Source organism: Zootoca vivipara, chromosome 6 (genome assembly GCF_963506605.1).
Source record: "Zootoca vivipara chromosome 6, rZooViv1.1, whole genome shotgun sequence".
NCBI lineage: Eukaryota > Metazoa > Chordata > Lepidosauria > Squamata > Lacertidae > Zootoca > Zootoca vivipara.
The window spans coordinates 1,871,193-1,932,144 of NC_083281.1; the positions used below are offsets into that span (position 1 = coordinate 1,871,193).

Sequence of the window (60,952 nt, forward strand, 5' to 3'; positions counted from 1 at the left end):
ATTTGCTTTGGAAGATGATCATCGGGCGTCCACACAACATGACCAGTCCAGAGAAGTTGCTGTTGAAGAAACATCGCTTAGACACTTTGTTTCTTCCAGGACACCGGCATTCGTCCGCCTGTCTTCCCAAGTGATGTGTAAAAAAGGAAGTCAAACTCTGAAATGTTAAAATGATTGTAAAATGAATAAAATGTATAAATTTGAAAAGTTTGAATAAAAACTTTTAAAAATTAAAAGAAAAAAAGAAATGACCTTGCATTCTTTTCACAATGCAATGCGAAGATTGTCGACCCAATGAGGAGGGTGCACAATATCGGTTGCAAAATTGGAGGCCTGGTGTTGACAGGCCAGCATGGTCTGTGGAACTCCCGACCTCATGATGCGGGCAGAGGGCACCAGTTTGGAAGGAACCGGGGCAAATTCATGGAGGAAAGGAGCTCGGCACCAGATTCCCAGTCTTGAGCACATTAAAAGCAGCGCAGATAAAATCCCAATGGTTTAAAACCTATCCTTGAAACGTAATCAAACACTGATAGGGTTAAAATAAAACCCCAGCAATTGAAAGGAAAGCAAGGGGGTCATCAATAATTGGAATAACGGGGGGGGGGGGTTGGGGAATGCAGCATTACAAATTAAAATTAGAGACCACAAAAGGGGTGGGGAAGTCGAGATTTCTTTTGTTTATCGTAATATTGGATTTGTATCGTTGTCAAAATAATTTTTTGAAAAAAAAAATACATTTCCAGCCAGATGCTGGCAGCAAGAGGAAAAAAAATATACAAAGGCTATTCCCCCCCTCCAAAAAATTTGGACTTCTGTTTTCACTGCAGACTGTGAGGTTTTGTAGATCATTTTTTCTGGGGGGGACGCAGGGGTACGCATACCCCTAAACATTTTGTGAACCCTTGTACTTTTGTCCATTTGCTGTATTTATTTTTTCCCAATTCGAACGATAAAACTGTAGTTTTCTTGAGTCTAAATGAGAGTAACCCAAAACATTTTTAGAAGAAAGAAGCCCTTTGTAGATCTCTTGATTTCCCCTACTTTGGTGCGAAGACGGGCTATTTAGGGCGGTGGCCCATGCTGTGTTTCCATCCTCCTTGTAAAACCGTCATATAATAACCATTTCTTTTACAAGCTCCATCTCCGAGAGCAAAGTCCAACACTTATGAAACAAGACCTTAAAACTCACCTCGACTCCGACACGTTTTTCGGGAAGCGGCAGGAACCATCTGAAACAAGCGTGGAATGGATATGTCTCGATATTTGCTTAGCCTGAGTTTGTAACCTGTGACTTCTTGATTCCAATAATATCCTCCGGCGAGTTCAAGGGGGGGTGCGAACCTTCTGTGACATCAGAGCAGTCTCAACCAATGGGAAGGAGCAGCGAGCGATGGAAGACAGTGGAAATGGCTTGGGTTCATCTTTTCTGCAGACAATGAATAATTTCCCGCCCTACGTGGCCATGGCAGGTGGAAAACTCCCCGTCCACAAAACCTCGAAATTCAGACTGCTTTGTGGAATGCCTGAAAACAGCAGACTCTCCGAGTATCCCTATTTTCCAGTCCTGAATTCACAGACACCATCCCAGTTTCTGATTTGATCCCAGAATGTCCTGCTTTTCCTTTGGACATCCCTATTTTCACGGGAGAAATGTTGGAGGGGATGGAATAGGACGTCCCTATTTTCATGGGAGAAATGTTGGAGGGGATGGAATAGGACGTCCCTATTTTCAGGGGAGAAACGTTGGAGGGGATGAAATAGGATGTCCCTCTTTTCAGGGGAGAAACGTTGGAGGGGATGGAATAGGACGTCCCTATTTTCACGGGAGAAACATTGGAGGGGATGGAATAGGACGTCCCTATTTTCAGGGGAGAAACGTTGGAGGGGATGGAATTGGATGTCCCTCTTTAATGGGAGAAACGGGAGGGGGGGATGTAGTTATGCGACCATCGAGCCAAGGAGATAAGTTACTAGACAACCTTTAGAAGGCATCTGTAGGCAGCCTGGTAGTGTTTTTTTTTAATGTTTCATTGTGTTTTTATATACGTTGGAAGCTGCCCGGGGTGGCTGGGGCAACCCAGCCAGATGGGCAGGGGTATAAAAATAATAAAATTATTACTATGATGATTAAATTATTACCATGATGATTACGGAATCGGGCGTCCCTATTTTCACAGGAGAAACGTTGGAGGCTTGGGAACAGCTGTTACACTTTCATTTGGCCTAGTTTTTCCGTGCGCTGCGCTCACAAGCGCAGTTGTTTGGCTCCCCTCGATTCCTCCCTAACGGAGAGCTGAGCTCTGGCTGAGTTGCTACGGCAAAGCTAGCTGCTTATTCACCATTCAAGGCTTGCGATAACTGGGGCTGCAGAGGGGAGGGGCGGCTACACACATGGCAGCCGCGTGCTGAACCCATTTTGCAGCGGAGCCAACCCACTGGGCCAGCCAGGAGCCGGATGCCACAGCTGGATATTGCTGCCCTCGCAACCTGGGTGACGGAAGCAGGGAACAGGGGAGGGAAAGAACGCTATTTCGCAGTAAGAATATTTCCCCGCCCTCGTCTCATCGCACTCAGAGATGCTTCCGTTCCACTGCGGCCTGTTTCCAGCCCCAAACTGCTCTGGCCTGGCTAGACTCAGGGCTCCATCCTCTCCCCCATGCTTTTCAACATCTACATGCAGCCGCTGGGAGAGAACATTAGAGGGTTTGGGCTGGGTGTTCATCAGTATGCAGATGATACCCAGCTCTACCTCTCTTTTAAATCAGAACCAGTGAAGGCGGTGAAGGTCCTGTGTGAGTGCCTGGAGGCAATTGGAGGGTGGATGGCGGTGAAGAGATTTCCCCAGCCACTCTGGGTGGCTCCCAACAGAATATTAAAAACACAACAAACATCAAACATTAAAAGTTTCCCTAAACAGGGCTGCCCTCAATGTGTCTTCTAAAAGTCAGATAGTTGTTTATTTCCTTGACATCTGATTGGAGGGTGTTACGCAGGACGGATGCCACCACCAAGAAGGCCTTCTAGCTGGTTCCCTGTAACTTCGCTTGTCACAGGGAGGGAACCGCCAGAAGACCCTCGGAGCTGGGCCTCCGTGTCTGGGCTGAACGATGGGGAAAGAGACCCCTTCAGGTGTACTGGACTGAGGCCATTTAAGGCTTTCAAGGTCAGCACCAACACTTTGAAATGTCCTCGGAAACATACTGGGAGCCAATGCAGGTCTTTCAGGACCGGTGTTATATGGTCTCGGCGGCCACTCCCAGTCCCCAGTGTAGCTGCCACATTCTGGATTAGTTGCAGTTTCCGAGTCACCTTCAAAGGTAGCCCCATGTAGAGCACATGGCAGTAGTCCAAGTGGGAGATAAATAGAGCATGCACCACTCTGGCCAGACAGTCTGCGGGTAGGGAGGGTCTCATCCTGCGTACCAGATGGAGATAGTAGACAGCCGCCCTGGACACAGAATTGACCTGCGCCTCCATGGACAGCTGTGAGTCCAAAATGACCCCCAGGCTGCGCACCTGGTCCTTCGGGGGCACAGTTACCTCATTCAGGACCAGGAAGTCCCCCCATCCGCCCGCCTCCTGTCCCCCCAAAAATGGTACTCCTGTCGTGTCAGGATTTAACCTCAATCTGCAGGGGGTGGGGCTGGATGACCCTCAGGGTCCCTTCCAACTCGGCGCATATCCGTGCGCAATGTCAGAACGGGATGGGAAAAAAAGAGTCAGCGCAATGAAACGAGAAACAACAGGCACGCAGAATTGCATGGCCTTAAGAAGCACATTTTTTCGTTCTCGGAAACCTTGGCCAGAGATGGAGCGCCGTGCCTCCCCCCACAACTGTTCCCACCACAGCGCGGGTCTCGCATGCTCCGCTCGCGCCCTGGCACAGTGGCCCAGATCTGCCATCACGCATGGCTGCCCCCCCTGCGACGCCACCCCCTCGGGGCGGCCCACGAGCAGGCAGATGGGGCTCTCACCGCGGCTGGGCTAATCCGACACGACTTTTCCATTAGGCCCGAGATGCTGGCAAAGAGCTTTCCGGTGTCAGGAGGGGGGCTAGCAAACCCTCTTGGCTGCCCCCCCCCCATGAAACATGCTCTCACTGCACAACCCCACACAGGTCTCCACTCTTCTGGCTCAGCAATGGTTAAGGATGCTTCGAGGAAGAGTGTGTGGCGCATTGTTTCCGGGTTTGGCTGATATTGCGTAAAGGAAATACATGTGGGGAGGAGATACACAAGGGGTGGGCAAAGAGGGCAGGTGCCCCCTGGCAGAGGAATCCGTTCCTAGGGGCAGGAGCCCCTCAACTCCCCAGATCCTATTTTCCAGGGACAGTCCTGGATTTACAGAAACCGTCTCAATTTCTGATTTGATCCCAGAATGTCCCGCTTTCCCTAAGGACGCCCCTATTTTCATGGGAGAAATGTTGGAGGGGATGGAATAGGACACCCCTATTTTCATGGGAGAAATGTTGGAGGGAATGGAATAGGACGTCCCTATTTTCACGGAAGAAATGGAGGGGATCGAATAGGATGTCCTTATTTTCACAGGAGAAACGTTGGAGGGATGGAATAGTATGTCCCTATTTTCACAGATAAATATTGGAGAGGATGGAATAGGACGTCCCTATTTTCATGGGAGAAATGGAGGGGATCGAATAGGATGTCCTTATTTTCACAGGAGAAACGTTGGAGGGATGGAATAGTATGTCCCTATTTTCACAGATAAATATTGGAGAGGATGGAATAGGACGTCCCTATTTTCACGGGAGAAATGGAGGGGATCGAATAGGATGTCCTTATTTTCACAGGAGAAACGTTGGAGGGATGGAATAGTATGTCCCTATTTTCACAGATAAATATTGGAGAGGATGGAATAGGACGTCCCTATTTTCATGGGAGAAATGGAGGGGATCGAATAGGATGTCCTTATTTTCACGGGAGAAACGTTGGAGGGATGGAATAGGATGTCCCTATTTTCACAGATAAATATTGGAGGAGATGGAATAGGACATCCCTATTTTCAAAAGATAAATGTTGGAGGGGATGGGATAGGACGTCCCTATTTTCACAGGAGAAGTATTGGAGGGGATGGAATAGGATGTCCCTATTTTCACAGGTGGCGCTGTGGGTTAAACCACAGAGTCTAGGGCTTGCTGATCAGAAGGTCAGTGGTTCGAATCCCTGCAACGGGGTGAGCTCGCATTGCTCGGTCCCAGCTCCTGCCCACCTAGCAGTTCAAAAGCACATCAAAGTGCAAGTAGATAAATAGGGACTGCTCCGGTGGGAAGGTAAACGGCATTTCCGTGCGCTGCTCTGGTTCGCCAGAAGCAGCTTTGTCATGCTGGCCACATGACCCGGAAGCTGTCTGCAGACAAACGCCGGCTCCCTCGGCCTATAGAGCGAGATGAGTGCCACAACCCCAGAGTTGGACACGACTGGACCTGATGGTCAGGGGCGCCTTTACCTTTTATTTTCACAGGATAAATGTTGGAGGGGATGGAATAGAATCGGGCGTCCCTATTTTCATGGGAGAAATGTTGGACAGTATGGCCCTCCAATAAAATGTTTGAGCCCCCCACCAAGTAGACACATTTTGCCACTCAAATGGAGTCTGTTTGCCACATCTTGTGATAGATTTTGCAGGGTGGGGGCTTACCTGCCCCCACCTATTTATTTTCATACCTCCCTTCTCTTTTTTGTCTTGGTCAGAACCCAGCGGGAATACTGTGTCCAGTTCTGGGCCTCAATTTAAGAAGGATGTTGACAAGCAGGGCAGAGGAGGGTGAGCGAGATCGTCAAGGGTCTGGAAACCAAGCCTGATGAGGAATGGTTGAAGGAGCTGGGTACATTTAGCTTGGAAAAGAGGAGACTGAGAGGAGAGAGGAGAGCCATCTTCCAATATCTCAAGGGCTGTCACATGGAAGACGGAACAAGCTTGTTTTCTCCTGCTCTGGTGGGTAAAACTCGAACCCATGGCTCCAAGTGACAAGGAAGGAGATTCCGACACAACATCAGGAAGAACTTTCTGGCAGTCAGAGCCATTTGACTATGGGATGGAAGGTGGCAGACTGTTCTTCCTTGGAGGTTCCTAAGCAGAGGTTGGCTGGCCACCTGCCATGGATTCTCTAGTTGAGATTCCTGCATTGCAGAGGGTTGGACTAGATGACCTTTGGGGATGCCCTTCCAACTCTAAGATTCTATGATTACATGCATGGAACTGTACTCTAATGTAACGGCACAATCCCTTTCGAAAACGCACCTTGCTGTTCCCCACTACCATTTCTATTCCGCAACGGGAGCCTTGTTAAAAATGCGTGGGGCAAAATAATTGATGCAAAAAGGGGGGGGGGAATACCAGAAAGCTTTTCATGCAATTTACACATTCCTTTGCTCTGATGGCGCCGTGAATATTTCAGCAAGTACCAGGCATTAAAGTTGCATGGTTACTCGTGGAAGAGCCTGTTTAATAGGACAATCGGCCAGAAATGGGACTCAACGGCAGGCCATGCGTGAAAATCCTCAAAAGCTGAATGTGGGGGCCCCTTTCCCCCTGAACTGAGAAGCCCTGAATTTTTGCACCAGCACGATAAAAATAATTAAAAAACAAAACGTGCTGGCCATGTGTCAGGATTAAAATGCATCTTGTGTTGTTAAATGAGACTTACCAAGCAAAGGCCCTCGGGCCAACCTAGGTATTTGGCAATGTTGTCAGTTAATGTTTATTGGAGATTTCTGCGCCAAGATAATAACGGCCTAAAAACTTTCAGCAGGCAGGAAAAACTTGCAGAGTCGGAGGAAGAATCACAGGCACTACCCAATAGGCACCATGACAGACGCTCCGAGGGCCCCTATTTTCTGGGGACAGTCCTGGACTGAAAGAAGCCATCCCGGTTTCTGGTTTGATCCTGGAATGTCCCAGTTTTCCTTAGGAAGTCCTTATTTCCATCGGAGAAACGTTGGAGGGGATGGAATAGGACGTCCCTATTTTCACAGGAGAAACGTTGGAGGGGATAGAATAGGACGTCCTGGATTTACAGAAACCGTCTCCATTTCTGATTTGATCCCAGAATGTCCCGCTTTCCCTTAGGACGCCCCTATTTTCACGGGAGAAACGTTGGAGGGGATGGAATAGGACGTCCCTATTTTCACGGGAGAAACGTTGGAGGGGATGGAATAGGACGTCCCTATTTTCATGGGAGAAACGTTGGAGGGGATGGAATAGGACGTCCCTATTTTCATGGGAGAAACATTGGAGGGGATAGAATAGGACGTCCTGGATTTACAGAAACCGTCTCAATTTCTGATTTGATCCCAGAATGTCCCGCTTTCCCTTAGGACGCCCCTATTTTCACGGGAGAAACGTTGGAGGGGATGGAATAGGTCGGACGTCCCTATTTTCACGGGAGAAACGTTGGAGGGGATGGAATAGGACGTCCCTATTTTCACGGGAGAAACGTTGGAGGGGATGGAATAGGACGTCCCTATTTTCGCGGGAGAAATGTTGGAGGGGATGGAATAGGACGTCCCTATTTTCACGGGAGAAACGTTGGAGGGGATGGAATAGGACGTCCCTATTTTCATAGGAGAAATGTTGAAGGGGATGGAATAGGACGTCCCTATTTTCACGGGAGAAACGTTGGAGGGGATGGAATAGGACGTCCCTATTTTCATGGGAGAAATGTTGGAGGGGATGGAATAGGACGTCCCTATTTCCACGGGAGAAACATTGGAGGGGATGGAATAGGACGTCCCTATTTCCACGGGAGAAACGTTGGAGGGGATGGAATAGGACGTCCCTATTTCCACGAGAGAAACATTGGAGGGGGTGTACCCAGTGCAAGGCATATCTTTATCTTTCTGTTGCAACATGGCGGATATTTCTTCGCCAGAATTCAGATGTGCCATGAGGACGTCCGCCCGGGCCCTCGCCTTCACCCCAGGGAAGGTGGTGGGGATAGCAGGGCAGGGGGGAACTTGTTGGCTGACACCGCACTCCTTGTCAGGATGCATTAGCCCCCCACGGCCTGGCAGATCGCCGGCACCCCCCCTCCCCACTCCTCCGTCAAGCCACGCCAGGCGCAGGCGGAGCGCCCCCCTTCCCGGAGCCATGGCCCGTCGGAAGAGATCAGCTCATTGAGGGGGAAAGATGGCGGTGGGAGTCGGCGCTGATAGATCGGGGCTGACAGCCCAGCTCCAAAGTGGTTTTTAACGGGTGTGGTTCTGCCGCTTATTGCAGGGTGGGGCGTTGTTGTTTTTTGTTGGGGGGCACACACCACGTGGGGCGAACCCCCAGACGGAGAAAAAACAAAACCTGGAAAGGCTGGGGAAAGAGCGGCGGCAGCGGCAAAGGCTTCGAAAGGAGAATTTGGGATTGAAGCATCGCCAGGCAATGTTGGGTGGGATTGAAGCATCGCCCTTGCCTCCCCAAAAAACACCCTCTACTCTTCCACTGGAGGCCATTTTGGAGGGCTGTGAACAAAGGCCGGACGAGACCCATGTCAATTTTGCAAGGGAATTTGCCTCCTCTCGGGCAGGAGGTCTTGGGCAGCTGATCAGAGCACATGGCGCGATGCCCGCCAATGCCCTTTCTGAGATACCCCGCTGGGTAGTGATTCTCAGGCTCCTTCGCCCCCTCTGGGGAGCACTTGGGAATGGCCAAGAGTCCCAGCGGACTGCTTAAATATTTTTATGCAACTGCGATGTGCTAAATGCTGTGCGGATTTTAAACTGCATTTTTGGAGGGACCATGCGGACCACGGCTGATACAGGCCTCAGCTTGGGTGCCGCCATCTTGGCGAAGTCTGATGAGGAGCCGTCAAAGGAACTGGGTCCGTTGTGCCTGGGGAAAAGGAGACTGAGAAGAGATATAGGACAGCCCTCTTCAAATATCTGAAGGGCTGACGCATGGAAGAAGGGGAGGGGAGCCTGTTTTCTCCTGCTCTGGAGGGGTAGGACTCGAACGCATGGCTTCAAGTTGCAAGGAAGGAGATTCCGACTCAACACATCAGGAAGAACTTTCTGACAGTAAGAGCTGCTTGACAGTGGGACGGATTCCCCCAGAAGGACACTCCTTCCTTGGAGATTTTTAAGCAGAGGTTAAAATTCCTTCAGTTGAAATTCCTGCGTTGCAGCGGATTGGAAACCCTGAAATCAATCAAAATCAATACAAATTTGAGGTTCTGCCCCCCCATTAATAAAAGCTAGACAAAAATATGGGCTGCACCCATGCTTCCGATGTCTCCTAAAAGTTGTGTAGTTGTTTATTTCCTTGACATCTGGTGGAAGAGAGTTCCACAGGGAGGGCGCCACCGCCAAGAAGGCCCTCTGCCTGGTTCCCTGTAACCTCACTTCTTGCAGGGAGGAAACCGTCAGAAGGCCCTCAGAGCTGGACCTCAGTGTCCAGGCTGGACGATGGGGATGGAGACGCTCCTTCAGGTATACAGGGCCATTTAGGGCTTTCAAGGTCAGCGCCAACCCTTAGAATTATGCTTGGAAACGTCCTGGGAGCCAATGTAGGTCTTTCAGGACCGGTGTTATGTGGTCTCGGCGGCCGCTCCCAGTCCCCAGTCTAGCTGCCGCATTCTGGATTAGTTGTGGTTTCTTGGTCATCTTCAAAGGGAGCCCCACTTAGAGCGCATTGCAGTAGTCCAAGCGGGAGATAACCAGAGCATGCACCACTCTGGCCAGACAGTCTGCAGGCAGGGAGGGTCTCATCCTGCGTACCAGATGGAGCTGACAGACAGCTGCCCTGGACACAGAATTGACCTGCGCCTCCATGGACAGCTGTGAGTCCGAAATGACCCCCAGGCTGCGCACCTGGTCCTTCGGGGGCATACAGTACCGTAGTTAGGGTGCCAGGAGGCCCTAACAGACCAGCCTTCGTTTCCAAACGGAAACCAAAATATCCCCAAACCAGGCTAGCCTTCTGTGTCTGCCGACATGGAGCCTGGCACCTCCAGCGATGGGGTGACCACGACTAGGACCTCTGCTGCCTGCCCCGAATGGACAGGGCGGACAGAGGTAGACTGCTCCTGACCATGGAGGTTCCCCCATCTCCGGTTCTGCGGTGGGGAGCAGCCCGGAGCTCTCCCCTCCGCCCCCTCCTCCTCGACACACATTTCAAAGGAAAACCAATTCACTTCCCAGCTCACGCACATACACACACACAAACAACAACAACAACAAAGATTCTACGGTGTCCTACAAACCCACAACATCCTTTTTGTTTGTTCTGCCTGGCAGGACAATAAGCAATGCTCCTTTCTCTTATCAAAACACACACACACAAACACACACACCCTTCGCACAATAACTTGAGGACAGCCCCCACCCTATAAGGCAACAGAGTTTATTCTTCTTATTATTATTCCTTGCGGACCCCCTGCCTGTCTCCGAGGCATGAAAAAGAGGCCTGCCGTCCATTCACAGCCTTTATTATTCGCTACCAAATGGCTTCGTCTCCAGCACAACAAATATAGACAGACGGAGAGATTTAGTTGTTACCAGGTGGAAAAAATAATAATAATAAAGCATTAAGCATCCTTTTCCTCGCTCCATTTTCCGTGGCCAATCTCTGGTCCCTATTCATCTATTGCCACGGCAACCGGGATCCATCAATGGCCATCGGTGATTCGGGACAATTAGAGAGGAGATGAGGGCAGGGGGAAAAGGACGTGAGTCCGAGGCAGAGATTTGGACCAGAGGGCCGCTTTGCAGAGGGCTACGTTCCCACCCTCGAATTATCTTCATTGTTGGCATCACCGCCAACCCCAAGCAGCCCAGGGCCTGGTCGCTGCCCCGATTCGTGTTGCGTAAACGCGGCGTTTGCGGGAGAGCAGCCTCATTTGGGTGACCTCAAAAGATTTGGTAAGGGGGTGGGGACGCTGCCTCTCTATCTGCAAAAACCGGAATCAGGTCACTGGGGCTCGGGGAGATGTCACAGAGATGGGAAACAGCATCAGCCACGCTCAGAGCTTAGCTAGTCAGAGAATCAGAGGAGTTGGAAGGGGATCCTCAGCGGTCATCTAGTCCAACCCCCTGCAATACAGGAATCACAGCTCAAGCATCCAGGACAGGTGTCCATCCAACCTCTGCTTATAAAACCTCTGCCACCTTGTTGACTGCATTAAAGTAGGGTTGAGAGTTGTTTTTTTGATTGATTTTATCATTTCATCATTATGTAAACTGCTTTGAGGTTTCCCCCACCACCACCATCCAGCATCGTATAAATTTTACGAAACCAATGAATTATGTAATTCTTCTTTCTTTGGCGATCCCTCGTAGCCGAGTAAGATTGCCTTTCATAAACACGCTCTTAACAGTGAGTCCGTAAGTGACTGTGGAGGCTAATTCGGGATCCACACGTCCTTCCACAGTGGGGACTTTGGTTTCCAGGCGGGATTTGATCATGGTGTGGATTTGCCAAATGTGCCTTCCTCTTAGCACGTTTCTCCCTTGCGTCCTGAGTTCGAGTGTCTTCAAAGCCCAGGACACCTTTGGTCAAGGCTGTTCTCCAACTGGAGCACTCACAGCAGGCCAGTGTTTCCCAGTTGTTGGTGTTTATACTACATTTTTAAAGATTTGCCTTGAGACAGTCTTTGAACCCCTTTTGTTGACCGCCAGCATTACGCTTTCCATTCTTAAGTTCGGAATAGAGGAGTCGCTTTGTAAAACGGTCATCAGGCATCCGCACAACAAGACTAGTCCAATGAAGTTGATGTTGAAGAATTGCTTTGACATGGGTGATCTTTGCTTCTTCCAGTACACTGGCATTCGTTCGCCTGTCTTCCCAAGTGATGTGTAAAATTTTCCGGAGACACCGTTGATGGAATCTTTCGAGGAGTTGGAGGTGGCGTTTATAAGCAGTGCATGTTATAAATTATTATATTTGTGACCCACTTTTCCTTCAAGGATGTGTGTCTGGCTTCTCCTCCCCATTGCACCCCCCAAAACAACCAGATGGGTGGCATATAAATATTATTATTATTGTTATTATTAGTGCTATTTGTCTAGAAAAAAAGAGGTGCCAGAACTCAGCACGAACACCTCTTTTCTTTGCTAGAATGGCATCTACATGAAAGTTCTGGAGAAGTTCTGGAACTGAGTCCAGGTGAGTTCCCCTGATAAAAACCCCTGGTTGTTGTTGAAGTTGTTGTGCCCAGAACAAACCAGTAGGCAATGGAGCTACTGCAAAGAGAGCCCTTCTAGCCAGTGCCATTCAAAAGCCTGGCTGCAGAATTAGAGATCATACAAGTTTGGCAAACGGTCACAGAAACCGGACAGCGAGAAATATCTGAATGTACAATCGGTACCGGAAACCCACAAAACGCTCACCGTTTGTACGGAGATGAAGCTGTAACTTGAAAGGCGGCATACGATTGGTTTAAGCGTTTCCAGGAAGGGGGGCAAACCATCGAAGAAGACCATCGGACGAGCAGAACGGCGGCAAAATCAGCAGAGTCCATGAGTTATTGACGTGGGATCAAGCGTCTGTCCGTCCGAACGATGGTGGAAGAATCACATAGTCCGTGCGAAATCGTTCCTGGGGTTACTGAGTTGTCCCAATATCCAGTGCCGGATTTATGTATAAGCTAAACAAGCTCTAGCTTAGGGCCCCACTCTCTTGGGGGCCCCCAAAAAAATTAAAGGGGGGGAACTGGGTGTACATTTCCAAAATATAAGATAAAAAACAAATAAAATTAAACCTATCTACAGCAACCGTGTTTTGTGTTGTGTAGGCTCCTAGGATGTAAGTCATGGCCCCCGCCTGTTAGCCTGCTCCCTAAAATATCACTGATTTGCTCATTTATATATATTCGGTGACTACATTCTGCATGGACTGGTTGTAGGGCAACATGGGCAAATGGCTTGAGATACCTATTAGGTCCATCAATGACCATATAGCATATATTCAACTTTAATATGCCTGTTGTCTTTGTCCATGGAGTTTTCTTGGCAAAATACTGGAGTGGTTTTCCAGTTCCTTCTCCAGACCAGTGGAAATGATGATATTCCAGCTGAACTATTTTAAAAGATGATGCTGTTAAGGTGCTACACCCAATATGCCAGCAAGTTTGGAAAACTCAGCAATGGCCAGAGGATTGGAGAAGATCAGTCTACATCCCAATCCCAAAGAAGGGCAGTGCCAAAGAATACTCCAACTACCGCACAATTGCGCTCATTTCACACGCTAGCAAGGTTATGCTTCGAATTCTACAAGGCAGGCTTAAGCAGTATGTGGATTATGGAGAAAGCTAGAGAGTTCCAGAAAAACGTCTACTTCTGCTTCATTGACTATGCAAAAGCCTTTGACTGTGTCGACCACAGCAAACTATGGCAAGTTCTTAAAGAAATGGGAGTGCCTGATCACCTCATCTGTCTCCTGAGAAATCTCTATGTGGGACAAGAAGCTACAGTTAGAACTGGATATGGAACAACGGATTGGTTCAAAATTGGGAAAGGAGTACGACAAGGTTGTATATTGTCTCCCTGCTTATTTAACTTATATGCAGAATTCATCATGCGAAAGGCTGGACTAGATGAATCCCAAGCCGGAATTAAGATTGCCGGAAGAAATATCAACAACCTCAGATATGCAGATGACACAACCTTGATGGCAGAAAGCGAGGAGGAATTAAAGAACCTTTTAATGAGGGTGAAAGAGGAGAGCGCAAAATGTGGTCTGAAGCTCAACATCAAAAAAACCAAGATCATGGCCACTGGTCCCATCATCTCCTGGCAAATAGAAGGGGAAGAAATGGAGGAAGTGAGAGATTTTACTTTCTTGGGCTCCTTGATCACTGCAGATGGTGACAGCAGTCACGAAATTAAAAGACGCCTGCTTCTTGGGAGAAAAGCAATGACAAACCTAGACAGCATCTTAAAAAGCAGAGACATCACCTTGCCGACAAAGGTCCGTATAGTTAAAGCTATGGTTTTCCCAGTAGTGATGTATGGAAGTGAGAGCTGGACCATCAAGAAGGCTGATCGCCGAAGAATTGATGCTTTTGAATTATGGTGCTGGAGGAGACTCTTGAGAGTCCCATGGACTGCAAGAAGATCAAACCTATCCATTCTTAAGGAAATCAGCCCTGAGTGCTCCCTGGAAGGACAGATCCTGAAGCTGAGGCTCCAAGACTTTGGCCACCTCATGAGAAGAGAAGACTCCCTGGAAAAGACCCTGATGTTGGGAAAGATGGAGGGCACTAGGAGAAGGGGACAACAGAGGATGAGATGGTTGGACAGTGTTCTCGAAGCTACGAACATGAGTTTGACCAAACTGCGGGAGGCAGTAGAAGACAGGAGTGCCCGGCGTGCTCTGGTCCATGGGGTCACCAAGAGTCAGACTCAACTAAACAACAACATATATTCAACACAAAAAAGCAACAATTTGTTGTTGACAAAGGACAGCTGGACATAGAAAGGGCCCCATTACCTTCAGTACCTAAATCCGGCCCTGGGCACAGCACTGGCTTCAAAGCCCGCAATCCTGAGGGCCAAGGTGCTCTCAGGCCCCAATTCGGCGATGTGTGTGCCAATGTCTAGGATCTCCCTATGCAGCCGATCTTGGAGATTCCCGCTTCTCGAATTTTGCCTGCAAATCACCACCAAATGCATATAGTAGTGTAAAGCGAGATATAAATGCATATATTTGTGAAAATGACAGAGAAGTATCTCACCTGCAAGAGCATGAGCTTGTTCATCTCAGGGTGGTGGGTTCAAGCCCCACATTGGGGGAAGGATTCTTGCATTGCAGGGGGCTGGGCTAGATGCCCGCCCGGGGTCCCCTCAAACTCTACGGCGCTGTAATTTATTACGTCAAGGGAAGTGATTTTGGAAATATCTGTGCAAAAATTGGATACAAGCTTCAGGATATCCAGAGAACTTCCTTGAGGAAGAAAGGAAAGGAAAAGAAAATTTTCAATCTGAGTGTGGAGGACCGAATTTGAAACCGGTAAAATTAGAAACTGATCGAAACCAAAGATCACGTCTTCAGCTATCACTATTTTTTTTTATTTCATTTCGTACAATTTGTGCACCACTTGTAACAAAAAAACAAAAAAACAACAACTCAAGGCAGTTTAAGAAAAGAATAAAATTAATAAAACGGTAGGTTAAAACGATTCCCTGGCGAAGATATTTGGGTAAGTCTTACCTGCAATAGGAGACAGCAAACGCAGATTCTTTCTGTATGACTTTGTTGGCAAAATTGAGAAGCCGAGGTTGAGTTATCAAGTGCAAGTTCAGGTCTGGCTAAAAAATTCAGATTTATTCGAAAGCCACGTTTTTATTCTCCGCTGCCGCCCTCTGCTGGTAGGAAAGGAGATGAGCAGCTCCTTGTATTCCTAAAATCCATTAATTATGGCAGGCTGTATTTTTTTATAAGATATTTCTTTAAAAAAAAAACCCATTAACTTATGAGGTTGCCAAATGCGCACATTGGCCACAGCGCCTCTGCTTATTAGGGTTGCCAACTTACCAAAGGGACCCAGGTGCATTTTAATCTTGGCATTGTGGCTTTTTTTTAAAGTCAAGGATATTTTTTTAAATCTCCAGCCTCCCCTGTGTCAAAATTGGGAACTGCGATGTCCTCGGGGCAGGGAGCCTGTCTTCTTGGGAGAGCAATGTCGAGAAGCAGCACTGTGCAGTGGTTAGAGCGCCGGACGGGGACCCAGGAGAGAGCAGGATTCGAATCCCCATTGAGCCAAGTTGGCTGGGGCACCAGTTAAACTGGCCAAAATGTATAGAACAAAAAATGAATGTTGGAAATGCAAGGGAAAGGAAGGTACTTTTTCCTATATGCGGTGGACGTGTAAGGAGGTAAAAGCTTTCTGGGAAATGATATATAAGGAGGTAAAAGCTTTCTGGGAAATGATATATAATGAGTTAAGGAAAATGTTTAAAAACACCTTTGTTAAAAAAAAAACAGCCAGAAGCTTTTTTATTGGGTACAGTGGGTAGAGAGATACCGAGACAAGATAAAAAGTTGTTCTTATGTGCAACAACTGCGGCAATAATTTTATTAGCCCCAAAATGGAAACAACAGGAATTACCAACGAAAGAAGAGTGGTGGATGAAGATGATGGACTTTGCAGAATTGGCGAAACTGACGGGAAGAACCCGGAACCGGCGAGACCAAGCATTCCAAAAAGACTGGACCAAATTTATATTCTATTTGAAAGACAACTGTAAGCAATCAACATCCTTAGCAGGGCTATCTGAAGATCTGTAAGGTGAAATTGCTACCTATTCAGGTTGAGTCATATAATGTTTTAGGTAATGATGATATAACAAGGATAGGAAACGAAGCAAAACGCAAAGAAGATGAAAAGTTTAATTTTGTAAACCGTCCGACGGGAGGGAGGGAAGTCGATAGGTTCAGTCAAGCCAGAGAGATAAAATAAGAGGGTACAAAGTGCTGCAATGTGATTATATGTCAAACCAATTCAAATCATTTAGAAGACTCTCAGGCTACCCAGCATGCCTTGCTGGTATCGGGCATCTTTTAGATTTTCGGCATCTATTAAAGATAGGGTAACAAACCCACCTCCCTTGGCCCACAGATGCGGAGCAGACAAGAATATCTTTGTTTATCGGTGATGGATATTGAGGAATCGCAGAGTTCGGCGGTACCCCCAGAGGTCATCCAGCCCAACCCCCTGTGAGGCAGGAATCTCAGCCAAAACATCCATTATTGACAGCCACCCAACCTCTGCTTTGAAACCTCCAAGGAATGAGAGTCCAAAACATCAGATTGTAATTTTTTCCTTATTTCTGTCTTTTTGTGAAACTGCTCTGAGGTCGTGTGTGTGTGTGTTTTACATCCATAAATTTTAGGAAAAGAAAAAGGAATTTGTTTCACGTTATTTAATTCTAAGGTTCGTAGCCCACCTTCCCTCCAAGGTGTTCAAGGTTGTGCGAATGGTTCTCCCGGCGACCCTGCAAGGTCTACCCAGCTGTCTGGGTCATTGCCGGCGATTTACGAGTTATGTGCTTCGATTTGTGGGGAGGGAAAGTTTCTTAAAACTGGGGTGCTGAGACTCGCTGCCCAGAGGAAAGCCAGCGAGGGGGCAAATAGAATTTAAAGCTCGAAACATGTTTTAAAAGTACAGTGGTACCTTGGTTCCCAAACGGCAAAAACCTGGAAGTAAGTGTTCCGGTTTTCAAACGTTTTTCGGAAGCCGGATGTACAACGCGGCTGTCAGCTATTGTTTCCGGGGCGCCTGCACCAATCAGAAGCCACGCCTTGGTTTCCGAACATTTGGGGAGTCAAACGGACTTCCGGAACAGATTAAGTTTGCTTTTTATTTTGCGTTTTTGTTTTTGAGGCTTTTTCGGTTCATTTGTTTTTGTGACTGTGCGGAACCCAGTTCAGCTACTGATTGTATGACTGCAGAAATGGATAAAAAGCCCCCCCCCCAATTCAAACACGGACTATCATCAGTGCAGTAAGAAAAAAAATATTTTAATTTTTATCATCTACAATACTGTCTAAATTATTTTATAGTACAGCACATTGATTATTGCTTTCATTTTATGGCTTGATGGTCTCGTTAAGACAGCAAATTTCATGCTAAATTGCTGTTTTAGGGGTTGTTCTTAAAAGTATGTAACAGATGGATCCATTTTGCATTGCTTTCTATGGGGAAGCGCGCCTTGGTTTTGGAACGCTCTGGTTTTGGAACAGACTTCTGGAACGGATTAAGTTTGAAAACCAAGGTACCACTGTATCGTTTATGAGTATCTCATAAGCGTAAATGTCTCTAAGGAACGTTAGCTTGTGAGGTTGCCAAATGCACACATTGGCTGCAGTGCCTCTGCTTATTCAGGTTGCCAACTTACCAAAGGGCCCAGGTGCATTTTTTTAATTTTGGCAATGTGGCTTGGTGGGTGTTCCCAGGGCCAGACATTTGGCCCCCGGGGAATGCTTAGGTCCAGGACGTCCCCTCCAGAATCTGTTGTAAGGCACGATACATGCTTAAACTTTGAAAGTTTATCCACAATAACGCCCAGACCCCACGCTGCAAAACACAAGCTCTTCATCGGTAGCAAAAAAAGTCTTTATTCTTCTTATTATTTTATTCTTATTATTAAGAAGGCTCTGAAAGTTCAAAAAAATAAATCTCTGCATACAATTCTTGTAATTGGCAAGTGAGATCACCAAATATATATATGAGAACTTTAGCCACAGTCGGGATAAAGCTCCGCCCCCCGTCCCAGCCCCCCCCACTTTCTTTAAAAAATAAAATATATTTTAGTTCTTAAAATTTATTCAATAAAGTAAATTATTCTCCCCTAGAAATTCCCTACATATACACAGAAGTAAAAAATAAGTTTTCTTTAAAAAAAAACAACCAGGCTGAGAAAAAGAAAACGAGTGATAATGGGGTACAACTAAATGTTTAGCCCCCGCTCTTGAGTAGGCCCACTGAAATTAACGGACATTCGTTTAAATGGGTCTAACCCTGAATACAGGCAAATTTTCCTTTCTGTGTGTGCGTATTTGTGACTTAAATTGGCATAATGGGCGATTCCCCCGATCTTTTCCGATTGTGGTGAACCCCCAAATGACCCCACACTTCTCGTGGCATGGATTTTTTTTTGGGAGGGGGGGCACAGCGGGGTTTTCTTTGTCTTACCAACAAAAATTACATATGTATGTCCACCTAAATATGCCTGAGCTCTAACGTCAGCCATAACTGGAGAAGACTCATTGCAAAAACCAACAGTTTGATGCAATTTAAACCCACTGAAGGGGTTTACTCTGCGTATGACTAAGGAAGGCAGATACATTGGGCTGGATTGGGCATTTACACAGAGTAGACCCATTGCGATCCGTGGGCATGGCCAACGTCAGTCCGGGGACATGAATAACGGCCGCGTTTGTGGCACCATAAAGTCCTGGGAAGCGTAGTTTGTTCAGGGCGCCGAGAGTGGGGAGGAGACCACCCCCAGTCCCCCTCGGTAAAAACTACAATTCCCAGAGTTACCTGGGAAGAGGGGCTGGTTGCTAAACTACCCTGGGAACTGTAGCGCCAAGAGGGAAACGGGGTGCAGGTGTCCTAGCAACTCTCAGCGCCTCAAAAGTATACTTCCCAGAATTCTCAGGACTCTTCAAAGTGGCGCTATTCTGCTTTAAATGCGTGGTGTGAATTTGGCCCGTTGACACTAGTTCTGTAGAACTGAGCCAAACGCAATCCACAAACCCGGAACCGCAAAACCCCAACCCCCCCCCAAAAAAACGTATATTCAAAAATATTAATAGACAGTGTTCTCGATTAAAGAACAACAAAACATACAACCATGGCCCCTTTCAAAGTGCATGCGGACCTCGGTTTTCGCTCCCTTCGTTAGTGTTTGTAAAAAAAAAGCGAGAAAGAAAATACTGCTATTTGGAGAAAAAGGTTGTGCCCGGATCGAGAGTTAAAGCTATCCTGTAAACAATATCGTTTTAAAATATATTTCCGTCGGCCCACCTCTCGAAATCTGCAAATCTGCTTTCATCCCCGCCCTCCCGCTCCCCCAAATTTTTTAATTCCCCTCCCGTCCACCTCCAAATCTTGCTTATTACGCAGCGAAGGCGTAACGGATGAGTTTTGAGCTCCCCTCCCCGCCGCAAATCATCGTGTTTATGTGTGTGCTTTTTATATAAAAAAAGAGGTTCATAGAAACAGTTTGAAAGTTCACAAAAAGCCGGCCGTGTTTTCGTAAAAGGGTGGGGTGGGGAAACGGGGCCGCCGGCCACCCCGGGGACCCGCCTCGCCTACGAGAAAATGTGGATGGCTTGCGTGGCGGGCGTGTGGCAGGCGGGGCACTCAGGGTCGGAGCGGCCACAGATGCGCATGGCGCACTCCATGCAAAAGAGGTTGTGGCCGCAGGGCACCAGCGCGGCGATCACCTCGCTCTCGAAACAGACCATGCACTCGCGGGAAGCCTTGCGGGGGCCCTCGGAGACGGTGGAGTCGGTGGGGGACCCCGAGGCGGCTGAGAGGCTCCCGGGCAGCGAGGACGACGAGGAGTAGCCCGTGCTGTTGGAGAACGATGAGAGGGAGCCCTGCGGCGGCAGCCAGGGGAGGGCGTTGACCGGGTCGCTTGGGATGCGCCGGGCGAGGGGGTGCTCCAGAGCCGCTGCGGCCTCTGGGAAGGTGGGCGAGTGCCGCGGAGTGCTCTTGCGGCGCTGGGAAGTACCGCTGTGTGACGAGGAGGAAGACCGGCTGAAGGTTTGCAGGGGGTCGGCGGGGGGCTCAAACGGAGACCAGATGTGGGCGGGCGCCGCCAGATCCAAGGGGAGGAAGTCGAAGGCAAAGTCGCCGTCGTCTGAGCCCAGCGCACCGGCCGGGGTGTCGCTGAAGGGGAAGCCACTGGAGCCAGAGCCAAAGGGGCTGCTGGGGGCTCCATCGGAAACGGGGCCACCGAAAAAGGTCTCCGCTGGGGAAGTGTCACTGCGGAGGCCGGGCAGGGCCCGGCGGGCCGGGTTGGGGGCTTTCGACCACAGGCTGGAGGGGCCACCGGACAGGAGGTCCAGACAGACGTCGGTGCCATTGGAGTGGAAGTCATTGTCGGTGTTTACATCGACAAAAGAGCCGGTGCGCATGGTGATGTGCGCCTCGATTTCCTCCCGCGCCCGGTCGACGTTCTCGGGCATCCCGGTCACCTCGAAGACGGGCTCCTTATCTCGACTGGGGGTGACGATGTAGGTGTGGGTCTGCTGCTGGATGCGTTTGATGGTGGCCCCCTTGGGACCCACAACCAGCCCCACCACTCTGTAAGGGACGCGGACCTGGATGGTCGTCTGCCCCGGGAGGTTGGGGGGCCCCAGGACCGAGCCCCCCGTGCCGCTGGCTTTGTTCCGCGTGGCTCGGATCATGGAGAAATGCTCGGCGGCCGAGAGGATCTCGCGCTTGGCCATTTCGACGTCTTCTTTTCTCCCCGTCACGATGAAGACCGGGTCCTCCCCTCGCACTGGGGTCTTGATGTAGGTGTTGGTTTTGGCTCGCAAGGCCTTGATCTTGCACCCTGGAGCCGGGCGGAAAGGAGGAAGGGGAAGAGAAAAGGTCAAAATGTTAGCTCGCGGTTGAAATAAATGTTCAAAAGTACTTTCCCAAGTAAACCAGAGTCCTTTTTGTTGGGGATATTTCAGACCGAAATACCCAGGTGTCAAAAAAGGTTATTTATGTATGTCACTACTGCGGCCAGGGCCAGATTTAGGTTTGATGTGGCCCTCAGCTACTGAAGGTAACGGGGCCCTTTCTATGTCCAGCTGTCCTTTGTCAACAACAAATTGTCGCTGTTTGTGTGTGTGTGTGTGTGTGTGTGTGTGTGTGTGTGTGTGTTGAATATATGCTATAAGGCCACTGATTGACCTAATAGGTATCTAAAGCCATTTGCACATAACAAAATATGTATTTTATCAAAGTAATGGTCAAACTGAAATACAGTTAAGAAGAAGTATATGAATATACCATGGATAATGGTAAGCTGGATGTGGTCAAAAATGAGATGGCAAGAATAAATATTGACATCCTGGGCATCAGTGAACTAAAATGTACGGGAATGGGCGAATTCAGTTCGGATGACTATCATATCTACTACTGTGGGCAAGAATCCCGCGGCGTAGAAGAAATGGAGTGGCCCTCATAGTCAACAAAAGAGTGGCAAAAGCTGTAATGGGATGCAATCTCAAAAATGACAGAATTATCTCGATACGAATCCAAGGCAGACCTTTTAACATCACAGTAATCCAAGTTCATGCACCAACTACCGGTGCTGAAGAAAGTGAAATTGACCAATTCTATGAAGACTTACAACACCTTCTAGAAATGACACCAAAGAAGGATGTTCTTCTCATTACAGGGGATTGGAATGCTAAAGTAGGGAATCAAGAGGTAAAAGGAACAACTGGCAAGTTTGGCCTTGGAGTTCAAAATGAAGCAGGGCAAAGGCTAATAGAGTTCTGTCAAGAGAACAAGCTGGTCATCACAAACACTCTCTTCCAACAACACAAGAGACGACTCTACACATGGATATCACCAAATGGGCAGCATCGAAATCAGATTGATTATATTCTCTGCAGCCAAAGATGGAGAAGCTCTATACAGTCAGCAAAAACAAGACCTGGAGCTGACTGTAACTCAGATCATCAGCTTCTGATAGCAAAATTCCAGCTTAAACTGAAGAAAGTAGGAAAAACCACTGGGCCAGTAAGATACAATCTAAATCAAATCCCTTATGAATACACAGTGGAAGTGAGATACAGGTTTAAGGATTTAGATTTGGTGGACAGAGTGCCTGAAGAACTATGGATGGAGGCTCGTAACATTATACAGGAGGCAGCAACGAAAACCATCCCAAGGAAAAGGAAATGCAAGAAAGCAAAATGGCTGTCCAACGAGGCCTTACAAATAGCGGAGGAGAGGAGGCAAGCAAAATGCAAGGGAGATAGGGAAAGATACAGGAAACTGAATGCAGATTTCCAACTACCACACAATTGCGCTCATTTCACACGCTAGCAAGGTTATGCTTCAAATTCTACAAGGCAGGATTAGGCAGTATGTGGACCGAGAACTCCCAGAAGTGCAAGCTGGATTTCGAAGGGGCAGAGGAACTAGAGACCAAATAGCAAACATGCGCTGGATTATGGAGAAAGCTAGAGAGTTCCAGAAAAACGTCTACTTCTGCTTCATTGACTATGCAAAAGCCTTTGACTGTGTCGACCACAGCAAACTATGGCAAGTTCTTAAAGAAATGGGAGTGCCTGATCACCTCATCTGTCTCCTGAGAAATCTCTATGTGGGACAAGAAGCTACAGTTAGAACTGGATATGGAACAACTGATTGGTTCAAAATTGAGAAAGGAGTACGACAAGGTTGTATATTGTCTCCCTGCTTATTTAACTTATATGCAGAATTCATCATGAGAAAGGCTGGACTGGATGAATCCCAAGCCGGAATTAAGATTGCCAGAAGAAATATAAACAACCTTAGATATGCAGATGACACAACCTTGATGGCAGAAATTGAGGAGGAATTAAAGAACCTTTTAAGGAGGGTGAAAGAGGAGAGCGCAAAATATGGTCTGAAGCTCAACATCAAAAAAACCAAGATCATGGCCACTGGTCCCATCACCTCCTGGCAAATAGAAGGGGAAGAAATGGAGGCAGTGAGAGATTTCACCTTCTTGGGCTCCTTGATCACTGCAGATAGTGACAGCAGTCACGAAATTAAAAGACGCCTGCTTCTTGGGAGAAAAGCAATGACAAACCTAGACAGCATCTTAAAAAGCAGAGACATCACCTTGCCTACAAAGGTCCGTATAGTTAAAGCTATGGTTTTCCCAGTAGTGATGTATGGAAGTGAGAGCTGGACCATAAAGAAGGCTGATCGCCAAAGAATGGATGCTTTTGAATTATGGTGCTGGAGGAGACTCTTGAGAGTCCCATGGACTGCAAGAAGATCAAACCTCTCCATTCTGAAGGAAATCAGCCCTGAGTGCTCACTGGAAGGACAGATCCTGAGGCTGAGGCTCCAATACTTTGGCCACCTCATGAGAAGAGAAGACTCCCTGGAAAAGACCCTGATGTTGGGAAAGATGGAGGGCACAAGGAGAAGGGGACGTCAGAGGACAAGATGGTTGGACAGTGTTCTCGAAGCTACGAACATGAGTTTGACCAAACTGCGGGAGGCAGTGCAAGACAGGAGTGCCTGGCGTGCTCTGGTCCATGGGGTCACGAAGAGTCGGACACGACTAAACCACTAAACAAACAAACAAAAAATACGAATAGTGAAATACAATTAAGTATATGAATTGTGAAATAATTATTAAGCTCTAACTTAAAATGATTTTTTTTTATTCATGACAAACTAAATAATGCAAACACATTGGCATTTGGTAATAATAAAAGTTCCTTTAGAAACACCATTTACAAAGACTCATACTCTAGTCTCTGGACACTTGCTATAACATGAAATAATAATAATACATCACAGGAGCCTACACAACACAAAACACTGTTGCTGTATGAAGGTTTTATTTTATTTGTGTTTTATCTTGTATTATGGAAATGTACATCAAGGTTGTTGTTTTTCCCTTTAATTTTTTTTTGGACCCCCCCCCCCAAGAGAGCGGGGCCCTAAGCTAGAGCTTGTTTACCTTATATGTAAATCCAGCCCTGACCCCAATGCATCTCCCACCCCCCATCCCCTCTTGTGTGCAAAAAATTGAAGCTGGGCATAGGAGCTGAATTTAAGAGGGGCGTGGTCCAGGGGGCGGGCAGAGGGTGTGTGTGCTCCCGGAACAGCCCAATCGGAAGCAGGGAACGTGATGTCACTTCTTCCCAGACAGCATGCCCCTCTCACAAAGGGAACAAAGCAAAGATTAAAGGGGGGGGGGGTTGAGAGATGCACCCCCCCCCAAAAAAAACGTTAGGGAAAATAAAAATATTTGCACCCAAGCAAAACCCAAAACGATAAGTTGGAAATCCAGGAACATTGCACAGCAGCTCAGGCCTCTTAAGGATGGAGGGCTGAAGGGACAAAGGAAGGGAAGTTTGCAGTACACGGGAAGCCCAGCCTTAGATATATAGATTTGGGGAAATGTTGGGGTGGGGGGAATTGTACGTCACAACCGGTTCCACGCTTAAAGCAGGAAGAGTGTGATACTGTTCCATTTCAGTTGTTTGCAAAACCTAAACAGATGCTTTAAAAGCAGGTTTGCTTTCATCCGTAATTTTTTTTTTTTTTTTTTTGCAAAAAGGAAAGGGGCGGAGGTTTCATATTCGACCTACTCTCCTTTCTGGCCCGTTTTTAAAATATATATCTCCCTTTTTCCAAGCAGGGAATCAAAAGACAGGTCGGTTTGTTTGTTTTTTTAAAAAGGGGTGAAGTTTGTTTTGAAAAGGTGAAGTTTGGAAGCGCATCTCAAAACCACAAGATAGAAAGCTGCCCACAGAGCAAATGGCAACACGGAGGTCCATCAGGAATTTGGGGAGGGGTTTTTTTTTCCGGTGGGGGAGAAAGGACTGATGGCAAAGTTCATCCTACTCAGGGTAAGGCCACTGAAATTCAGGCCCGTTCGTTCCAGGCCCATCGACCCTGAGCAGAGCTCGTTTGGATGCAACCCATTTTTCTTTAATTATTATTATTTAAATTTGGTGGAAGGTTCAAAGTGTTCGACAGTTTTACCTGGGTCTTGTTGCTCTGCAAAGTGAGGCAAGCCTTGCCCCCAGGCAGACATGGGTCTCCCAGAGAGGAGGGATTTCCCCGCCCCCTTCCAAAATCATAGATCCCTAAACTCTCTCTCTGTGTGTGTGTCTCTCTCCGAATTATAAAAGCGAGAGACAGATATAAAAGAGACATTGATTTAATTCACTTTGGGATGAAAAAAAGTCAAGCGCTCCCCAAACTTCCTTCCCTTCTCTCTGTTCCTAGGATACAGAAGAACAAAAGGATTTGGGGTTTGTTTGGGATTTCCCCCCACCCTCACCCCAAAGCAGAAATGAGATAGGCCTGAAGTTTAAGGCATTTCCTGGCTGGAGGGATCTTTTGAGGCCTTAAAACCTGTGAGAAAAAGCTCTATAGGGCTGCATTTATAAATTCAGGTGGTAAGCAATGTGGTGGTGGTGGGGATTTTTTTGGGGTGGGTGGGGAGGAAGTCAGAGATACCCCCCTCCCTCAATTTCCATCCTATGTTGAAAACAGTAAACATATATTTATGTTAGACCATTTGGGGGCGGGGTGTCCTCTAGCTTAGCTCCCCCAAGCATGCCTGTTCTCTAATTCCACCCTCCCTCCACGAAAGTCCCATTTCCAAGAGAGAGTGGGATTTTTCTTCGCAAGGCGCTGCCTAAAAGATGCCCATTTTATTTCTTGGTTAAAAGAAAGTTAAGGAGAGAGGCTGCTCCGGGAAAACACAGCCCCCCCCATGCAAAAAATAATAATGACCATCACCCCCACGTGAATTTTACTAGGTGGGTGTCCTGGCAATGCAAATGGGAATAACCCCAGGTGGGTGGGGTATAATCAATAAAATTATTATTTGCGCATTTCGGAAAGTGTCTCCCCGTCGCTCCTTACCTGCTGGGCTCCTGTTCAAGGTGGGCAAAGCAAACCAGAAGCCCCCCCCCGCCCCCACCCCCACGGTTACCTATCCATTGACGGTTTTGTGGATTTACCTTGCCTGCCCACGATTTCGGCCACATGCTCCGAGCTGGGCACAGAGACGCACTCGGTCATGTTGACGCTCCTCTTGCGGCTGCCGATGCTGCCCAGGGGCCCGGCCAGCAGGGGGGGCTGCGGGGTGTGGGGGTGCCCCAAGTGGGCCGGGAAGGCCCCAAAGATCTCGGCTGGGCGGGCGCTGCCACCCTCGGGCCCCAGGAGGGGCAGCGCTGCTCCTCCTCCTCCTCCTCCGGCATAGGCAAAGTGGTCCAGCCCCTCTGCCTCAAGTGGTCCAGGATCTCCATCCTTTGCCTCCTCCTGATGCTGCTGCTGCTGCGCCTCCTCCTCTCCTCTACCCTCCTCCTCCGCCTTTCCTCTAGCCGCTTCCTCCTCCTCCTCCCCATCCTTGGCCAAGCCCAAGATGGAGAGCTGGTCCAGGGCGAAGCGGAGAGCGGCCGAGGGGTCCTCTTCTCCATCATCTCCATCTCCATCCTCAGCATCCTCATCTCCCTGGTGGTCTTCCGGCGCAGGAGGAGGAGGAGGAGAAGGATGCTCTGAGCCACCTCCCTTGGGGAGGAGGATGGCGTCGGGGTCGAAGCAAGCGGGGGGCAGGACCTGGGGGTTCAGAAGCAGGCTCCCCAAGCCGGGAGGGGGGCAGCAGGTGCCGGGGCCCCCCTCCAGCTGGCAGAGGGCGCTTGGCATGGCAGGCGGGTCCTCCCCCTGAACCCGGCCCCCTCCTCCCTCTCCCTCCTCCTCCTCCTCTTCCTCCTGCTGGCCCCCCAGCCTGGGAGCCCGGCCGGCTTTGGGGGGGGCTCCGCACCGCCCCCAGCTGCCGCCCGCCTTTGCGCGCGCCCCAGACCCAGCCCCTTCGCCCAGCCCCCCGCTTTGGTTTGCAAGCCCATCCAAGGGAGGAGGAGGAGAGAAAGAAAGGAAGGAAGAGAGGGAGGGAAGGAAGGAAGGATGGAAAGGAGGAAGAGGAAGAGGAGGAGGGGAGCCAAGCCTGCCACCCCTCCGCACCCACAAGGCGCCCCAGCCTCGCCCCGCGACGCCCGCGCGTCACCCGGTGCCCAACAATGAGAGCCGGCGCCGGGAGGAGCGGCCGGGAGGGCGCATGCGCCCAGGGGGGAGAAGCAGGGGGAGGGAGGGCAAATCACAGCCACGCCCTCCTCGCCTCCCTGGACCCGGGGGGGGCAACGGGAAGGGGGGGGATTGCTGCTGCTGCTGCGGATCGTCTTCCTTCCTTCCCTTCCCTCCCTATCCTTCCTTCTCTCCCTCCCTCCTTCATTCTTCCCTTCCTTTCCTCCTTCCCTTCATTCTATCCTTCCTTCCCTCCTTCATTTCTTCCCTTTCCTTCCTTTCCTCCCTCCCTCTTTCCTTCTTCCCGTCCCTTTCCTTCCTTCCATCCTTTCCCCCTCCCTCTTTCCTAAATAAAAAAATTCCTTCAGTAGCACCTTAAAGACCAACTAAGTTTTTATTTTGGTATGAGCTTTTGTGTGCATGCACACTTCTTCATAAGTCCCTCTTTCTTGCCATCCTTCTTTCCCTTTCCGTCCCTTCCTTCTTTCCCTCCCTCTTTCCTTCCATCCATCCCTTTCCTGCCCTCTTTCCTCCTTCCTTCCCCTCCCTTTCGTCCCTCACTTTCCTCCTTCCTTCCATCCCTTCTCTCCCTCCCCTTTCATCCTTCTTTCCTTTCCCCCTCCCTCTTTCCTGCCATCCTTCCCTCTTCCCTTCCTTCCTTCTCTCCCTACCTTTCCTTTCATCCTTCCTTCCTCCGTCCCTCCTCTTTTTTAAAGGATGGCGATGCCATCCAAAAGGAAGTTGGGCATTTTTGGGGTGTGTGTGTGTTTCCCCCTCCCCAATTACTTACAAAAGGATTCCAGATTTAACAGGGGCTCTTTTATATGTATATATTTTTTTGTGTGTGCTCTGGGCTGCATGCAGACCTATCTCCCACCCTGGCTATTAGCAAGTCTCTTTCTGGGCAAAAGGTCCTTCCTAGCCCTATTTAGATATATCATGTTTGGACCTGTATCTGGGACCAAGCTATGCAACTGCTGTAATTTATCTGGGAGTAAGATCTTTTGACCAGAACAACACCTCCAATAGCTTGGGCCGATGCAGTTTTCCATAAATTTTACTTTTCAATTCTTCAGGAATGTTTCGACATAAAAACCCAACGTTTCCCAGCAAATATATCTATTTTGACTTGCACTACTTTTACGGTTTATCATTTTTTAAAATCTGTAACGTTGCCTTTCCTACAATTCGTAATTTATCACCTAGTTATTTTTTTTAACATTAATTTTAAGTGTTTGGTTTAAGTCAGGCGTAGGCAAACTCCGGCCTGCCAGATGTTTTGGGACTACAACCCCCATCATCCCTAGCTAACAGGACCAGTGGTCAGGGATGATGGGAATTGTAGTCCCAAAAACAGCTGGAGGGCAGAGTTTGCCTATGCCTGGTTTAATCTTGCTAGCGAGTTTCTACATGTACAGTGACATTTCAAATAGTCCACAAATCCCCCCCCCCAGTCTTTATTATACAGGTGAAACTCGGAAAATTAGAATATCGTCGAAAAGAGCATTTATTTCAGTAATGCTACTTATTATTTTTTCTTTTTCTTTTAATTGTTACAAAGGCTTTCTTTTGGAAATTCCACAGTAATAAAACAATTAGTTACAATAATATAAAAATAAACATTGCTATTATATTTCATTAATTACATTCCATTTATAATTGACCTGCCTAACGACAAATAATTACAACAAATAAAGGCTTGGCATATCTTGCTTTGCATGTCATGCATCTATCTCAGATATTGGTTTCGCCTTTTATGTTGCGTTACTGAAATAAATGCATTCTTCGACGATATTCTAATTTTCAGTGTTTCACCTCTACAGTGGAACCTCGGTTTATGAACACCTCGGTTTACGAACTTTCGGTTTACGAACGCCGCAGACCCATCTGGAACGGATTAATTCACTTTCCATTACTTTCAATGGGAAAGTTCGCTTCCGTTTATGAACGCTTCAGTTTATGAACAGACTTCCTGAACCAATTGTGTTCATAAACCGAGGTACCACTGTACTACCGGTACAATGTACACAATCCTTGCCGTTTATTTTGTTTGCAGCTTGCAAACCGCCTTAAGGCGGAATACAAATTAAAAGTGAAACCCCTCGTGGAGGGTGCCAAACGTTTGGGATTCCCCCCGCTACTTCACTGGATCAGCTGCACCCACCCAAGGAAGGGGAAAAGCAAAGAGTGAGCTTTCTAAGTGATCTGGGGGAAATGCAGATCTGGTAGAATTAATCCGAGCCTTGGAAAAAGCACAGAGTGACACTCTTCCCAACTTCCTCCTTCCAACACTTATTATTATTATTATTTCCAAATGGGGAAAGTGGTGAACTGTTCTACCACCTCATTGAGCAAAAGCCCAGCGGGTACAGAGATTTCCTGAGCGCCAGGAGGAGATCACAAGAGCAGTTGCGGCAAATTTTTTAGAAGGCAAGATGCTTGATCCTTTTCTCAGCGACGTTCCTCCACCTCCCAATCCTTTTCCAACTCCACAGCCTTGAGGTCGCAAAACAGCTTGCATTCAAGCTCGATGTTTTCTTGCCAAGCGTTAAAAGAAACAGACGGGAAGAAGGTACGGAAAACAGTGTTTTCTTTTTCCCTTTTTAATTACAAAACTAATAGTCCCCCCCAAACAAATATTACAAATATGATCACGGCTGAAAGGACACCATCAGTTAGTGCTAAGGAGGCGAGGGGGGGGGGAAGAGAAGGGGCTCCTGAATTGCCGCGAAATTTCTAAAAGCTGCAAAACCCCGCACTATACCCCACCCCGCAAAAGCAGTAGAGAGAAAAGTCGCTTCGAGGAATAAAAGAAACTCGCTTCGGACGGGGACCACCGGGTAGTGACCAGACACCGCAAAAGTTCCTGTCCGTGCGGCAGGAACAAGGTTTCTGCTATGGCAACATCGCAGGGAGCGAGAGAAGCTCGCGGTGCCGTTTTTACTTCCGGCGAAACCTTAAAAGGAGAAGCTTTGCATGGAGTTACCTGAAAAGGTGGAACCGCAGGTGGAGAAAAAAAAGGAGAGGGAGGAGGAAAGGAAAGACAGGCATTTGTGTGTGTACAAAACGGGTAAATCCCTCCATTGTAAGAATGTGCCTCTCCTAACTTCCCCTACCCAAAAGGGAGTCTTCAAAAACTGCTTCGGAACGGAGTGAAAATTCGCGCTTCTGGGATTATGACACTGACACACACACACACACACACACACACACACACACACCCACCCACCCACCCACCCACACCGAAATGGACAAAATTCAGTAGCAGGGATGGTCAATGAACCGGGTGCAGTGCGGAGCCCCACAGAAACAATCCCATAAGTGGTTTGGAAGCACCAATGTGGAGCTGGCAGGTGGGATGGCAAAAAACCCCAGCACTGGAGATGGGATTGCGGGAGGGGGCAGGTGCTACGCTGAACCAAAGCTGAAAACTGCATGGGTCCCGGGCGGCAAAAACAAGCCAGGATTTTCCGCCACAGGTTCCCGTCCTTGTGTGTGGCTCCAGAAAGCAATGGTTTAAATAGGTTCAGAACAAGCGCGGGTAAAAAGTAAAACCCACAGACTTTTGCAACGGTGCGATTAAAACCAACAGATTTCTGCATGGCAACGGTGCGATTAAAACCCAGATTTCTGCACAGCAACGGTGCAATTTAAACCCAAATATTTCTGCACGGCAACAGTGCCATTAAAACCTACAGATTATTGTACAGCAACGGTGCAATTAAAACCTGCAGATTTTTGCATGGTTTTGCACGGCGACGTGCCGGCTCCTCGGCGCAAGCGTTGCGCTAATTCCAAGCAAGCCCAATTTTGTGACAGCTTTGTGTTGTGAGGTTTACTCCGTGTACGATGCTGAACACGTCTAATAAGGCAGATTCTGCATCGCTGCAAAACCGGATGAGCTCAGCTCCCCTCTTCCAAGGACAAGCGGCACTTTCAATCTATTGCTTCTAATTGCGTGCGAGGAGCAAAAAAGGCCCCCCACCTGCCCCACCCCCAAGCAAATGATTTGAATCTAGTAAAACGGATTTGGAGAGGTCAGTATATACCGCCCTCGCAATGCACTGGTCATTAAAAACACAAATGATACAGCACCTTTAAGCTTACGAAAGTTTTCTCCAAATGGGTCCCTCCGACATTGCCACTGGATAAATGGACTTTGTGTGTGTAACCCCAAATGTCTGCACTTTTGAGAGATCCACACAAAACGTCTGGCAGCTTTTGGGCCCCCCGAGACGGTTATCGTTCCCTTCCTATGGGAAGGACCCCCCCCCCCCGTTACACCTCTGGGAAGACCGGACAAGTCTTGAAAATGCCCTCCCCCCCCAAGTCAGATGGAAACACACCAACGCACACACAAAAATCCCATGGCAAGCTTTCGCAGAAGGAAGGATTATCTACAACTGAAGCAAACAAACAAAGTATGGGACAGGTGGTTCCCATTTAAAAACGGTGCCTCTACCTTAAGCTGAAAGAGGACGTTAAGTTTGGGTACGTGTCTGCTAATTAATAATTAAAAACAGCCACCACCAGGGCAAATTGCATCGCTGCCCTGGAAATAAAAGATGGAGTAGTTCATGTTTGGAGTTTCTCCGAGTTCCTTCCCTGTTAACACTTGAGAAAATAACAATTGGTGGTGGGGGTGGGTTGAGAGAGAGAAGAGAGAGAGAGAAAGAGTACGGATTTTAGTAAAGTCCATCTTCAAGCTAGCCAGGATCTACTGAGCCACTGGATTCTCAAGCTTCCGGCAAATAAAGGCTGAAGACGACCGGAGGCTGGAGGCACCTCCAGGCGGCTGCGGAGATGGCATGCGATGCTGTCCGATGGCAAGCTCGCCCCATCGCGGAGCGAGGAAAGGCTAGGATTCTCAAGAGGGACTCCCTGAAGGAAGAGAGATAGAAAGAGACTTGATCCATCACAGAGGACTAGCACCTTGTTTAAACATTTTGGGTCTGCAACACTGGCCTCCGACCCTCTTTCCCTCCCTCCCTCCTCCTATGCCCACTCGCATCTCTGCTGCCCAAAGGTTTGCATGGCTGTTTGTTGCAGCAGCCCTGGCTACAAGCTCCGCAGGCGAACGGTGCCTCTGGGGCTGGCCAGGGGGTGCTGGGTGCCAGGAGCTGGGGCGGCCTCGGAGTAACCAACCTAGTGGGTGAGGGAGCCCAGCCAGCCAGTCCGCCAGCCCTTGCTGTTGGGAGTGGACAGACTAGTGGGAGGCCGGTCAGGCAAGCAGCCTTTCCTGTGCTTGCTGTCTGCAATGCCAGCCTGGGAGCTGAGTGCCCGGTGCTGAAGGGGAGCCTTTCCGCCATGCAGGCCTGGCAGCGCCCGCTGCTGCCTCCCCCCCTAGGCAAGCTGCTGGCCTCACGTCCACCTTTGTCCGGTCTCCGTTGGGCCACTGAGGCTGGGGGCATCCTCTTCCCAGGCCCCTGTGGGGCAGCGTGAGGAGGCACCTCTCTTTGGGGCAGCTCAGAGACCAGCGGCTGCCCGGAGGACTCCCAAGGAGAGGAGGCCGAGGGAACACTCCACAAGGGAGGGTGTTCAGAAAAGGGTGAGGGGCTGCCAGCTCTGTGGGGAAGGGGGGGGGCATAACTGGGCTCCTGAGACCCACAGGGCTGCCGCAGAAATAACACAATTGGTCAAGGGAGCTGCGGACCCTGGCTTGCACTGACTGGCAGCAGCCCTCTAGGGATTCAGACATGGAAGAAGTCTTTCTTTCCTGCCTGCCTGCTCTGCCACGGAGCTACAGAGTTTCCCTTGGAGCAACTGAGGGTATTGTTACCTGGACTATACGCTCTCCACCTCCGGCCCGCGATCCACGTCCTCCTCCTCCTCCTCCTCTTCTTCCTCCCCGTCTTCGTCCCCCAAGGCCTTCTCCTCGGGCGCCTCGCCGTCCCTCGCGATCTCCTCTACGTGAGCGAGCATGTCAGCCATCAGAGCGTCTTCTAGCCTCTTCCGTACCTGCTGTACGAGCTCTTCCTGTTTCCTGTTGCGGAGGGAAGGAAAGCTGAATGAGGCTGGGGGACAGTGGCATAGCCCCCCTCTCCACAACCGCCTGTCTCGGCAGCTGCTCTGCGTTTTCCGCCGCATGCCTGGGAGACCTGTGCGGAGACCCCTTTGCGGTCAAGGAGATGGGACCCTCAAGGAGCAAGAACAGAAACGGCCACAAGAGGAAGAAAAGGTTGGCGGTTGGAATACTGGGCGCAGTTAAGGCCAGCTCAGCTCAACAAGGATATTGCAGAGATTGAATAGTAGTAGTAGTAGTAGTAATTGTGAAAGAGAGAGAGGATAAGAGAGAGAGAAAGGAAGGAAGGAAGGAAGGAAGGAAGGGGGGAGAGAGATAAATAAAGAGAGAGAAAGAAAGGGGGGAGAGAGAAAGAGAGATAAAAAGAGAAAATAGATAAAAAATAGAAATAGAGAGAAAAAGGGGGAGAAAGAAAGAGGGAGAGATAAAGAGACAGAGAGAAAGGGAGAGAGAAAGAGAAAAAGAAAGAAAGAAAGAAAGAGAAAAAGAAAGAAAGAAAGAAAGAAAGAAAGAAAGAAAGAAAGAAAGAAAGAAAGAAAGAAAGAAGAGATAAACAGGGAGAGATAACAAAAGGGAGAAAGAGAGAGAGATAAAGAAAGAGGGAGAGATCAAGATAAAGACAGAGACAGAGAGATAAATAGGGGGAGTGAGAAAGAAAGGGGGAGAGAGAGATAAAGGAAGAGAGAGAGAGAGAGAGAAAGAACCTTTCCCTACTCCAGGGAGCCTCACTGACCTGATGTCCTCATCGGTCACCATGAAGGCTTTGCAGAGGGGCTGGGAAGTGTTGAGCCAGACTCCGGGGTTCTTCTCCACAGCGGCAGAGAGCTGCCCAGTGATGGGCATAGTGCTGGTGTGCAGGGCGCTGGCAATGGCCGAGAGGAGGGTCTCGTCGGTGCAGCCGGGCCCCACGCCTGTGTGGGGAAAGGGTGCCAGAGGAGACAGGGGGCAAGCGGTCACTGCAGGGCTGCTGACGGGGGCGAGGCCTTGCCCGCCTAGAACACCCCTGGTCAGAGACTATCGTAGGCCAGGCCAAGTTTCAAAACGTTACCCGTCTTTCCCCTATTTTAAGACTGTCTTATATTTATTTTACTCAATGGCTTATTTTCGGGGGGGGGGGGAGTGTCTTATTTTTTTAATTACCGTTAAGTACTGCATGGTTCCAGGCGCCTGCCTCCTCCTGCCGCACAGACGGCGGCAGAAGAAAGAAAAAGTTCCAGGAAGATCCAGCCTTTTCCTGTCCCTATAAAGTTGTCTCATTACCCGCCCAATAAAGACTTTAAGTGCCATAACAGGATCAGGGGCCAACCTGGCAGGACACAGGGGAAGAAAGCGAAAGGCTGTAGCAAGTAAACAGGGATGGTGAAGAAATCTCAACCTTTTACCAGGGGACGCTGTGGCTTTAAATGACTCCCAGAAGCAATCGGGTGGGTTTCCTCCCCCGCCCCGCTTGAACAAACGTGTCCCCTCCCTGCTCCGTTGCCTCGCTCGCTTTCTCACCTCCGAATGGCGAGGACCTAGCCCCCCCCACCCGTGCTCCTGTGTCTAATTAAATGAGAAGGAAGTGTGGGAGTGGAGGCTGTGAAGGTCTCCCTTTAAGAGACAGCCTGCAATGACGAATTGTCAAAATTGCCACTGGAGGGTGGCATTCCACTATAAACTCATTGTTCCACCTCCTCTCATCTTCACAGCTCTTGCTCTTCTCCTCTGGTTCACATCGGCGGACAGGGGATAACGCCGCCGCCACCAAACACCCATTAAACTTGGAGAGGGAGGAGGGGGAACCTTGAAAATCTGGGACCTTTCTCCCACCCCCTGGCCGGCAAGGGAGGGCTTGTCCCCCCCCCCTCTCTCACACACACACTCACTCTTTCTGCTGCCTGCCTCTCCAAACCAACTCATCAACCCAAAAAACAAGGGGACGGAGGAAGCCGGCGAGATCATAGAATCATAGAGTTGGAAGAGACCACAAGGGCCATCCAGTCCAACCCCCTGCCAAGCAGGAAACACCATCAAAGCATTCATGACAGATGGCTGTCAAGCCTCCGCTTAAAGACCTCCAAAGAAGGAGACTCCACCACACTCCTTGGCAGCAAATTCCACTGCCGAACAGCTCTTACTGTCAGGAAGTTCTTCCTAATGTTGAGGTGGAATCTTCTTTCGTGAAGTTAATCCTCGGACTCGTTCCTGCTGCTGGCTCCTGGAGGCTGGGGGCACTCCACGCAGCACTACTGGGCGCCGACCTGGCAGGCCTCCTCCTCCTCCTCTTGCGTTGCTGCTGTTGGATCCCGAAGGCAGCCTGCCAGGTAGGCGCCCAGCAGCGCCGCGCCCCAAGCCTCCGGGAGCCAGCAGCAGCAACGTGGCAGGAGGCTCGGGGAGCTCTGCGCGGTGCTGCTGGTCGCCGACGCGGCAGGCCACCTCCTCCTCCTCCTGCTGCGGCCATTGTGCTGGGTCCCACTGGATGGCTGGGGCGCTCAGCAGTCTCTCTACGCGCAGTGCGGAGGTATGGCTTATTTTCAGGGCATGGCCTATATTTCGCAAATGCTTAAAAATCCCGCTGCAGCTTATTTTATGGCTACGTCTTAAAATAGGGGAAACACGGTACTAAAGCCGATAGCTGTTTCGGACCACCATCAGCTTAGCCCGTTTTGGCCACTTGGATCTGCGGAACTGGCATTGATATAGGTTTATAGTAATCAGGGTGGATAAAAATCAATGGTTATTTTTTAAAAAAAATAAAAAATGATTTTTTAAAAAATAATAATTGGATTTTTTAAAAATTTAAATCAGATTTTAAAAATAAAATGCTTTTGGAGGAAAAATCTTTCTAAATATAGTTTCCTATTTAAGTTATAGTCCAAAGGCTATTCATCGGGAAATAAGGATTTGTTTTAAGTTTTTCATGTGTGTCTAAGTTTTTTTTTTTTTTTTTTTTAAAACCCATTTAACCACACCAGTTAACAAACATGGATACATACGCTATCATGTTATTGTTTTAGTTAAATAAATTGTTTAAATTGTTATTAAGGAAATGATTGTTTTTCTCCTTCCAATAAAGTACAGCAGAAAAGTTGTCCAAATGTAAACAGTTAACTTATTAAACCTCACCATAATTTCATCATCATCGGCCTATGTATTTCTAATTGTATAACCAAATCAGTCGTTTTTGATATAACTGTAAAAATGACTCAGAAAATTTATTATTCAAAAAACAAAACCTTCACCTGGTTGTCAGTATTAAGATTTTACCAGCAAAATATTTTGTTGGGAGCTGGCCAGAGTGGCTGGGGAAACGCAGCCAGATGGGCGGGGTATAAATAATAAATGTTTATTATTATTATATTCCCTCTGATGGTATTTACTTGACCCCAGGATGCTGGACGAGGTATTTGCAGCGATCAAAAAGGTGCGCAGTACCTTGCAAACCTTTCGGGAGGTCCATGGTTTTCACCAGCTCCTCTGCGATATCGAAGGCATTCAGGCCGCTCAGCTTCTTCTCCCAGAAGAGCTGGGGAGAGGAGGAGAGAAAGGAGGGAAAGAGAAAAAGAACGGCCCGTTAAGCACATTTCTCTGAACATCACGACGGGCACAAAAACATCAGCTGCCCACACATTAAAAAGCACATGGGAAAGTGTTGTTTGTTAAGGGCACTTGGAACTGTAGCTGTGCGAGTAGAAAACTATATTTCCCACGGTTCTTTCTTTTTTTGGGTGCAGGTGGGGAGAAGCCATGTGCTTTTAAGTCTACACATGTACACAGTCCAATGCTGGCTCTCAGCCAGAGAAAATCCTTTCCAAGTGTCATTTATTTAAAATTATTAACTACGACTTGCATGCCAGTTGGATTTTATGGGTAAAAGGGAAGGGGAAAAGATTTAACGGTTTGGAACGACAATAGCTTTAAGAGAACCACTAACGATCCTTTTCGTTAACAGCTTTGAGGTTTCATTGCAAACGAGAGGAATGCTAATCACGTGAAATAAACACTACCGACCCTTTTCTGATTCTGTAACATCTGTAGTCATAGAATCATAGAGTTGGAAGAGACCACAAGGGCCATCCAGTCCAACCCCCTGCCAAGCAGGAAACACCATCAAAGCATTCTTGACATATGCCTGTCAAGCCTCTGCTTAAAGACCTCCAAAGGAGGAGACTCCACCACACTCCTTGGTAGCAAATTCCACTGCCGAACAGCTCTTACTATTAAAAACATAATAAAACATTAAAAACTTTCCTACACAGAGCTGCCTTCAGATGTCTTCTAAAAGTCAGATATTTGTTTATCTCCTTGACATCTGATGGGAGGGCGTTCCACAGGGCGGGCGCCACCACCGAGAAGGCCCTCTGCCGCCTGGTTCCCTGTAACCTCGCTTCTCGCAGGGAGGGAACCGCCAGAAGGCCCTCAGTGCTGGACCTCAGTGTCTGGGGTGGAGACGCTCCTTCAAGTCTACTGGGCCTTTGAGGCCGTTTAGGGCTTTCAGGGTCAGCACCAACACTTTGAATTGTGCTCGGAAACGTACTGGGAGCCATCTGGGGCTGCATCTGGTCCCTGGGTCTGAAGTTCCCCACTAGAGGGGTGGAAAAAAGAAGACCAAGAGGCCCTAGACATCTTCAAAGGCAAGAAAACACATGTGACGATAGAGTTCTATCCGCCTAAATAAAGTTTCCCTTTCGCACAATATGTCCCTCACCAGGACCCGTTTACATAACGGGGCAACAGGGGCACAACAACTGCTTATATGCATTCCTGGAAGTCTGGGCCACTCCCACTCCCAACGTGAATCACAACTCAAGAGTTCAATGGGGCCAATGGCAGAGGCCCAAATCCTGAAAATGTCCTGTGATTGGACGTCATGTATCGAATCAGAACAAGGGAGCTCAGAATCCTTAGTCCAGACCAGGCACCCCCAAACTCGGCCCTCCAGATGTTTTGGGACTACAACTCCCATCATCCCTGGCTAACAGGACCAGTGGTCAGGGATGATGGGAGCTGTAGTCCCAAAACATCTGGAGGGCCGAGTTTGGGGGTGCCTGGTCCAGGCCATGGGGAGGCAAACTAAGGCCTGGGGGCCAGATCCGGCCCAATTGCCTTCTCAATGCGGACTGCGGACGGTCTGGGAATCAGCGTGTTTTTACATGAATAGAATGTGTCCTTTTATTTAAAATGCATCTTTGGGTTATTTGTGGGGCATAGGAATTCGTTCATTCCACACCACCCCCCCAAAAAATATAGTCCGGCCCCCACAAGGTCTGAGGGACAGTGGACCGGCCCCCTGCTGAAAAGGTTTGCTGACCCCCTGATCCAGACTCCAGCTCAGGCAAACACAGACCCACTGAATACATAGCACGCAGGTGTCCTGCAACAGGACCCGCTTACCTGGCGGGGTTGATCAACTGCCTTTTGGGGGTCCGTCTTGACTTTATTGCTCGGGTGGTTGGTGATCTTGGTGACGGGCTGCTTGAAGATCGAAGCCGTCTGCCGGACGGGGAGCGCCGTGTTCAGGTCGGGTTTGCCCTGAAAACAGAAGAGGCAGGTGACTCCAACAGAGCGAAAAAGGCCCTTCCCACTTCCTAAACTCATGCAAATGTCGATAAACTTGCGAGCAAGCCCTTCTAGCCTGTGAACCTTCCACCCCGTCGTAAATCGATAATAATAATAATAATGCTGCCTCTGGACTTTCGGTCAGCTTTTAACCCAGTGGTTTTTCTGTCATCTCCTTAAACAAACTTTGCATAAAATAGAATAAAAATAAAACGTACATATTTACACCCCCACCAAATGTGAACGTAAGTCCCGCTTTCCTGTCACACAAATATTCCTTGTTTCTTTGATTTGATCTGGCTGGTGTTCGATACCACCCCCAAACTAAACTTATAGCCATTGGATTTTAGAGCGGAACCTCGGCTCTCGAACGTCTCCGTTGACAAACAATTCGGAACCCAAACACTGGCAAACTGGAAGTGAATGCGTCCGTTTTCAAACGTGTCTTGGAAGTCGAACGGCTTCCGAGGCGCACGTCTCCATTTTTTTCAATGGATTTTGCCGACCGCCCTTTGATCTTCAGTTTTCAAACGTTATTCATTCCTTCATTCAATTTATACACTGCCTTATACCCGGAGGTCTATGCAAAAGCCTTTGACTATGCAAAAGCCTTTGACTGTGTCGACCACAGCAAACTATGGCAAGTTCTTAAAGAAATGGGAGTGCCTGATCACCTCATCTGTCTCCTGAGAAATCTCTATGTGGGACAAGAAGCTACAGTTAGAACTGGATATGGAACAACTGATTGGTTCAAAATTGGGAAAGGAGTACGACAAGGTTGTATATTGTCTCCCTGCTTATTTAACTTATATGCAGAATACATCATGCGAAAGGCTGGACTAGATGAATCCCAAGCCGGAATTAAGATTGCCGGAAGAAATATCAACAACCTCAGATATGCAGATGACACAACCTTGATGGCAGAAAGTGAGGAGGAATTAAAGAACCTTTTACGGAGGGTGAAAGAGGAGAGCGCAAAATATGGTCTGAAGCTCAACATCAAAAAAACCAAGATCATGGCCACTGGTCCCATCACCTCCTGGCAAATAGAAGGGGAAGAAATGGAGGCAGTGAGAGATTTCACCTTCTTGGGCTCCTTGATCACTGCAGATGGTGACAGCAGTCACGAAATTAAAAGACGCCTGCTTCTTGGGAGAAAAGCAATGACAAACCTAGACAGCATCTTAAAAAGCAGAGACATCACCTTGCCGACAAAGGTCCGTATAGTTAAAGCTATGGTTTTCCCAGTAGTGATGTATGGAAGTGAGAGCTGGACCATAAAGAAGGCTGATCGCCGAAGAATTGATGCTTTTGAATTGTGGTGCTGGAGGAGACTCTTGAGAGTCCCATGGACTGCTAGAAGATCAAACCTATCCATTCTTAAGGAAATCAGCCCTGAGTGCTCCCTGGAAGGACAGATCGTGAAGCTGAGGCTCCAATACTTTGGCCACCTCATGAGAAGAGAAGACTCCCTGGGAAAGACCCTGATGTTGGGAAAGATTGAGGGCACAAGGAGAAGGGGACGACAGAGGACGAGATGGTTGGGCAGTGTTCTCGAAGCTACGAACATGAGTCTGACCAAACTGCGGGAGGCAGTGCAAGACAGGAGGGCCTGGCGTGCTCTGGTCCATGGGGTCACGAAGAGGCGGACACAACTAAACGACTAAACGACAACTAACCCGGAGGTCTAGGGGCGGTTCACAAACAAGACCACAACATATAAAATAAAACCAAAAGCAATAACCCTCCCCCCCCAAAAAAAGAACCGCATTCTAATAGGGTGTTAGATGTCAATCAGATCAACCCAAGGCCTGGTTAAAAAGGAACGTTTTTGCCTGGCGCCTCAAGGTGTGCAATGAAGGCGCCAGGCATCTCACAAATGGGGAGCCACTGCAGAGAAGGCCCCGTTCTTCCGGAACAGAGACGACAAAGTGCATTTCTTGGCACAGCGGGAAGATTTGTGCTTGGGTAACGAAACCCCAGCCCCATGTGCGTGCCCCAAGTCCTCCCCAAATCTCCTCCTCCTCGAGAGGAGCAGAGTGAAGATTTATGGAGATTGCAGAAGTTAAGCCTCCTTGCCCTAACGGAACAAGTTGGATTTTTTTTTGCGTCGCCTGCAGCGTAGCAGGGCTGCCTTTCGCACAAAAGGCCTATGGGAGGCTGGCACGGGGAGGGTCAAGCGCAGGGGTCCCCAGACTACGCCCCCCGGGCCAGATGCGGCCCAATTGGCCTCCCAATCCGGCCCGCGACGACCCCCGCTGCCGCCTCTTGCGGCGCGCTGCGCGGCGGCGCACTTCCAGATCTGAAAAAAATTGCCGAAAATCGTTTCTGTGCATGCGTATGGGCCTCTCCCGACCCAGAAGAGGTCATTTCCGGTGCACTTCCGGGTCGGGGGAGGTCCATACGCATGCGCACAATTTTCGGCAATTCTTCCGGGGTGTGCGCATGCGCACTGGCGCGCACTCCCCCACCCTCCGGCCCACTGCGCGCGCACTCCCCCGCCCTCCGGCCCGAAGGCGGGTAAGTCTGGGGATCCCTGGTCAAGCGCTAAGGGGCTCACCTTGGCCTGGCTGGAGCAGTCATAGCGCATCCGCTGCCTGTTCTTGTTGACTTTGCTCATGAGCATCTTTCCCGTCCGGAAGTCGAAGGTGCTCAGGTCCATGGAATTGCCCAGGTAACGGGCCAGCTGCGGCTTGCTCCGGAATTTCTTCCCGCTCGGGCTGGGGGAAAAAAAAAGAGGGGCGGGGAGGGAGAGGAATTATGGCTTCTGGGGGCGTTAGCACGAGGGCAAACCGGGTGTGGGGAAAGAAAATCTGTTCGGGGCACAGCTGCCCTACGAAAACAACACAGCCGCAGAGCAAAGAAATAGGAGGAAACCTCTTCCGTCTCAGGGGCCAAATCCCCATCACAGGGAATTTTCTGAGAGCCGTGTCTCTCTAGAGGGCAGGGCCATAGGCAAATTCGGGTGAGGCTCTTACCTTTTTTTTTTTTTGCAACGGGAGACACCCCGGAGGCACAAAACGAGGTTTCTGGACACCAAACCCTTGTCCAGCGAGCAAGAGGAACTATCGCTGGTTCCAGCCAGCCAAAAGCAGAGGAGCAGGCCCTGTGAGGGGGTGGGAGTCCCAGGGGCCAGGGGGAAAAGGCACGGAGGGTCACATCCAATCCCTATATCCCTCTGGCAGGTGGACTCAAAACCCACAAGCGCGAAAGAGAAGTGCTTTACCGCTAAAGCAACTGGCGGAGGGAGATTGCGGAGAGAGCCATTGTTTGAAATTAGCCAGGGGCCAGGCGCATTTTGCACCTGGCTATCGGCCACTTGCGACCAAGTGAAGATGCCCAGGCGCCTGACGTCTCCACCATCTGGAGGCACATGCCTGGGGATCCTCGGATCTGGACCGTTTTGTCACACTTTGACCCCCATCCTGTAGAATTCACGTTCCGAATGGCCCACGTCACATTTAAAAAGCAGTGGGATAGGCCAATATATACATTTGCAATTGAAATCATTCCAAATGAGGTTTATTACCACAATTTACAGGCTTCCCGCTGTTTGGAAGGAGCAAATCAAAGTTGCATTTTTCAGCTGAATTTGGGGGAAACCGCTCGAAGCATTTGCTGTGTGTCGAGCTGTTTCAATGGCTTTTGTTCAATGGCTTTTGCAAACAGATGAAAGTCTGTACATTTTGATAATAAGATTTGCAACATGGGTAGAACAATTTCAATTGCAACCATATGCAGACTTTCCATGTATTAAGCGACTTTTCATCTTTCAAAGCTCTTAACCTAGCTCAAGGTTGTCCTCTGAACTAGCTAGATGTTTAACCAAGAATCAACCACAGTCCATCCTTTGAAAAATAAGACTTTTGAGCCGTCTTGCCCCAAAGCGGCAACTGGACATTCTGTTTTGGTGATGGCGGCCTTCGTTTAAGGAGCCCAGTTTATATATCCTGAGTTTCTAACACTGCGTCCAAAACTGGTTTGAAGTCCTTTTGTGACTTCATCCGTTTCATAATTTTTGACCTGGGAATCTATTGTGAATTATGATGTTTGTGTGTGCTATGCAAAAATCACAAAGCAGGAAAAAAACCATGAAGCCAGCCAATACCTTCCTAGTTCCATCCTTATTTCGGACATCGTGGTATATATCAGTATATCACAAGGCTGAGCACAGACACAGAGCTGAAATCTTAGTTTTAAGGAAACATTTGGCACCTAGTTTAATGGTGACATGGACCATTCATAACGTTGGAATATCATTCACAGCGGTGAGCGGGGGGGAAGCGAAGACAAGCAGTGACGATTCGCTTTAATGTCGTTCGCTGCTCCTGCTAGGCTGCACAAATAAAAGAGAGCATTTTCGTTCCTGAAATTCATTCCGAGGGTGCAGATAAAATACAGTGGTACCTTGGTTCTCAAACACTTTGGCTCTCAAACTCCGAAAACCTGGAAGCAAGTGTTCCGGTTTCCAAACGTTTTTTGGAAGCTGAACATCCATTACAGCTATTGTTTCCAAGCTGGACCTTGGTTTTGGAAGTCAAATGGACTTCTGGAACTGATTAAGTTTGGCGCTTTTGTTTTTTGCTCTTTATTTTGTGTTTTGCTTTTGAGGCTTTTTCCAACTAATTTGCTTTTGTGACTGTGTGGAACCCAGTTCAGCTACTGATTGATTGTGTGACTGCGGAAATGGATAAAAGCCGCCCCCCCCAATCCAAACAATGACAGTCATCAGCGCAGGGAAGGAAAAAAATTGACAATTTTAGTATTTATCATCTACAATACTGCCTTATTTATTTTATAGTACAATACATAGATGATCACTTCCATTTTATGGGCCAACGGTCTCGTTAGATAGTAAAATCCATGTTCAATTGCTGTTTTAGGGGTTGTTTTTAAAAGCCTGGAACAGACTTAATCCATTCTGCATCATTGCTTTCTATGGGGAATGGTGCGCCTTGGTTTTGGAACGGAATTTCCGGAATGGATTCGGTTTGAGAACCAAGGTTGCCACTGTAGAACAGAGAGAATTCTACGGGATGGAATCTTGTGTGTGTGAGAACAGTCAGGATCCAAGGATGTGTGGGCAGCTGACCTCCTAGGACCGATCCAACTTTCCCAACAAGCTGAATTTCCAATGCTGTTTCCGGAGCTATCAATTCACAACCCCCTAGGCACACCCACACACACCCCACGAAAAGCCGAGCAAATGCAAAATTTCAGCGCCTGCAAAAATAAAAATGCATAAAAAGCCTCCGAAACTCGAAACCCGCACAACTCTGAAGCTGCGGCAGGAGAGAGAAGCCTCCCGTCGTAGCGAGAGAATGTCTCCCCTTTGTGAAAAGCAAGCGCAAAGCGACTTTTGCCTGCGTGACTCTCCCCCCCCCCCCGGCAACCACAACCAAGGTTGTTTTTATTGTAAAGGAAGAAAAAAGGAGAAAGCAGCTGAGAAACGATTCTGCATGCTCCCCTCCTGCTCCTCAAAGTACGCTCGCTTTGTGAGGTATTCAATAGCTTGCCCCAGCCGCCGAGGAACGAAATATAAAAAGGGGGAGGCCTTTCCCCCTCCCCTGCAATTCTTTCACTCTTTTATTTAAGGCGCTCAACTTGCAAACGCAGACTTTTGGGAGCACGGGGCGGGAGATTAAGATGAATGCAGCCCCTATTCAAGGTGCCCAAACAAACTTCCATATGTCCAACTCTGCACGGGCAAGCAAAAATCTCTTTGTTTCCCTCTTTAGTGAGGAAGGGGAAAAAAAAGGTTTTGTAAATGGATCCCGGCTCCTATTATCAATAAAAGCCAGCTTCGTTGCACCTCCCCTTTCTAGCTCCAGACACCAGACATTTTTTAGAGCCTGGAAAAGAAAGAAAAAAGCCCATGCAAAGGGCTTGCTTTTTTCAAGAACACCCCCCCCCCCCGCCACTGCAAAAAAACCCCTGAGAATTAAACAATGGATTATGCAGAGGGGCCGTTTCAAAACTTTCTTTTTGCAAGGAAAGCCCTTGCAGAGGGTTCTGGGAAAGGCTCCATGCAGCCCCCCCCCCCCCGCCCCCGGCATGAAAATTGTACTGGGCAAAGGCAAAAATTGCAAGCCTTTGCCCTGCCCACCGCTGGCTGGCATGCGGCCCTCAGGAGGCTGACAGGAAGGAAAAGTGGCCCCCCCAGGATGCAAAGAGCTCCCACAGCCCCTGTTCTAGGTCCAAAAACACAAGACCAGAATCGACGGCATGCAGAGTTTTCCCGTCTATGCCGGGCTCCCAAATCACATCCAAATAATCTCTATTGTGCTAGGCCGTGACGACAAAAGCAGTCAGGAAAAGGAATACCTATATAACTGCCTATAAAGTACAGATTGGGGACTCAATATTTTTATTGCAACCCAGTCAAATGGCCAGGGTACAAATTCTTCTTCTTCTTTAGACCTCTGAATCCTATTTGAATTCTATTTAGACCTCTGAATTGGTCCGGGTTAGCGTTGCCATATTTCAAAAAGTGAAAATCAGTAACAAAAGTTTTTTTGGGGAAAATAAGTTCTATTTTACGGTTTTAGGACTGCTTATATTTTGAATTTTCATATTTTCTAACAACTTTAGGCGACCTCCCCCCCACAAAAAAAACCCCAACCCTCAAAGTTATTCTCTCTGATGTTTAAAATACTGATTTCTTAATTTGGGGTTCAAAAAAATACGGCCCTTCTTATACATGGAGAAATACGATAGATATGGGATGCACCCTAATCTTTTAAGTGCTTTGGGGCTCCAAAGGTCTCCATCCTAGCTAGTAGCCACCAGCTGCCTCCAAGAATTTGCCCAATCCTCCTTGCTGCCTCCTGTGGAAGCGAATTCCTAAGTTTTGAATTTTAAGTTTTGATGTGCAAAGGAAAAGCTGCTGGCGAACGTGGGCTTCCGGGCCCCCTTATCCAGCCCTCAAGGCACTTTCCCAGGCTACTCCCCTCGCCAGTCCCGCTTTCCACCCTCCTCAAATATTGTGTCCAGTTCTGGGCACCACAATTTAAAGGGGGATGTTGACAAGCTGGAAGGTGTGCAGAGGAGAGCAACCGAGATGGTCAAGGGTCTGGAAACTGAGCCTGGAGAGGAGAGTCATCTTCCGATATCCGAAAGGCTGTCATGTGGGAGATGGAGGAAGCATGTTTTCTCCCGCTCCGGAGGGTAAGACTCGAACCCATGGCTTCAAGTGATGAGAAAGGTAACATTTTCATGGGAGAAATGTTGGAGGGGATGGAATAGGACGTCCCTATTTTCATGGGAGAAATGTTGGAGGGGATGGAATAGGACGTCCCTATTTTCATAGGAGAAATGTTGGAGGGGATGGAATAGGACGTCCCTATTTTCACGGGAGAAATGTTGGAGGGGATGGAATAGGACGTCCCTATTTTCATGGGAGAAATGTTGGAGGAGATGGAATAGGACATCCCTCTTTTCATAGGAGAAATGTTGGAGGGGATGGAATAGGACGTCCCTATTTTCACGGGAGAAATGTTGGAGGGGATGGAATAGGACGTCCCTATTTTCATGGGAGAAACATTGGAGGGGATGGAATAGGATGTCTCTATTTTGACGGGAGAAACTTTGGAGGGAATGGAATAGGACGTCCCTATTTTCACAGGAGAAATGCTGGACAGTATGGCCCCCCTTTAAAATGTTTTGAGCCCCCCCACCAAGTAGACACACATTGCCACCCAAATGTGTTGCCACATCTTGTGATAGATTTTGCAGGGTGGGGGCTTACCTGTCCCCAATATTTATTGTCATACCTTCCTTCTCTTTTTTGTCTTGGTCAGAGCACACCTGGAATACTGTGTTCAGTTCTGGGCGTCACAATTTAAGATGGATGTTGACAAGCAGGGCAGAGGAGGGTGACCGAGATGGTCAAGGTTCTGGAAACCAAGCCTGATGAGGAACGGTTGAGGGAGCTGGGGATGCTTAGCCTGGGAAAGAGGAGCCTGAGAGGAGAGAGGAGAGCCATCTTCCAATATCTCAAGGGCTGCCACACGGAAGAGGGAGCAAGCTTGTTTTTTCTCCTGCTCTGGAGGGCAGGACTCGAACCCAGAGCTCCAAGTGACAAGAAAAGAGATTCCGACTTGACACCAGGAAGAAATTTCTGACAGTAAGAGACAGTGGAATGGTTCCTCCCTGGAGGCTGAGGACTCTGCTTCCTTGGAGGTTTCCGAGCAGAGGTTGGATGGCCACCCGTCATGGATGCTTTAGCCGAGATTCCTGCTTTGCAGGGGGTTGGACTTGATGACCCTTGGGGGTCCCTCCCAACTCAAATGCTTATACGTGGGCTGGAGGATAGAGAGGGGTTCGCAAGTGCTTTGCCGCGGTGCAAAAGGCACTCTGGGCTAGAAAACATGACCGACCTTGGAACAAACAACATGATTGTTGCATGAATGCCGCGGTTAGCCGGAACAAACATTGCTTCAAACTGGCAAAAGCATATCCAAGGCAGCCCCCACCACCCACCTAAAGTTTCCTGTGCAGGCAAAACATTGCATGCCCCCCCCATGTAAACAACAGGAAACTATGCTATTTGCTCATATTCAATTTCCTTCAGCCAAGGAAGATGCTCTTTAACAGACATCTATGCAACAGGCTGACACTCCACCCCCACCCCCCAATAAAGAACCAGCTGAAATTGCTTCTACTGCCCTGCTGGCTATAATGGTTCTTATTGGACAGGACCCACCCCCCCAATGCCCCACAGCACACCTGTAAGTCTGCACAACCACATATCTAACCTGTGACAGCTGCAGTCCCAACCACCCCACCCCCCAAAAACCTGGATGCAATAGTATTTTGAGAGACCCGCTCCCCAACAAAACAATCCACCCCAGGTTGGCTGTGGAAATGTGACACCTATGAACCATTCAGCCCCCTCCCCAAAGACCCTCACCTGCCAAGGGAGCCAATAACTGGGAGGCAATCCTCAGCGACAAGCAGCTTCCCAATTTTTAATTTCATTTCAAAGGGCTGCATTCCTCCTTTCTAATACCCAGAACTTGGCTGCAACAGGGGTTCTGTTCCTGACTCCCCCCCCCAATAATAAACCTCGGTGCAAGAAGCACCGGGGTGGGGTGGGCCTTATTATTTCCTGCATCCATCTGTCAGTCCGTTGCTATGTTAAAGGTTCACGAACTGTCACAGTGCTCCCATGCAGCAGAGCCACGATTTTCTAGACTAACAAGATCTGTGTTTACGTTGCCAAGGGTGGGGGGGTTCGTGTGCATCAGAGACACCCCTCATCCAATGCAGGCACCCCGTAACCTCAATGCAAAAATAAATAAAATATTCCCACTCACCCCTCCCAACACCAGTGCAACGGGGTTGCAACCATCTAAAGCACACACAGGCAATAATCCACGTATTCTCCCCCCCCTCCCGCAAAAAATTCAATAGGGTGCCCATTCAATCTCAAACTCACCCCCAACCTGCCTGCTCCCCCCCCAATCTTTTGCAAAATCAAAACTAGCACTGGGTGGCAGCGACTCGCAACGGGACTGTCACTTGCGGCCTCCCCCCCCCCTACAAGCAGCAACGCCTCCCAGCTCCGATCCGTGCCAGTGCAAACCGGGGTTCCCCCGCCGCAGGACCCCCTTCTTGCATAAGCAAGCGGCAAGCAGATCACACACACACACCCCGCGCCATGCACCGAGGTGCTGCCAGGCAGTGGTGCAGCGAAAGGGCATGTCCACGGTTGTCTGTGTGATGTCTTCACAGCGCCTTTTGCGACAGCAGCGAGGAAGCAGGCAGGAAGAAAGGCCGGCTGCAGGCAGCGTACCCCCCCTCCAACCCCCCCACCCTCCTTCCTCCCGGCCCCCCCACCTCCTTCCGCCGTGGCACATTCACCTATAATAATAGACATCACTCTTGCCAGCGGAGAGCCCCGATTTCCTGGTCACTTCTTCCCTTTTCCATCCCTGCGGGAGGGCTGAGCACTCCCACCTCTTCCGATCCATAGCTTCCATGAGGCCCGGCGGGTCGGGATCGGGCTCGGCCCAGCCTCCTCCTCCTCCTCCTCTGGCCCCTGCCTGCCTGGCAGCTCCGTGCTCTCTCCCTGCCAGGGTTGCGGCTGGCGCTGGGCTTGGCTGGCTGGCTCTGCTTGCTTGCTTGCTGCAGGCGACTGAAAGGTCCGCTCGGGCTTGCAAGGCCAAGCTAGGCTCGCTGCTGCTGCTGCTGCTGCTTGCAAAGGCGCCTCCGCCGGCTGCTCAAGGGAATGGAACGTTCCCCGGGAAAAAAGCGAGCTGTCAATCACGCCCGCATCCCCCCCAAGCGCTCCTCCACCTGCTCGGAAGGGGGCGCTGCGCTGCCTTACGCGACCGACGCACGGAACGTCGCGCCGTGCGTGGGTGCGTCGCGCTTCGGCCCCCATTGGCTCACCGCGGCGGCTCCATTCATCGTCCCGCGCGCGATCCTCAAGCTGCTCTGTTCCATCCTCTCGCGTTAACTTGCCCCCCCCCCCGCCGTGGGCGAGAGCGGGGGAAAGCGCGCGCACGGGAAGCCGTTGGCGAGCTAGTTTTTTAAAAAAGTTCTAAAGCGTCCGCCTTGATTCCCGCCAATTCGCTCGAGGCGAAACGCACTTTTTCGAAGGCGGTATCCCTCCGCTCCAGGGAGGAAATATAGTCCCCAGGTGTTTTCCCTCAGGAAGGGAAAACGCGTGTCTCGCCAAAGACACGTGAACGCGGAACGAAAACACACACTCTCCCCCCCCCCCAATACACACCGGGAATAAAAAGCTCGACACCCGATCACAACAAAATGCCCCGACGCGCGTGAACAAAGCCTCTTCCCATTAAGGCAAAAGTCCGACAACGTCGGAACGCAACCAACAACGCCCGAAGACGAGTTTCGCCTTTTCCCTCCCCATGAAAAGGCAGGACACGCGTGTACGACGTGGTGACACACGAAGACAAGTCCCCCCCGCCCCGTCTCTCCGCATAAAAATGCTCGACACGTATTCAACGTCGGGACACGCTCTCGACACGTGCGTCTCGCTTTTCCCCCGCATAAGACCCCCCCTCCGATTAAAAAGCCGGGCACGTGTTCCGAGGGTTCCGCCTCGCTCTGTTCCCGCGCGCAATATTCTTCCGCTCGACGCGAAAACCCAGAACGTGTGAATGCGGCCCCCGGCTCCCTGCCACTCGCACTAAAAAAACCAAAAACCCTCGCCCCATGGCAAGCCTCCTCTTCTCCCCATATCTAAATTCAATTAATGATGATGATTATGGCTCTTCTGGAATCCCCACAGCCACCCTATAGGGCTGGTCCACCCCACACCTCCCCGCCCAAACCACCACCCCGCCCCCTATGGCTCCTCCCCAGAACTCTTCCCTAGCCCCCTTGATGTTAAACACCCCCTTATGAACCGAACCCTTCACCCCACATCTCCCTATACCTCTGTCGCCCCCTAACTGCCCCCTTGGCTCAAAGGGAGCCCCTCCCTCCGCCCCCTAACCTCCCCTTTCCCTTCTCTGCCCCACAGATCCCATCGCCCGCCCCCGAACCCTTGCCAGACCCCCCTAACATTTCACCCCCACCAGCTTCCCCCACCCACCTGTTCCCTCTCCCCATAGCAGCCCCCCAGCCCTGCCCTCTTGCTTCCACCCCACAGCCCCCATCTCCTTCCCCTATAGCACCCCACCCCCCTTAGCAGCAGCCCCACCTCCAAAACAAGCCTCTGCCCCCTAGATCTGACCCCCATATCCCTTGCCCTGGATCCCTTGCAACTCCCCTCCCTCCCAGTAACACCCACCTGCCCCATATCACGCTCCCCCGACCCACCCCCTGCCCTCCAAGCTCCCTCCCGACCCACCCCGGACCCCCACTTTTGCAAGATCCCCCCCTCCCCTTGCATGCACGGTGACCCACACTGACCCCATTGTTAGCAGCGGGACCTTCGCCCCCTTTGCATGCATGCATGCAATGCGTGACCCCCCCCCCGCTTGCAAAAGTGCCTCCCCGCGCGCCCCCCAAGATATTGCAAGCTCACCCCAAAGGAGGGCACCGGGGGCCCCCTCCTCCTCCTCCTCTCGGCCCCCCAGCTCCCCCCGGCGCCTTGGCCATCTTCCTCGCCCCCCCACCCCCGGCAGTCGAGAGGCCGCCACGTGGTCCCAAAGCACGCGACCCCCGCCCCTCTCCGCCCCACAAGCCCCGCCCCACGGCAACCAGCTAGCCAGCCGGCCAGCCCCGAGGGGGTGGGGTGGGGAGAAGAAGCAATAAGGTGGGATGGGATGGGGGGCGAGAAGCACCCCACTCTTTTTTTTTTTTAAAACCTCCTCCCCTAAGAATGGGGGCTAGGAGCTGACACCTGCACGGACCCACTGAATTCAGTGGGGCTCCTTGTTGTCACTTTAATGGAATGGGACCCCCCCCCCAAAGTGGGAGAGAAGCCCCCCACGTTTCTGTTCTGCGCCCCCCAACCAAAAATACTTCCCACCTAATACAGGTGAAACTCGGAAAATTAGAATATCGTCAAAAAGTGCATTTATTTCAGTAATGCAACTTTTTATTTTTTCTTATAATTTTGACAAATGCTTTCTTTTGGAAATTCCACAGTAATAAAACAAATAGTTACCATAATACAAAAACAAACATCGCTATTACATTTCATTCATCCCATTCCATTTACAATTGACCCGCCTAATGACAAATAATTACAATTACAACAAATAAAATCTTGACATACCTGCTTTGCATGTCATGCATCTATATATTGCTTTCACCTTTTAAGTTGCATTACTGAAATAAATGCACTTTTTGACAATATTCTAATTTCCCGAGTTTCACCTGTATGCAACATTTCTCTCTCTCTTTTTAGGGCAGGAAGGAGTTCAACACGTGATCCATCAGTTCAACAGGTGAGGTTTCCTCTCCAAGGGCAAACCATCCCAGTGCTAAGAGGTGGGGGGGTGGCTTAACCTGGTGAATTTCCCATCCTAGCTGCACAGAGTAGACCCACTGAATTTGAGGGCCAATCATTTAAGTGGGGCTCCTTAAGAGTGTGATTTAATTGAACGGAAACCCCCAGGTGTGAAAGAGAAGCCCAAAGTTTCTATACTGCACCCCCCTTTTTAAAAAAAAGCATTTTCACCTAATATACAATACCCCCCCTTTTTTAGGGCTCCTGTGCAATCAAAGCAGGAAGAAATTCAACAGGTGAGGTTTTCTCTCCAAGCGCATACCATTGCGGTGCTAAGAGGGGGGACCCGCTTAACCTAGTGAATTTCTGTCTTTCCTATACGAGGTGCAAATTCTCCTTCCGCTTAACCTTGACCAGCTCAATATTGGTTAGGGTTGCCATACATCCATGATTTTTCCTGATTCTGCCGTCGGAAACTGTTTTTGGCAATTCTCCTTTTTTAAAAAAAGCTTCTTAAAATAAAAATAAAATTTTGGCTGTTGAGCCAATTTTTTTTTATTTTAAAAAAGCCTGTGTGTCTGGATTTTCACGTTTTGAAATATGAAAAAACCCCTAAATATTGGCAAAACCCACAGTTTCCATTAGGTGTTTAATTTAATTAATTTAATACTTGTTGTTATTCTTATTATTACCTCTAAATGTTGCAATAGAAGCACAAATGCAACTCAGAATATGAAAGAATGTGAAAGGCTTTCTGGGACTCTTTTACAGTGCTACTCAAAAGTAAGCCCTTTGGAGTTGCATCCCAGGTTTGCTTACTTCAGAGAATCGTAGAATCCTAGAATGGCAGAGTTGGAAGGGGACCCCCTAGGTCATCTAGTCCAACCCCACTGAAAATGCAAGAATCTCAGCTGAAGGCGAGATGCTCATCCCTGGAGGAAAAAGTGGAATGGAACTTACTTCCAAGTAGACATGCTTATTCGGAGCGCTCTGGCAATTCGTAAATTGTACGCATCGCAATTTAGGAATGACTTGGCCTTGACATGATGGAATAACACTATAAATTATGTATAGAAATGCTCCAAAACAGGAAAATTGTCTTTTTTAAAAACAATTTTTTTTAAAAAAAATAGCTTTCGTGATAGGACAGTGGTATACTTCCACATCTCGCCTGGCGACCCCCGAATTTGCAAAAGCGTCGCCCTCAACTCGGCAGAGGAAGACGTAATAAACTCCTAAGCTGCGTTCCAACCCAACATTTAACGGACAAAAGAATCCTGGGAACTGTAGTTTCAGCCTCACTGAGCTACAATTCCCAGCAAACTCCACAAGTTCCCAGGATTTTTTGGGGGGGGGTGTGTGTGGGAAACCATGTGCCTGGGTCCCAAATGAGGGGGGGCATGTCGTACCCTCCATCTCTAGGAATAAAATAGACCCCCCTCCTCTAGGGCATAAAATAGACCCCCTTCCCTTCGTTCAAGCAATGTTGACTTTTAAAATTCACAAATAAGCTCTTTGAAAAGGTTATGCGTCCTTTTACAAGTCCGATGTACATCTATGTATCGAAATTGGCGCCTTCTGAATGCAAAGCAAGCTCTGAGCTACAACTCCCAGGTGCTCCGACACTGAGCTACGATTCCCAGAGGTGATCTCTCAACTCTTATAGCCAGGTTTTTAAAAGGCAAAAAAGCCATGAAATCGCCAAGCTCTTGCCTTGAATTTCATGTGGGGGAAGCCTTTAGTCCACCAGGTGCTGCCGAACTACAACTCCCAAGGGCCGTGCCAGGCAGGAGGGCTAATTGCCGGGGTGCCGTTTGGCAGCACCCAGCGGCCTCCCCGCGACGTGACTCGAGGCTTCCTAATTTTTTGCAGGTCACACTCCTCCTCCTGCAATACGTCGCTACTGGCCTACCTTGCAGGCTTGTTGTAAGCCAACTGGATTTCAGAGCAAGGTTGGGATATCTTTTTCTTTTCTGTTGTGGGTCACGTTCCCCGGGACTGGGGGAGAACTCTAAAGGGGTCACAGGCCAGCCGTGGGGAGAGGGGCACCTCTCTCCCCCTCCATCTCTCCACCCCACCCCACCCCTGTCCAGCAGGCTGCTGAAAGATAGACAAATCCTAGCATATGTAAAAATATATATATATTAAAATGGGGTGCAACCGTGGTTGGGGCTTCTCAGCCCCGCAAAAGATTTTTTGCACACACTCCTCCGTGTGTGCAAGGCAAAAGTGCATCCTGGGTAAAACACCTAAGGGGCCGATGATGCAGAGCTGCTTTGGGTCGTGGGCCTGAGAGCCCCCCTATAACCCTCACCCCCATTTTAGGCGCCACGCTCTCCTAAATCTGCCTCTGGGTGGGAAAATGTCTCTCCAAACATTGCTGGCTTAGAACTTCCTGACTACGGGCCATTCTGGGTGCAGGGGCTGATGGGAGTTGGAGTCCTTCAGTGCTGCGAGGGTCCCAGAGATTTCTCCCCCATTCTGGATTAATGGAACAAAATAAAAAAAATTCCTTCCAGTAACACCTTAGAGACCAGCTAAGTTTGCCATTGGCGTGAGCTTTCGTGTGCATGCACACTTCTTCAGATAAGTCTGCATGCACACAAAAGCTCATGCCAATGACAAACTTAGCTGGCCTCTAAGGTGCTACTGGAAGGAATTTTTTTTATTTTGTTTTGACTACAGCAGACCAACACAGCTACCTACCTGTATCTGGATTAACGGCTTCTTCTTAAAAATGGGATTCAAAGCAAGAAAAGATGGCCACCTGCTATCCTCCTGCGGGACAGATCGAATGCCGCACTAGGATTCTCTGGGCTCGCCAGGGTTCAAATTCAACCCAAACCCAAAAAATTCTGGGTTCGAAATCTGCCATGTGCATTTCGCACCCAGCTCTCGGTCCCCTTGTGACGGAGCTGGCCTGCCTGGTGGATCCTTGGATCCAGGCTGTTTCCACACACACTCACAACACACCCTATAGGATTCTACCCGTGGTATTTTATCGGGACGAATTTCAGGAAGCAGAAAGTTGGGTGGGAAATAAGGCTTTAGAGCAGGGGCCAGCAAACTTTTTCAGCAGGGGGCCGGTCTACTGTCCCTCAGACCTTGGGGGGGGGGGGGCTGGACTATATTTTGAAGGGGAAAAAATGAAGGAATTCCTATGCCCCACAAATAACCCAGAGATGCATTTTAAATAAAAGGACACATTCTACTCATGTTAAAAACACGCTGATTCCTGGACTGTACGCGGGCCGGATTGAGAAAGCAATTGGGCCGGATCCAGCCCCTGGGCCTTAGTTTGCCTACCCATGCTTTAGAGCAGTCGTCTTGCCTCAAAATGGCAACTAGGCCTTCCGTTTTGGTGACCGCAACCCTGGTTTAGAGAGTCATTTGGCGCCTGGCTTATATATGAGTGAATCCAGAATTTAAGGCAGCATCATAGACAGACATGGCTTACCGCAAAAAGAATCCTTGGAACTGCAGCCTGTGCATTGTTAGAAGACCTTTATCCACCCCCCTCCCAAGAACTACGATTTCTGGAATATAACTGCAGCTCTGCGAGGGGAACGGGAGTCTCCTAACAGCCCTCTGCAAACTACAGTTCCCAGGAGTTTTGGGGGGCAAAAGCCTCAATGATTCAGCTTCAAATGTAAAGGGGAGATGGGAGCTAAATTGCTGAAATTCTGACGGGAGGAAGAAGGCTGTCTCTCCCTCCTGTGCATCCCAGTCGGCAATGTAAAACACGCAACCGCAAAGTGGTGTTTCCAACCACAGGCCTGTGTGCAAAAAAAGGCTCCAACATCCGCCAACGTGTGAGATTTTGCGCCGTGATTTGTGCGACATTGACTCTGCAGGGGGAGCGCGTCTCCGCAGGGAAGCAAAACGTCTATAAGACCAGCACGTCCCCGTGCGCTAAAAGAGGCTTTATTCATTTTGAAATTATCGGCGCAGCATCTGCCCGTTCGACGAGAGGAAAAGGAAGGTTCCGGGCAGTTTCAGGGGTTCACAGTTCGAAGTGCCAGCAGGCAAAGGGGAAAGGAAGTCTCTCCGAGACCCAACAGGTTGCGCTGCAAAGGGAGGGAAAAGGAGAACAATTAAAAAGGATGCCACAAAAAGCTTTGGTGCTTTGCAGGAATCGCTCAGACAATGAGGATAGCTGAAGCAGATTCCCGCAGCCAGTGTTCGAAATTAGCATTTTGCACCTGGCTATCGGGCGCCTGACACGTCAGCCATCTGGGGATCCTTGGCTCTGGGCTGTTGTCACACACTAAGACCCCACCCTGTAGGATTCCATCCGTTATATTTCATCTGCACCATCGGAATGAGTTTCTGGAACCAGAATGCTTTTTCCGTGCAGCCTGCTCAGGAGCAGAGAACAGCGTTATAGCGCATTGTTGTCGCTTGTCTCCGCTTCCCCCCCTGCTCACCGTTGGGAAGAACATCCCTACGTTATGAATGATCCGTGTTGGCATTCAGAAAAAGGTCGGAAGAGGCCAATAGATATGCGGACTGTCCCTGGATCGGGGGACTTTCCTTCTTCCAAGTTCTCCAAGCTCTTAACCCAACTCAAGGTTATTCTCTGAACTAGCCTGATATTTAACTGAGAATCAATCACAGCCAGACCATCATTTGAAAAACAAGACTGTAGAGCCATCTTGCCCCTAAATAGCAACTAGGCGTTCTGTTTTGGCAGCTGCAACCTTGGTCTAAGGAGCCGTTTGGCACCTAGCATATATCTGAATTTTTAACACTTTCCACAGTGTGTCGCACTTAGAATCAGTTTCATTACCAAAATTTGCAGAGTTTCAGCTTTTTGCAACGAGTTGCATTTTCAGTCAAATTTGGGGAAACGGCTCGAAGCACCCATTGCGCAGAGCTATTTCACAGAATCGTAGGGTTGGAAGGGACCCCGAGGAACATCCACCCCAGGGGTCAGCAAACTTTTCCAGCAGGGGGCCAGTCCAATGTCCCTCAGACCTTGTGGGGGGCCGGACTATATTTTGAAATATATATATATGAACGAGTTCCTATGCCCCACAAAGAACCCAGAGGTGCATTTGAAATCAAAGGACACATTCTACTCATGTAAAAACACGCTGATTCCCGGACTGTCCGTGGGCGGGATTTAGAAGGTGACTGGGCCGGATCCAGCCCCTGGGCCTTAAGTTTGCCTACCCATGATCTACCCCAACCCCCTGACAAATGCAGGATGATGCATCTGTCCCATACGGGGATCAAACCTGCAACCTTGGCATTATCAGCACCCACGCTCCAACCGACGGAGCTATCCGTTTTCCCCTTCCCGCCAACGTGATCATTTGTTTCTCAAGAGAAGCACAAGACACAGACTCCCCTCGCTCTCTGCCTCGCAGCTTGCAAAGGGCCTCGCTTGGGCTCCGTGCCTACACAGAAGGGGAGTCGTTCCCGGCAGTGCACAACCCCGCTGACCTTTAAATCCCTAAAAAGCCTTGGCTCAGTATACCTGAAGGAGCGTCTCCACCCCGGACACCGGGGTCCATCTCCCGAGGGCATTCTGGCGGTTCCCTCCCTGCGAGAAGCGAGGTTACAGGGAAGCAGGCAGAGGACCTTCTCAGTTGTGGTGCCCTCCCTCCCATCAGATGTCAAGGAAATAAACAACTATCTGACTTTTAGAAGACGTCTGAAGGCAGCCCTGTTTAGGGAAGTTTTTAATGTTTGATGTTTTATCATGTTTTTAATATTCTGTTGGGAGCAGCCCAGAGTGGCTGGGGAGACACAGCCAGATGGGCAGGGTATAAATAATAAATTATATTATTATTATTATTATTATTATTATTATTATTATTATTTGTGGTTCAGGTGGGGGATGGAATCATTGCCTTGGAAAGTCGTGGTTTACCCCAGAACCGATGCCAAAGAACGAGAGCCGCCTCCCGAAGGGAGCAGCCGCAAAAGGCCCACATTTATTACCCAAAGAGGACCCACCTCCTTGCAGGGAAGGGCTTGCCGCTCAGTCATCTTTCTTAAACTTGCCGTTGATCCAAGGTACGTAGTCGAGGAACAGCCTCCAGTCCGTGGCCCATACCAGCCCCACAGCTCCCACGGTGCCCCACATGGTCATCGTAGGCACCCTGCGGGAAGGAGAGAGAACAGAAGCGGTGCTAGCATACCTCTGGGCATGTTCGCATTGAGCTTTCAGAACCATAGGAAGGGACCCCCAAGGGTCATCCAGTCCAACCCCCTCCAGCAATCTCAGCCAAAGCATACCTGACATAGATGGCCACCCAACCTCTGCTTAAAAAGCCTCCAAGGAAGGAGAGTAGTAGTAGTAGTAGTAGTAGTAGTAGTAATTTATTTATACCCTACCCATCTGGCTGGGTTTCCCCAGCCACTCTGGGCGGCTTCCAACAAAAGATTAAAAATACACTAAAAGATCAGATATTATAAATATTCCTATACAGGGCTGCCTTCAGCGGTCTTCTAAAGGTTGCAAAGTTATTTATCTCCTTGACATCTGATGGGAGGGCTTTCCACAAGGTGGGCGCCACCACCAAGAAGGCCCTCTGCCTGGTTTCCTGTAACCTCCCTTCTCGCAGGGAGGGAACCACCAGAAGGCCCTCGGGAGGTGGACCCCGGTGTCCGGGGTGGAAACTCTCCTTCAGGGATACTGCGTTGCCACCTTCCATCCCACGGCCGGACGGCTCTGACTGTCAGGTAGCTCTTCCCGGCATTTGAGTCGGAATTTCCTTCCTCGTCACAGAGAAGTCACGGGTTCGAGTCCCACCTTCCTTGCTACCCTCTTCCATTCCGTGAGATATTTGAAGATGGCTCCCCCCCCACATCCTGCTTTGGGGAGAAGGAAGGGGACCTCTAAGGAACTGTCTTCCAAAGCCACCCACCATCTGCTGGCCACGATTGCTTCCTGTGGCTGTGAGTTCCGCAGGTTAACTGTGCTATAAGAGTTTTAAGCTCTTAGATATGTAATAAATGTTCATAAATGTACCAAGCAAACACGTACATAAATATATAAAACACATGTCTGAAACCCCACAGAAAAAGTCCTGAAACCAATGTGTCCCTCCCAAATTGACCTCAAATATTTCTCTGCAAGGTCGAAGGGAAATGGAAAAGGCCTCCCCATTGTCTTTTCGTTCACAAACCCCTGTCTTAAGGGTATGTCTGTGTATGAATAGGGTGTGAGCCTGTGACCTGGCTCAGGAAGTAAGTACTTATCATTACAAAAACACTGGCCAGGCTCCCCAGGTAATGCAATCAAGTGACCATTAACAGGTAACCTGCCAGACAGGAGATAAACAACATTCAAATTTCTGTTGTAAACCGCAGTTTCTGTGATGCATGTATGATGTATGGAGAGGTGGTCTTGAGCTCCAGGGCAGGGAATTTCAAAATGTCTATATAAGGGCAGGTACACCTTTGTTGTGGGTCCTCCTCCTTTCTCCTGCGTGTGAGGGGAGCACCCTGTTGCAACAGTTCAATAAAGATCAGGCTTACTAGTTGCTTTGCTTCTCAATATTCTCTGCTTGGCCTCTGTTATTTCTCCTACCAATGGAGAACCTACAAAGGACTCTATAAAGGCTCTTGTGTACCCCATATGGGAATAAGGGCACAAGCGTTTTTGATCCTTGCATTAATCCTAGAGTTGGAAGAGACCACAAGGGCCATCCAGTCCAACCCCCTGCTGAGCAGGAAACACCATCAAAGCATTCTTGACATATGCCTGTCAAGCCTCTGCTTAAAGACCTCCAAATAAGGAGACTCCACCACACTTCTTGGCAGCAAATTCCACTGCCAAACAGCTCTTACTGTCAGGAAGTTCTTCCTAATGTTTAGGTGGAATCTTCTTTCTTGAAGTTTGAATCCATTGCTCCGTGTCCGCTTCTCTGGAGCAGCAGAAAACAACCTTTCTCCCTCCTCCATATGACATCCTTTTATATATTTGAACATGGCTATCATATCACCCCTTAACCTTCTCTTCTTCAGGCTAAACAGGCATTGCAGGGGGCTGGACTTGGGAGGTCAATTTGGGAGGAGCAAAACGGTTTCAGGACATTTTCTGTACTATTTTCAGTCATTGGTTTATATATTTATGTACGTGTTTGCCTTGTACGTTTATGAACATTTATGACATATCTAAAGACATCCCTAAGACCTTAACATTCTTCTAACAATCTGGCCCTGGATTTCCCAGCAAGCCAGCCCACGTGTCTTCTACTTCCTCCAATTTAAGAGGGGTTTAATTTTGGGGGGTGGGGTGGCTGAACCCCCCACCCTTTGGAGCAGGGCGGGGCGGGGCCACAGGGAGCCCCCGCCCCTTCCCCCACCCCCACTCCCGAGCACTCACTCACCAGTTGCGCAGGAGCTGCCCGTAACGGGGGCCCATGAGCTTGCTCAGCATCCTTGCGGCTTTCCGCCTGGAAGGTCACCTCTCCCTCGCGCGTGCGCAAACGGCGCCTTCCCCCTCCGACGTGCGCTCACTTCCTTCCTTCGTGCGTGCGTGCCTTCCGCCCCGCTCTCACGTGCGCGCGTGCGCAGAGCCGCGACGCCCGCCTGGGCAGCTCCTCGTACCTATAGACCTCCAGCAAGCGTCGCAAACGCGCCGCAGGATTGCGAGATCGCTTTCCGCGCGCGCTTCGGGATAACGCCCCATCCTTCCTCCCTGGGAACGTTGTCCATAGACCTGAATCCAGCGCCATCTAGCGGCCATAGCTGCGTAAAGCCAGGCACGTTGAGCTGGACGACAGCCCTGCAGTGTAGTACATTAATAATAATAATAATATCAGATATTTCCTGCTTGGCAGGGGGTTGGACTGGATGACCCTTGTGGTCTCGTCCAACTCTATGATTCTAAGATGAAGGATTAAAAAAAGGATTATAAGATGAAAGCTTTCGTGAAAGCTCATACCTAGAAAGCTTATACTTAGTTGGTCTTTAAGGTGCTACTGGAATTATTTTAAAAAGAATTCGGGAAAGATTCTTTTAAAGATTGGCTTAAGACAAAAAGTATTGATTCTCTTAAGGGAGTTCTTTTTGGATCATCTTTTAATAATTTTTTTTTAAAAAAATCTTTCATCTTGTTATTTATAATGACTACGACAGACCAAAAAGGCTACCTACCTGAATCAATCAATGATAAAGTTCGTGATGCTCTATCATAGATGATGGTGATTATTATTATGATAGAACATGGTTCCATGATCACTGCAGATGGTGACAGCAGTCACGAAATTAAAAGACGCCTGTTTCTTGGGAGAAAAGCAATGACAAACCTAGACAGCATCTTAAAAAGCAG

General features: G+C 49.1%; 3 protein-coding genes across 5 annotated transcripts; all 3 read right to left on the bottom strand.

Moving 5' to 3' along the window:
* Positions 1-18,229: 18,229 nt before the first annotated feature.
* Positions 18,230-27,231, bottom strand: MEX3D (mex-3 RNA binding family member D). Its single transcript, XM_035121012.2, has 2 exons — positions 26,170-27,231; positions 18,230-21,017 (listed from the first exon to the last, which is right to left on the bottom strand). Exons 1-2 carry the CDS (start codon positions 26,852-26,854, stop codon positions 19,765-19,767), a joined length of 1,938 nt encoding a protein of 645 aa, XP_034976903.2. The 5' UTR covers positions 26,855-27,231; the 3' UTR covers positions 18,230-19,764.
* Positions 27,232-28,894: 1,663 nt separating this feature from the next.
* Positions 28,895-50,866, bottom strand: MBD3 (methyl-CpG binding domain protein 3). 3 transcript variants are annotated; one of them, XM_035120469.2, is made up of 7 exons: positions 48,750-49,338; positions 41,350-41,509; positions 38,625-38,762; positions 36,666-36,756; positions 33,985-34,162; positions 33,009-33,212; positions 28,895-32,110 (listed from the first exon to the last, which is right to left on the bottom strand). In XM_035120469.2, exons 1-6 carry the CDS (start codon positions 48,770-48,772, stop codon positions 33,014-33,016), a joined length of 789 nt encoding a protein of 262 aa, XP_034976360.1. In that variant the 5' UTR covers positions 48,773-49,338; the 3' UTR covers positions 28,895-32,110; positions 33,009-33,013. The 3 variants fall into 3 exon arrangements, with proteins under 3 accessions (XP_034976360.1, XP_034976361.1, XP_034976359.1); XM_035120470.2 differs by lacking the exon at positions 48,750-49,338 and adding an exon at positions 50,794-50,866 and having other exon boundaries at positions 28,896-32,110; XM_035120468.2 differs by having other exon boundaries at positions 28,896-32,110; positions 48,654-49,338.
* Positions 50,867-55,550: 4,684 nt separating this feature from the next.
* LOC118087061 (cytochrome b-c1 complex subunit 10) lies at positions 55,551-60,175 on the bottom strand. The gene is made up of 3 exons (XM_035119358.2): positions 60,009-60,175; positions 57,628-57,773; positions 55,551-55,730 (listed from the first exon to the last, which is right to left on the bottom strand). Exons 1-2 carry the CDS (start codon positions 60,056-60,058, stop codon positions 57,653-57,655), a joined length of 171 nt encoding a protein of 56 aa, XP_034975249.1. The 5' UTR covers positions 60,059-60,175; the 3' UTR covers positions 55,551-55,730; positions 57,628-57,652.
* Positions 60,176-60,952: the final 777 nt, after the last annotated feature.

Coding starts and splice junctions, on each gene's coding strand:
- MEX3D (XM_035121012.2), bottom strand. CDS start 26,854: ATGCCAAGCGCCCTCTGCCAGCTGGAGGGGGGCCCCGGCACCTGCTGC. Junction 21,018..26,169: donor CGAAATCGTGGGCAGGCAAG/GTAAATCCACAA, acceptor GCCCGGCTCCAG/GGTGCAAGATCAAGGCCTTG.
- MBD3 (XM_035120468.2), bottom strand. CDS start 48,772: ATGGAAGCTATGGATCGGAAGAGGTGGGAGTGCTCAGCCCTCCCGCAG. Junction 38,763..41,349: donor ACTGCTCCAGCCAGGCCAAG/GTGAGCCCCTTA, acceptor TTCTGTTTTCAG/GGCAAACCCGACCTGAACAC. Junction 33,213..33,984: donor GTGACCGATGAGGACATCAG/GTCAGTGAGGCT, acceptor CCTCCGCAACAG/GAAACAGGAAGAGCTCGTAC.
- LOC118087061 (XM_035119358.2), bottom strand. CDS start 60,058: ATGCTGAGCAAGCTCATGGGCCCCCGTTACGGGCAGCTCCTGCGCAAC. Junction 57,774..60,008: donor GGGCAGCTCCTGCGCAACTG/GTGAGTGAGTGC, acceptor TCCTTCCCGCAG/GGTGCCTACGATGACCATGT.